Source organism: Vipera berus, assembly GCF_964194415.1.
Source record: "Vipera berus genome assembly, chromosome: 2".
Taxonomy (NCBI): domain Eukaryota; kingdom Metazoa; phylum Chordata; class Lepidosauria; order Squamata; family Viperidae; genus Vipera; species Vipera berus.
In genome coordinates this window covers 198061982-198133596 of record NC_138203.1, presented here as the reverse complement: position 1 = coordinate 198133596, position 71615 = coordinate 198061982, and the positions used below count along the sequence as shown (strand labels likewise).

The 71615-nt window shown below is 40.5% G+C and overlaps 3 protein-coding genes across 11 annotated transcripts in view; 2 read left to right on the top strand and 1 right to left on the bottom strand.

Annotated features, from left to right (window-relative positions):
- The window catches only part of RNF14 (ring finger protein 14), a 22481-nt gene extending 10608 nt beyond the window's left edge, over nucleotides 1–11873 (top strand). For 2 of the 7 annotated variants that reach the window (XM_081318603.1, XM_081318602.1), the window contains 5 exons: nucleotides 1–372; nucleotides 1420–1648; nucleotides 3939–4111; nucleotides 5931–6061; nucleotides 7953–9146. The exon at nucleotides 1–372 is cut by the window's left edge and continues 132 nt beyond it. In XM_081318603.1, the coding sequence (XP_081174729.1) occupies nucleotides 1–372; nucleotides 1420–1648; nucleotides 3939–4111; nucleotides 5931–6061; nucleotides 7953–7983 (936 nt within the window). In that variant the 3' untranslated portion in view covers nucleotides 7984–9146. Of the gene's footprint in view, nucleotides 373–1419; nucleotides 1649–3938; nucleotides 4112–5241; nucleotides 5258–5930; nucleotides 6062–7952; nucleotides 9147–10489; nucleotides 10517–11365 lie in introns of those variants that run through there. The other 5 variants (XR_014025240.1, XR_014025241.1, XR_014025242.1 and 2 more) reach the window with 5 other exon arrangements.
- GNPDA1 (glucosamine-6-phosphate deaminase 1) lies at nucleotides 9296–21013 on the bottom strand. 3 transcript variants are annotated; one of them, XM_081318606.1, is made up of 8 exons: nucleotides 20913–21000; nucleotides 19388–19463; nucleotides 18785–18914; nucleotides 17066–17167; nucleotides 15798–15980; nucleotides 14374–14558; nucleotides 12510–12684; nucleotides 9296–9775 (listed from the first exon to the last, which is right to left on the bottom strand). In XM_081318606.1, the coding sequence occupies exons 3-8, from the start codon at nucleotides 18906–18908 to the stop codon at nucleotides 9681–9683; spliced, it is 864 nt and encodes a 287-aa protein (XP_081174732.1). In that variant the 5' UTR covers nucleotides 18909–18914; nucleotides 19388–19463; nucleotides 20913–21000; the 3' UTR covers nucleotides 9296–9680. The 3 variants fall into 3 exon arrangements, with proteins under 3 accessions (XP_081174732.1, XP_081174733.1, XP_081174734.1); XM_081318607.1 differs by lacking the exon at nucleotides 19388–19463 and having other exon boundaries at nucleotides 20913–21013; XM_081318608.1 differs by lacking the exons at nucleotides 19388–19463; nucleotides 20913–21000 and adding an exon at nucleotides 19673–19834.
- A 4976-nt stretch (nucleotides 21014–25989) lies between these two features.
- On the top strand, nucleotides 25990–68202 carry NDFIP1 (Nedd4 family interacting protein 1). Its single transcript, XM_081318609.1, has 8 exons — nucleotides 25990–26290; nucleotides 42228–42315; nucleotides 45588–45718; nucleotides 47298–47385; nucleotides 49183–49307; nucleotides 51822–51888; nucleotides 55403–55508; nucleotides 67264–68202. Exons 1-7 carry the CDS (start codon nucleotides 26228–26230, stop codon nucleotides 55504–55506), a joined length of 666 nt encoding a protein of 221 aa, XP_081174735.1. The 5' UTR covers nucleotides 25990–26227; the 3' UTR covers nucleotides 55507–55508; nucleotides 67264–68202.
- Nucleotides 68203–71615: the final 3413 nt, after the last annotated feature.

Genomic DNA, 71615 nt, shown 5'->3' with positions numbered 1-71615 from the left:
GAGATAACCGAACAAGAAAAACAGCCAAAGGAAGAGGGTGCTTGCTATGACACACAGGATGCTGCATCAGCACATGGAGAATCCTCTAGAACAATTACTGAAGAGGATGTTGAATCTTTGTCAATCCTGATTAAGGAAATTTTAGACTTTGATCAGTCCCAAAAAGAGAAGGAATTCAACTGTAAAATGTTCACATGCAATATCTGTTTTTCGGTAAAACAGGGAAGTGAATGTATGGACTTTAAAGACTGCAGGCATGTGTACTGCAAGATTTGCTTAAAGAACTATTTTGAAATTCAAATCAAAGATGGACAGGTCCATTGCCTGAACTGTCCAGAACCTCAGTGTTCATCTGTTGCCACTCCTGGGCAGGTAAAAGAAAAGAAAAGTTATGGGTCAGACATGGTATGAATCCCGCCCTGTCATTGAAGGATAAAAATAGATGGGCATTCTCCAGAAAGGAAAGCTAGTACAGGTAGTCTTCAACGTACGACCGCAACTCAGCCCAAAATTTCTGTTGCTAAGTGAAATGTTTGTTAACTGAATTTTGCCCCATTTTGCCACCTTTCTTGCCACAGTTGTTAAGTGAATCAGTACAGTTGTTAAATTAGTAAAACGGTTGTTAAGTGAATCTGGCTTCCCCATTGGCGTTACTTGTCAGAAGGTCGCAAAAGGGTATCACATGACCCTGGGACACTGCCACCGTCATAAATACGAACCAGTTGCCAAGCGTCTGAATTTTGAGATCATGTGACCATGGGGATGCTGCAATGGTCGTAAATGTGAAAAACAGTTAAGTCACTTTTTCAATGCCATTGTAACTTTCAGCGGTCACTAAATGGACTGTTGTAAGTTGAGGACTTACTTAAAGATATATTAATGTCCAATTATAGTAGTGGCTATCTCTATTGTTAAAATGATTCTGGCAGCTAATACTGCAAGTATTTAAAAGAGATGACCACAGAACTAGGTTCCCAAAGAATTAGGCCAGTGCCTAATTAGGTATTTATCTAATTTATAAGAACAGGCAGGTGTAAGGTTGTTTGTCCTGCAGTAGACAAAGGTTTTATTATTTTCTGGATTAACTTTTATTTTGTAAATTAACTTTTCAATAACTTTAGAACTTTGGTCTAAGCTTAGTGTTAAATGTATGTTTTTACATTCTATAATGAATTGGCCCCAATTTAATTCAGTAATATTCTGGAGTCCGTTCTAAGTCTTTGAAGTCTTTAGATTGTTATTAGCGAAGCCTTAGAAATATGCATTGTGGAGCACTTCTGCAGTAAGGCAATAGGTCTAAATGTAGTTCCACTGATTAATATCTTTTTACTCTTCTGTCAGATTATTTTCATAAATATAATATGGGGTAAATCTTGCTATATCAAAATCCTCTAACGTATTTCATCACTTGCCTTGAAGGTGAAAGAACTGGTGGAAGAGAAGCTGTTTGCACTTTATGACCGCCTGCTGCTTCAGTCAAGTTTGGATTTGATGGCAGATGTAGTCTATTGCCCACGTCCAAGCTGCCAAACTCCAGTGATGCAGGATCCTTCTTGCACAATGGGCATCTGTTCACAATGTAATTACGCATTTTGCACTTTGTGTAAAATGACCTATCATGGAGTTTCCCCATGTAAAGTCACTGCAGGTGAGTAACCATAAAGGACCTTCCATTCAGTGCTCTCTGAATATTTACACTTTATATAAACAGAGCTAGTGTAGTGCTGGAGAGTAAGCTTTTAAAATGTTGGACTGGCACTGAGGAAACTCAGGTTCTTCTCAGCCATGGAAACATTCTCACAGAATAACTCTTGAATCATTTATTTATCAAGTTGTGAAACCTACAGAGGGACACATTGATTCTTACACCAATCTTATCTCACAGGGTTCTTTTTGGGAGCAATCCTTATGCCACCTTGAAGTTCTGAATGAAAGGTGGGGTATAAATCTAGTTAATTAACATTATTTTGGGTGTGAAAATCTCTTCAATAATCTCATAGAATGATGGTGGGTGGCGCAGGTGGCCCTCCTAAGAGCATTTCAAGATTATACTGATGAAATTTTGTGGCCCAGTTTTTTGTTTGTTTGTTTAAAATAGGAAGAAATGACTATCTTAATTCTGGAACATTTCAGAGCCAGTTTTGTTTTTAAAAAAAGTCTAATTCTTAAATTGCTTGAGAAGATACAAAGCAAAAAGATGATTTAAGTCTCTTGAATAGCTTCAGATTCTTCAGGAGCTTAATAGAATGAATTCATTCTCCTCCGAATCAGACCAAACATTTTCATTCTAACCATTCTGATTTCATAATTGGGTCACTATCTATACTTCTAGGGGAAACCCATATTTAACATTTTAAATTGCAGACACCGGTTACAAAAATTGGCAGCTGTCAGAATTGAAATTCTTAAAGGCTATCCGCTTACATAATTCTTGATATTTCTCTTCTCCTTTCATTTCTTTGCTTCTTTAATTGAACAGGGATTGTAGAAGGTTTTACTGAGTAAAGATATTTTTTTAAAAAATATTAAGAGTTATAAATGTAAAGTTAATATGAACTACATAAAATAGAAACACAAATACAAGAAAAGGTGGGGAAATAGGAGAAGGCTGTTTTCTGCTTATATCTTATCTCTTAGATAAAGAAAACTTTTCAAATGCTACATCCATTAATCTTTGTCAGCAAAAGTCCAGTAAGGGCAGATATAACTACTTTATTCTTTTAATCCTGGTCAAACAAGCCAATCTTACAAACTTTCCTGAGTTTTTAAAATTATTTTGACCACTTTAAAAAAAACTTACAGGGGTAATTTGCTGATCATCTGTGTTTCAAAGCAATAATCCTTCAGAACTTTTACAGATTTCTTTTGTATCGATAAGTAAAATTGATCCTTTTGTTTGTTGCTTCTAATAAAATCCTTCCACATCTTAACAGTTCTTTTATATATCTGGAAGAAGAAAAATAGTTTCCTTTCCTTTAGGGAATAAGTCATGCATCAGATCTATTTGTATTACATTTAAATCCCCCTTCAGATTAATTTCACAGACATCCATTGCAGCTCATTTTGTTTTAAAACTTTATTAGAATATGGTCCGTCAATTTTATCAAGCGTTTGATCCATTCTTTTCAAAGGTTTGGCTCAGAGGAATTCAAAACTTTGCACTGAGGATTTCTGCTCCATTTTATTTTGTCCTCTGATTCTTGTGTCCAGCCTTCAAGGTATCTTTATAATAAAAAAAAATCCATGAGAAATTCTTCCAAATAATTTAAAACTATCATTTCAAATTCCTCTGGCCCATTAATTCCTTGTTAACTTTTCAAAAATCCAAATACTAAGCACCCTTTTGCTACATAAAGAATGGTGTAAATTTTATTGTAAAAGTTTTTTAAATATATCTTTTTTGGATTATGCAAAGCAGCCTGATGTAATGAAGTTGATGTAATCCCGACTCCCAGCCATTCCACTCATAAGACAACTAAAAATGGCAATTTCTGCAGTCTACTCATGAAAAATAGTTTTCTCAATCATGAAGTCATGAGAACTCAACCATCTCTCCTTTGTTCTGGAGAAATTATGCTGGGTTGGATCCAGCATCTAGCCGAGATTCGCCTCATAAAAGCCATTTTGCTACCAGCAAAAGCTAGGAAGATATCAGCTTGCCATGGCACTCCCACAAGGAGTGTCTTATTTATTAAAACATATTCTAGTAGGTTTGACTCTTCTAGCAAAAGCATTTTTGCATGAAGTGAATTCTTGATACCTATACTGATATTGTGTTTCTTAAGAAAAATATGAAAAATTATTCTATCCCATTACTCTTGTACTACTGTTATTTGTTGAAATGCATGAGTGTGCGAAACTAATGACGCTTGTTTTGTGAAACAGATAAAGGTAAACATGTTTGTACGACTTTATGCCATTTTCTGTTCTTTATGCAGAAAAGCTAGCAGATTTACGCAATGAATATCTTGCAGCAGATGAGAGTACAAAACAATTTTTGGAGAAACGCTATGGCAAAAGAGTTATTCAAAAGGCCTTAGAGGAGATGGAAAGTAAAAAATGGCTAGAATGTAATTCCAAATCATGTCCCTGCTGTGGAACTCCTATTGAGGTGAGATCATAGCAAAGAAGGGCACGAGTAAAAAATGTTCTGGAGACTCAAGAGATGTTTGTTTAGCTTTTTAGGAGCAAGAATTGTGGTTCACCTTTGAATTCCTGTGGACAGTAATTTTTTAGAATAGCAGCTCAGTCTAATCCTGACTATAGGCTGGGATCATCTCCATAGATTAGTTTTTGGTTGTGTTGGGAATGACAGGATTTGAATTGCCCTTTCCTGTGGTAAAAACCTATAGGTGGTAAGAAGGCTGTTTCTTAACAGCTAGTAATACCTGTCTTAAACTGAAACAAAAACACTACAAATATATTGTTCCAGATAGGTCATTATGTAACCAGCAATAGAACTAGTTGAGAATTGCTGGAAAAATGTTAAACAAGACCAAGAAGAACTGAAATATATCTACACTTTTCATAGTCACTATTTACAAAGCATTTTTCAGTAACACAACGTAATCTTGAAAGGAATTAAAATTCACTTTTTCAATTCAGTGTTCTCAGTTCATTCCACAGGTTATACATTACAGTTTTGAACTTAAGGTTTTCATTTAGTAAAATTGCTCTTTCCTTAGTTTAAGAATGGCCACTTTAAAAGTTTGAAAAAGTTTCCGGAGAATGTTCTTATATTGGTTTTCAAATACTGCTCTTTGTGATATAAAAATTTAATAAATAATAATAATTTAATAAATAATAATAATAATAAAATTAAGTCTTGACACCTGTCTTTTATACACACGCAGATACCCACAAACACATACACCCATAAGCTCCCATATCAGTTTACGTAACTTCTGCTGATATACTTCCTAGCAGCTAAGAATAGAGGACTGTTGGCAATGGATTTTTCTTTGTTGTTTCTGAAGCTCCACTTTTGTAATACTATGGAACACTGGTAGTCCTCAACTTACAACAGTTCATTTAGCGACCATTTGAAGTTAGAATGGCACTGAAAAAAGCGAGATGATGGTTATTCCACACTTATGAGTGTTGCAACATCCTCATGGTCATATGATCAAGATTCATACGCTTTGGCAACTCATATTTATGACAATTGCAGTGTACTGAGGTCATGTGATCACCTTTTGTAAAATAAAACACTAAACCGTGTTACTAATTTAATAATTACAGTGATTCATTTAACAATCATGGCAAGAAAGATCATAAGATGGGATAACACTCACTTCACAGCTGTCTCACCTAGCAACAGATTTTGGGCTCAATTGTGGTCATAAGTCAAGGACTTACCTGTATGTAAAAAATCCCATCTAGTGCTTCAGCTATTTAGAAAAGGCAGGCAGAGTTCTTTTTCTTACAGCAGTCAGACAGCATTTGCTACTGCAGTTTCATAAGTTAATGCAATGTTAGCAATACTGAGTTGTAGATAGCACAAGGGAATAGCCTCTACATCAGACATGTCAAACACAAGGCCCGGGGGCCGGATCCGGCCCGCGAAGTGGTTTCATGCGGCCCGCGAAGCCATCCTGGAAACAGTGAGGGAACGGCCCCCACTGCCTTGGCCCTGGCCCAGAGACCCTCCTTCTGCCAGAGACCCTGAGATCTGTCCCACTCCTGCCCAGGCCCCCATAGGCACCCTTGAGGCGAACAATGTAGAGCTGGCCACGCCCACCCAGTAAGCCACGCCCACCCTGGCCATACCCACCCGGCCCCCTGAGGGCAACCACAATGCTGATGTGGCCCTCAATGGAATTGAGTTTGACACCCCTGCTCTACATCTTTTATTTCCCATTTAGCAAGGTACAGTGCATTTATAATGCAGATTTCAGGTCAAATTGTCTTTTTCCCTTCCCTTTTTTCAGAAGTTAAATGGCTGTAACAGGATGAGGTGTACTGCTTGCATGCAATATTTCTGTTGGCTTTGTATGGGTGCTTTGTCAAGGATAAATCCATACAACCACTTTAATGATCCAGGCTCACCATGCTTTAACCTGTAAGTAACCTTTTTCTCTACTGAAAGAAAAATGGAGCTTCAGTGTAGGTCTGGGTTTACAGAGTTTAGTAGGGTTTGCATTCTAGAAGACTCTGGGATTTCTTATTATAAAGTAAGCAAAACAATAGGTCAACATTTTTCAAATTTGGTAGTTTGAAGATGTGTGGACTTCAACATCCTGGCTGGGGAATTCTAGGATTTGAATTAATTTAGCTACTTAAAAGCAGCTAAATTTGAAAAACACTGCAACAGTTTAATAAAATGAATGCTATTTAGTCTGGAGCTTATTCCACATGCTGGTTAAAGAGTTTGCTGAACAATTGTGCATAACACAAACACCTTTGACATACGTGTACCTTTTTTGTCTGCAAGAGGCAATGATATTGCAAAAACTAAAAATTGTTCAAACTATTTTGACTGCTTTGAAATTTGACGTGGGACTTTTCATTGGAAAATAGTGTATTCAGTAAGACTGGATTCATACATTGAGCTAATCCATAATGTGACTTGTGTGGTTTTAATCAGTAATAACTGATTAAACCATGGTTTAGCATGATCCAGAATACAATATACTTTCATTAGCATCGCAACAGATTCCCTACCAAAATTTAATATTTAATCAAATCTTAAATAATACCACTGTAGTATTTAGGTTTGTGCCAAAAGCTAACGCTGAAGCCAAATTCCATAGCTTTAGTAAGCTGGCTAAATCAAAATGTCACAAAATAAGGGGATTCTTGGTGTTTTCTGAGCTTGGTTGTTTTCTTGCAGACATTTCATTATCAAATCAGGTAACATCATCAGTGATTAGTAGGGAATGGGGGCTTCTCTCATTTTATATTCTAGTGCAGACATGTCAAACACAAGGCCCGGGGCCCGGATCCGGCCCACGAAGTGGTTTCATGTGGCCCGCGAAGCCATCCTGGAAACAGTGAGGGACCTCTGGGCCAAGGCCCTCACTGCCTTGGCCCAGAGACCCTCCTTCTGCCAGAGACCCTCAGATCTGTCCCACACCTGCCCAGGCCCCCATAGGCACCCTTGATGCGAACGATGTAGAGCTAGCCATGCCCACCCAGTAGGCCATATGCACTCTAGCCACGCCCACCCAGCCCCCTGAGGGCAACCGTAATGCTGATGCGGCCTTCAGTGAAATTGAGTTTGACACCCCTGTTCTAGTGGCTTCCCCTGTCAATGTTCGTGGGAGTGGTCTTGGGCTTTTTTGGGTTGGGCTGCTTACCATTCTGAGAGCACTGATGATGTTATCTAGTTTTGAGTAACAAAATGTCTGCAAGAAAACAAGCAAGCTTGAAGAGGACCAAAGATTCACAGTTCAACCCTGAGCTACAATATTCTCCCTCTATCGGGGGTCACAAAACAGTTTGGAAAATGATGCATTCCTCACAGGAGTAGCTGTAGGAGCCATCAACAACATCACAATGGTATCACCAGGCACTTAGAAACCTGTAACTTTTTAATATGTGATGCATGTATCTTTCACACACACATACACACACAGCAGCAGCAGCAGCAGGGTATTAAATTATACCCTCCATTTCAATGTTGTTGACAGTTCCTGTGAACACAGATCTTTTAACATTTTTTTGATATGTCATCACTTGAGTACTAGTAAGATGGTTATTCTCTTTACTGAAAGTGGAGAGTAGTCTCTTTTTTAACAGCATGTTCATTAATTTCTGATCTTACAAATAAAAGAACAATGCAAATCTGCATAGTTGTGTAGAAATCCAGTTTTGAAAATGAACTTTCTTAGTTTTGCTACGTGATTCTGTTACTCTTTTGGACAGGAGCTTTTCACAGAAATATGTGCATGAGTTGTTACCATGTTGGTAAAGTATTTTCTTGGTTTTAACTCCATTTCCCTGTCTTTCAGGCTATTTCAAATGATGGAAATTGATGAATAATTTTGGAATGAAGAGGGTGATTATCTTTAGCCAGAATCAAAAGCTAAAGAAATGAAGATGTGCCATGCATGTTCGAGTTACTTTGATTATTGATAGATGAGACACAGAAATCAGCTCAGATTTATCTGGAAAACTGCTTTTGTTCGCTAACAATATTTTCATGGTTATTATTTTTTAATTTTGAAAAGCACTGAATATTTAAAGAAGCACATTAAAATTTCAGGTTTTTTTTAGTTAGCACCATTATCACTAAAACTGTTCCAAGTGGAAAGCAGTGGAATGTAAGCAATTGTTTGCTGTCCTTGTCCAAGGAGCAAAGTGTATGGTAGAAACTTGTCATTTCTCCAGGCCCTGAAATTCTGAACACTTTTATCATGTTAGCATGGATAAGATGCTGCCTGAGTTTCTTGGATACTGATTATCATGATATGGATAGAGAATGGAGTTTAAAAGGCAAGGTTCAATGAAAAAGAAGATAGTAGGTGCAAATAACATGTCTGTACTTTGAGGCATCTACAGTACCCTATCACATTTGTGGACAAATTACTGGTCTTCTGGCCTTATTAGTTTATCTGAGAAACAGATATTTGCAAATGGCTGCCTTTAGCCATAACCGTCATTTTGTATCTATCCTTCAGTTTCCACAAAAATACAGTACTGCTGGAGGTCAGTTGGCAGGTCAGTTCTTGGAAAAATCTATTGTTTGATCATCTCTCTTGTTTGCGACATTCAAATAATATACAAATAAAATTAATAAATAAATAAATAAATTCAAATTTGCAAAAAAAGAGCCCAGAGGAGATCAGGAAGAAATAATTTTAGGCCAGGGTGACGAGATTGTCTGCTCTTCTTATCTGCAGTGTGTTAAGCATGAACTCTATGGTTTTATACATATAGAAGTTGGAAATACAATATTCCTACCAACTTTTTGGTTTTTATAGATAAAAGTTAGTACTTCAACTTCCATTACAAACTGGAAACCCTTCTACTGGCCACTTAAGAGTACAGAGAAGGAAGAGAGCAGTATGTCTTTCTGCACTCTTAGAAGCTTCCTACTGTAATATCTTCTGGATTGAATTATAATTCACAGAATTTCTAGCAAAAGTACATCAGATTGGGAAAAGGTGACTTGGGTAATAATGGAGAACAAGAACCAAGAGGGGATGGTTTCCCCACAATATATAATTGTACCACTTTAGAGAAATCTGATATTTCCACATTAAGCGTTGAGGTGAAAGAGTGCTTTTTTTTAGTTCCTGAAAAGGCAACATTTTTATGAAATCCAATTTTTACAAAATAAATACACCCCAAATTGTTTATAATCACTTGTGTGTTTAATATGCAAAAATTAATGAAAAGTCCATAGCCTGCAGATTTTTTCCCCCCTCCACATAATCTAATGTTAAAATCTCCATCCTGGAAATTCTTACACCCATATTTTTAGAAAATGAGGTTGCTGTTACCTCATTTGGTCTAAGTTCTTAAAACAGTGGGGAACCAATGTGTAATTAGCCCTGAATTACTGTACTTGAAATTGCTTGATGCAGTTGCATCCACTCTTACTCCTGCACCTGGTGAAAAAAAAGATGCCTTCACTAACTGAGTCCAATACTGTACTTTGTATATGGAAAGTTTGCTCTTCACCAACTTCTTGTAATGATACCAGAAAGATGGATTTAGCCAGTTGCTCAGAGAGGCTAGTCACTGTAAGCTTTTTCAGACTGACTTTCTGCTCCAACTTCTTTCATGCTGTATAGAGGCTCCACAAGTTTGTTGTGAACAAGCATCAACCCTGGTTACATGAAACAAAAACAGTTCAGTGCTTGTATAAATGTCATGTTTTATCAAGTAATAACTTACCCTTGTACCACGTATACTTGAATCTGTGGGATAGTGGGCTGGATACTTCAAACTTTCGTCCCAAAACCCTGCCTATTGTAGTTTGGTATCAGCAGCAACTTGATAGTTCCTACTACATCACCCATATTCCAAGAAGATGTCTAACCTGGTATCCTATCCTTATCTTTGTATGTGCAAGGGTGTGCACTGGGAGGAGGAACTCCCACAGGTGGCTATATTTCTGGCATATAAAAATGAAATAATAAAATTATGGCTACAGCACCACTTAACAGAAAATAGAGACATATGATTAGGGATACCAGACATAGGACAATCTATTGAGATCCAGAAAAACGAAACTTTGTTAAACAAAACCCCTAATATAAAATCACTTTAAAGGTTAGAATATTAACCTTATCAAACCAATTCAGAAGACCACAAACCAGCACTTTTATCTATTACAGAGTCCACAGGGTTCAAGATTTACCAAGCATCAAAAATTCCTCATGTAAAAAATGTCAAAAAGAGTTTAGAAAAAATGTGTTTGTTGATATATGCATACAAAATGAAGTACATACAGTCACGGAGCTTGTACAAAGATACAAGAAATACTGGACTGAAGCACAGAGCCAAAAAAAAAATTAACCTGCTTGTATCTATTTTTTAGATATAGCCTGAATTTCAGAGGAAATGGGTACGTATCTATAAATATGCATTTTTTTTAAAACTTGCTTTATTGCTTAGTTTCACCCTCTTTCATTTTTTGCAGTAAATTATTAAAAGCAAAACGTGATTTCTTAAAAACTGGCACCCTGGGGAGATAATGCAGCCAAGTCAGGCACATCAATTTCTCCATTCCCCCAGTGTTCTGACACTTTTTTAAAAAATAGCTTTTCTTCATTCTGGAAAGGGAGAGGCATCTGCCTTTGCTTTATCTGCCTTCCCCAACGCTGATTCCGTTTGACAAAAACGGATGACTGTTTCTTTCTGATGCAGACTAGCATCACTACAACGTCCTCTGTTTTTAATTCTTCTCCTTCCAGTGTTTTTGGATGTTGTGTCGAGAAAAGGAAAATGCAATCTTTATATTCTAAGACGGGTAGGCAACCTCGGCTCTTTTATGACTCATGGACTTCAACTCCCAGAATTCCTGAGCCAGCCAAGCTGGCTCAGGAATTCTGGGAGTTGAAGTCCATGAGTCATAAAAGAGCCGAGGTTGCCTACCCCTGTTCTAAGATAAAGCATAGGCTTAAGTTCAACAAGTCCCTCAGTCATGGAAACACTCTGGATTACTTTAGTTCTCCTGGTATCTCCCAGCCCAGACTACCTTGTAAGGGTTACTATTTGAGGAATAACCAAGGAAAACATTGTGACAGCTACTTTGAACTCTTGCAGGGGAAAAAAGGCAAGATACAAATCTAACATAATCAAAATGTTGAGGATCATTTAGCTAGGAGAATATGTCGTGCCCCCCATACCATTCACTAGCACTCCAAAGTGTATAATAATATGAATAAATATCTATATTTCCCATCGCTAACAGAATGAAGCGGAACCAAAAGACACAGTATTTTGAACTTCAGTTCCAAGGCTGACAACGATTGAGGAGACTATTTTATAAACAACCCCCTGCAAGCTCCTTCATTAACAGTAAAGATGACTATTAATATGCCGGCTAAGAAAAGCAGCACCTGAGCATAATAATGAGAAGCCAGCAATAGTTTTAGAAATCTGGTAACATCATACCTGTTTACATCTTCCTGCAGATATTTAGTTGTTCATTGTCAGATACAAGAAAATAATTGTGGTGGCTCAGTGGAACTCACCTATTTGAACAAGCCGGCCTGGTCTGATGGGTTTGGGGTATTTTAATTGTAATTTTAATTAACTTTTTATTGCAATTGGGCTATTCTATTTAATTCTCATTTTAACTTTTCTATATTGCATTTTTATTGCATTTTATTGCCCTGTACACCGCCCTGAGTCCTTCGGGAGAAGGGCGGTATAGAAATTAAATTAATAAATAAAAATAATAAATAAATAAACTTTCACCAACATCTCTACTGGAATTGTTATACACAATACTAGAGAGTTGGCACAAATAGCCCTTTGTTTCTTTTTTATGCATTTTACGCATTGCTGTTTTTCCTTATCCTTTCATCTATTTAAAGCTTCCCTTCCACCGAATTCTGGCTCAAGAATAATTAAAAGAGAAGATATGCTTGGTGGGTGTGGGTGGATAAAAGATACAAGCATTTCACTTAAAATGGCAAAAATGAACAGGTTGAGAAAATAAAGAATCCGATTTCCAAAAAAGGGGAAGATGGAAGGGCAATGCTGAAAATGTTAATCTAAATAAGCCAAAAGCAACTACAGACTTATGAGGAACTATTCAATAAGGAAATGACCTCTGATGCTAAGAAATAATGGAGAAACCAATAAGACAAGTTTGCTTTACAAGTTAAAATCTTCCAAGGTACTCCTGGCAGTTAAAGCATAACAGTCCCAAATCGTATTTGCACTCCTAATACAACATTTTAACTGTGGCCAAAAGAGGTACCAGGTTCATGAAGAATTTTTGCAACATGATTTCTAGATGTGAATTGCCAAACATCACTGCTGCACTAATGCAGCTATGTATTCTAAATATTTATAGACTTATTTCTTAGATTCGTACAACACTCTACCTTGAAAATACTTCACAGTTTTTACTTTAAGCTCCAGAGTAGCATCATCATCGCATATAAATATGGTTCGTGGATGTTGCTGAAATGCAGAAACAGTCCACATGTGGTTCACCCCTTCTTCAATTGCTTTGTATAATGCAAATGCTTTATGGGCTCCGGTGATCAGAATCATAACCTGAATGACAAGACATACAGGAAACACAATTAGGCTTTTGATGGTAAGCATCATAAATACTAAATGGTCCTTGGTATTCTCAACTATTTCAGGTTGGGGGAAAAGGAGAACTAGATGGTCTAGGACACTAATATTTACAAAAAGAAGTAAGTTATCCAATGATGTTTTATCAACATCAGAACTTTTTCAAGAGAATTCAAGGGAGAAGATGTTGTAACCATTAGAGCTATGTAGAATTCTACTTTACAGAAAATCTGGGAAAAAATATTAAGATTAAAAGCAAAAGGAACGCTCCATGATCTATAACATGCTTGTAAAAGGGAGGTTACTTTTAGTTATTTCAGTTTATAATCTGTAGTTCTACTAGGAGCTAATTTATGAATTGTACAGAGTCTGTGTCCCTTAAGTAGAAGATATTTCTCCAAGATTCTTGTGTTACTATGCAAGAACAGATGGACTAATAAACATTGGTGAATTAGAAGCTGGCGAATTTATTTGCCTAACAGACTTACCAAACTAGTTATAGCTAATCAGTTCAGTAAAAATGGAAATCAGGAAAAAACAACAACCAGGATGAGTATCAATTCTCTTGCCCTTATCTACCAACAACGACAATACACTGAGATATAAGTAATCATTTCAGAAGCCTTTAAGAGGTCTGCAAAATCCCTGCTTTATTTCCAAGGTCCTAAAAATTGTGTCAGTGTATTAACTGACTACCTACAATATCTACATAATACTATAATGAATCTAATATTTTATATACTTAGCTTTTTATTTGGAATGTTGTAAAACAGCAAAATTCCATTCAGAGGCTTCGTGTTCTAACCAAGTACTACATGATTGGTAAGTTTGTTATCTTCCATAGATTTAACTTCCTTTATTATACAACAGAAAACAAAACTTGCAATTAAACAAAAAAAAGTTTTGGAATATCAGAAAAGCAGTTCATTTATAGTCATCACTAGGCATATGGTCAGTTTAAATCCTACACTACAAATAGCAGAGAAATGGGCCAAAGGAAATTCCCTCTCTAAATTGTGGACCATGCATTGTTAACACACACCTTAGAACCTTAACACATTACAGGAGCTATACCTAAATAGGAAAGGATTTGTTTTGAAAGAAATATACCCCCATATTAAGTACCAACACACATTCCAACAAACTGCAACAGATTTAAAGAGCAGTGAGGATTATCAGGAGATTAGAAAGTCCTATGTAGAAAGTTAAAAATAAATGGAAATGCAGACCTTGAAAAGATGGCCAGTGGGCACATATAATAGCATTCTTCAAATACCTGAGAGGATATAGCACAGAAGATAAAGATTCTCCCATTTTCCAGGAATTGAAAAAGAGAAGAATTAAGGATTCCGGTTTTAGGAAGGTAGGTTGTGGTTGAAAATGTAAGGAAAACTTCCCAATAGTAGGAGCGGTTTGATATTGTAGATGATGATTGAAATGAGCTCCACTTTGCTGGATCTACTCAAGTGGGGCTGCACAGTGAATTACAGGGAACACTTTATTTTAGATTCCTGTTCTGAGAAGGCATTGGACTTGATGGCTAACGGTCTTTTCCAAGTTCAGTATTCTATAACACAGAACAAGCCAGAATTCTTTTCAGACAAACGGGCTCGTTCCCTATCTCACTTCTGCCTCTTTTCTGTAAGTAACTATTAGGCTTCTAACCTCTCTGGCATCCATGACTGTACCCACTCCAACTGTGAGAGCCATTGTGGGCACTTTGGAAAGGTCACCCTCAAAGAATCTAGCATTAGCCAATATTGTGTCCATAGCTAATGTCTTCACTCTAGTTCTGGACACCAGGCTTGACCCTGGTTCGTTGAAGGCAATATGACCATCTGGACCAATACCTGTAGGGGAAATCATTGAAATTATTATAATTGATTGAACAGTGGTAAACAGTAAATATGACTTAGGATTAAGTACCTCAGGACAGTAAGTGCATTGTTTAAACAGATGGCTGTGAATGTTTTTTTTAGCCCATAGCATAGACCGGGGGTAGGCAACCTTGGCTCTTTTATGACTCGTGGACTTCAACTCCCAGATTTCCTGAGCCAGCCATGCTGGCTCAGGAATTCTGGGAGTTGAAGACAAGAGTCATAAAAGAGCCAAGGTTGCCTGCCCCTGACATAGACAATAATTGTCAAAATGTTTTCATACTGCCAAACATCTAGCATGAGAACATTCTCTTACAGAAATTAGCAAAAATTCTGGAAAGAGGACTAGAACTACTAGTAGAAATAAAGATGCAGATCAATGTAGTTCTGGCTGCTGTAGCAATCTTCAACTAAGCTTATAATTTATCAATAAATGTGTTTTTTCCAGACAAATGGATTTCCAAATTCAGGGTTAAGCTCACAATCACAGAACCTTTCCAGATATTCAACACCAAAAAGACTCACAAAAGGACTTTTATATCCACATGCAATATACCAAATTGCTGCCTCATTAAAGTTTAGTCTCATGGCCAATACAAAACTTCCATCTTCCCTGATGCCACATAACATCTCATTTAATTAATTTTACATATTGCCCTTTATTCTGGAGCTCGAGGCAGTGTTATCTTATTTTTCCTCACAATCCTGGGAAGCAGGTTGGGGTGAGAGTCAAATAGTGAACCTCCATGAATTTTCAGATTGATCTCCCTGATGCCAGTATAGCACTTCAATCACTACAACAATTTCCGTAACAAATCCTCCCACAAATGGTATCAGTATTATGGCCTTATCTGGTTGTACCTGCATCATCCTTTGAACAAGATCCAGTTTATTTCTGACTCATCTTGTTTATACATTTGTTCAATTTTTTTTTAAAAAAAATCCTATTCTTGCTATGTTATCCTTGTTTTCTTTTTTGAGTTTAATTCTGAGAAACGTTAAAGAGATAAACTTAGCTTGAAATATGATCACAAGCCTGTTCACAAAGTCTTGTTTTATATCACTTGATGTATATCACGTGATATTTTAATCTAAGTTGCAGCATCAAAAATATCTCCCTTGAAAATTGGGTGTTTTTGAAGTAGTCTAAAACCTTTTATAAATCCCCCCGCCATAAACTCACTCCTGCTTCCAATGCTTTTAAATACTCACCCCCAACAAAGAGTTCTATTCCTCCAGCTGCTTTTATTTTGTCTTCAAATGCATCACACTCTGTCTGTAAGTCGGCTGCATTCCCGTCCAGAATATGAGTGTTATCAGGAGAGATGTCAATGTGCTTGAAGAAGTTATTCCACATGAAGGAGTGGTAACTCTCTGGATGTTCCCTTGGAAGACCTAACAGAATAACGTGTTAGCATGTGATTGCTTTTAGTTCATTTATTTATATCTCATCTTTCCATCCGTAATATTGAAAAGGACAGCCTACAACAGCTATAACACCATAGGAAAACTACCTGTTCTATATGCAGAAGGTTTTAGGTTTAGCCATTGGCAACTCCAGTTAAAAGTGATTTGATCAAGCGGGGAAAGATACCTTGCTGAGCTCTTATAGAGCGGCTGCTAGCTATGCACTCAGAACTTGATGCACAAATGTCATGCCTTAGGATAGACTAACAAACTTATTTCTGCACTGTAGTTTGGCGACTCAAAACCTAGGCTGTGAAAATTCTTATACGTATACTTAAAAATATAAAAATAATAATGATGCAATCTATTTCCCACCATGATTAAGGTGGCAATACAAAGCAATCCTTCCTACAAGCTTCCTACTCTAAACCTGGCTTGAGCAACTATAGTTGCATCCTATAAAAAGCAATTGCTTCTCAGAAATTGCCGCAGAACCAATTTGGGCAGGAGAAAAAGAGCAAGTCTTTTTCTCAACCTGTCCCTCAACCATTTTTTACCAGAATCAGAGAGAAGAAACATCCCAGCCTTCTTCTTACATGAGTCTGGAAATGGTAGAATCAAAAAGAGTCAGCTCAGCATCTTTCTTATCCTCCAGATATTTTGAAGGTTCTTAGGTGGCCTAGTCTGAGTTAACCATTCATGTGCTTTGTTTCTTCCTACTACAATTGGATACTCATTTGCCTGCCTGTTGTTTTTCCACAGACGATACCTTAAAGAGAAATATTCAGAAGCTTATATTTTCAATAATTATATTTTATAATTACTTTCTATAATCACACAACAGTTCTTTAAAGTAGATTAGTACTATCATCTGTATACTTGCTAGGAAAACAGATGGGTTACTGCTGAAAGATGATATGAGCTTATGGTTCACAGCTCAGGTTTTGACTTGGCAAACTACAATGTAGAAATAAGTTTGTCTTTACCTGTATACAATAAAGAAAATTTATTGACAAGAAATACTGTACAAAAGATGACACCTCCGTACAGCTCTGAATGTGAAGATGACTCACCTACATATTCATCCATATTGAAAGTTTTCACGTATTTGAAAGAGAGATCTCCATTCTTATAATATTCAATCAGTTTTTTGTAACATCCTAATGGGGTACTTCCTAGAGACAAGAAAGCAATACCCAACCCATGAAAATGAATACTGTGCTATACAAAAAAAAACATTTAACCGAGAACTGCAATGTTTTATGTGACTACTGAAACAATGGCTTAAACATGTTCTTCAGCTCAGTGACAGCTTCATCAAGGTCTTCAAAACGGCAATGGCATCCACTGCCAGTGCACCTTTCTTTGTTGCTAATGGTGAAGCATTCTTCAAAGAATTGCTGATGAATGCATGTATTCATCATGTAATTCATGGAATGGATATAATTCTCTTTATATCGCCTATGGAATGATGTAGTAGATAGGAATTTGGGATCAGTGTTACTACTGAATGAATTCTTTACTATGCAAATGATAAATGGCCAAATGTAGTAGGATACCCAAACATAGGTAGGATTTAATATTTCAACACGAGAATAGATTAAACTAACAGGTAGTGGTAAAGGACATAGTGATCCAGAAAAAAGAGGGCCAGAGAAAAAACAATCTCATTCTGTTTCTTAATTACAATAAACTTTATTAATCTGACAGTGCACATCAGCACAGGGCCCTTTGTTTCAATCAACAGCAACCAAGGAAATGAAACAACAGTTAATGCCCAATATTAAATTATTAGATTTTATGGGAGGTATTCGGTGCAATAGTTAAAACATCAGGCTAGCAACTGGGAGACTATAAGTTCTAGTTCTGCCCTCAGCATGAAGGCAGCTGGGTAACTTTGGGCCAGTCACTTTCTCTAAGCCCTAGGAAGGAGTCAATGACAAACCATTTCTGAAAAATCTTGCCAACAAAACTACAGGGCTTGGCCAGACAATCTCTGAAAATCAAACATGATTGCACATTAAAAAAAATGAAAGGAAAAGGAAAACTTCAACATGTCTCATAGTATGGTGTCCTTGTTGGAAAAGATAGGCACATGCATTTTGAAAAATACATGTCATTCCAAATTCATTTCCAATAAACAGCACAGAGTATGGCTTGAGGTAAATTATTATATATTATGGAGGAGAAAGCGAACATGTCCCAGGAGTGATTAACAGTGGACCTTTGTTGGGAATAGGGGATTAAAAATTAAATTAAAAAGACATCTAATTCCATCTACCATTATAGCAATGCAAGCATTGTTATTATGATGAAAATAGTATGGACTTTTAATACAGAGGGTAGATATTTTATTTTTTACTATTTAGTGATCTATCAAGTTTAGGTGTCAAAAATATGTAGTCTGCTCAGCCCATTAGCAAAGTATCTTGTAACTGGCCAGATTTGTTACAGGCATCTAATGGTGAGAATGTTCATGACAGATATGTGTATTCCAAGAGTAAAGTATATATAAGTCTACTGAATTTGAATCCCAATTAAATGTCCATGTGTTGAAACAAAATTGCGAGCTCTTGATAGATTATTTCCATGTAAAGTTTTTTCTTCTAAATTTAAGAAAACAAAACTGCTTTCAAAAGAATTAGTCATCTAATAATCATTTGTGACAAACATCCTGTGTAAAGAATGACGGCTTGATCATAATACCATTGAGACAGTCTTTTATCTGAATTAGACCAGAGTAAATTATGACTCCATAGCTTACCTCCTATGAACTTGGGTTTGTAACTTACCAGTGGGAAGTCCAAGAGTGAAATATTTATTTGGTCCTGGATTAAACTGGATTATTCTGTTCCTAATGTATTTTGCAGCCCATTCACTGGCCTCATTGTAATTTTCTAGAATTATAAGCTTCATTGTAACCTGCAATTTTGGAAGAATACTTGGATTATACATTTCACTTGTAGGCTGATTAACACATGAAGACAGGATTGGCTACTTATGCAGATATAAACATTACAGGTAATCCTCGACTTACGACCACAATTGAGCCCAAAATTTCTGTTGCTAAGTGAAACATTTGTTAAATGAGTTTTGCTCTATTTTACGACTTTTTGTGCCACAATTGAATCACTACAGCTATTAGGTAGTAACATGTTAAGTGAATCTGGCTTTCCCATTGATTTTGTTAGAAGGTTGCAAAAGGTGATCACATGATCCCAGAACACTACAACCATCAGAAATATGAGTCAGTTGCCAAGCGTCTGAATTTTGATCATATGATCATAGGGATGCTGCAAAGGTTGTATGTGTGAAAAACGATGCTAAGTCACTTTTTCCGGTGCCATTGTAACTTGGAGGAATCACTAAACAAATTGTTGTAAGTTGAGGACTACCTGTACTGTCTTCAGATATTTTTTCTATCTAGGAGCTTCCTTCTCTCCCAAATACTTGACAGATGTGTTCATTGTTCTGAAAAAGTTAAAGAGCAGGACAATGTTATTTGTGATGAGTCTTTGGTGATTCCTGAGCTTAGTTATTTTATTACAGATGTTTCATTACCCAAACTAGTAACATCATCAGTGCTATTAAAGAGTGTAGTTTGCTCTCATTTTATATTTTAGTGGCTTGCCCTGTCAGTATAAGTGGGAGTGGTCTTGGTGGTTCTTTGGGTTGTTTACTTTTAGCTTGTTTGGCAGCTCTGTGCTTTGCCTATGGCTTGCTTCTTAATTGTTGGTCTAATATTAATCTTGGTGTTAATCTCTGCTCATCTGGGTGTTGATTGCTGATGAAGAAGTGCTCTGATCTTTTTCGTATCATTTGCAATTTAAATATTCTGCAACTTGTCTCCTCTTCCCTGTAACTAAGATTCACACTTCATACACCGCATGAAATGGATAGCGCTCCTTGAAAACTGAAGCCATAAAAATCCATCAGTTTTTAACAATATCATCCACGCCTCTGTGACTTTTGCTGCAAATACAGACTTTACCGCTACCAGCAGCACTGTTTACATAGCACATTTCTATTCATAAATGAATGGATTAGAAAAGCAACAAAGTCTTTTATGCAATGAGTCTGATTAAGCTGACTGTAAAAGTTCCTGACATTGTAAGAAGAAAGGTGCGTTATGGTATCCAAAAATCAGAAAGGGTCTGGTAGCACTTTAGACTGAAACTGTTTATATTCATACATTTATGTGATCAGATGCATGGACAGGTAAACTGAGGTAGGATTTTAAACTGAGCTATGGTGAAAAGAGAGAAGACAGGGTGGTTATGTAGGTCACACGTAAAACAGATTACCAGCATTTTATCAATTGACCGGTGTCATGTGTTAAAACACCCATTGTGATTGTTGAGATCTTCCGAGTTGGCCTGAACATCAGAGGGAGAGAGGTCTGGGTAGCCCTGAACCAAGTTGTGGGTCAGGAAAGCTTATACCAGGGGTCTTCAAACTTGGCCCTTTTATGACTTGTGGACTTCAACTCCCAGAATTCCTCAGCCAGCAAAGCTGGCTGAGGAATTCTGGGAGTTGAAGTCCACAAGTCATAAAAGGGCCAAGTTTGAAGATCCCTGGCTTATACCTTTGAGTAAACTAGGTTAGTCTAAATACTGTTGTGCAGAGGTTGTTTACAGGAAACCAGGCCGAAAGGGATCAGTGGGGGGGGGGGGAAAGGCACTAAGAGATGAAAGCTGGAAGCGGAGCAAAAGAGGAAGGAAGTTTCTCAAGCTCGCTCTGGAAAGGAACCGGGGGGGGAGCAAGAGCCCCGAGGCGCAGCCAGCCCCCCCCCCGGGTTTAAATCAGGCTCAAGTCTTCTTGCGCCTTCGCAGAAACGTCGTTTCTCCGGCCCGCGAATACGAAGTGCGTGGAAAGCAACTCCGGGGACCCCAAGAACGACCAGCCTGCCTCGCCACTCACCTCTCCTCGGCGGCCACTCGCTCCCACTTGGCCCGCCTTCTTATGACCTCATTCGGTCACATGAAAGAAAAAAAAGAAACGCTAAGCGAGCAGCGCTCCTCCACTGTCCCCGCCCCCCGGCCACTTCCTGCGCTCCTCCTCCTCCTCCTCCTCCCCGGACCCGCGCAAGGGGAGCCTTTGCGCCTTTCTTTCGTCGTCGCGCCTTCCTTTCCGCTCAGAGCGGCTTTTAGCGCTTTCTGCTCGTCGGTTCCTCGCTGAAGGCTCTGAAGGCTCTCAGGATGCCACCTCCGACAACCACGCTCCTTTCCGGGCGCATCGATTTGTCCCTTCCCAGCAAGTTAGCAGAAAGTGAAGAGGAACTAAAGAGCCTCTTGTTGCGAGTGAAGAAGGAGAGTGCAAAACTTGGGTTGAAACTAAACATTAAGAAAACCATCTGGCCCTCTCAATTCCTGGCAAATAGAAGGGGAAGAAATGGAGACAGTGACAGATTTTATTTTCCTGGGCTCCAAGATCACTGCAGATGGGGACTGTAGCCAAGAAATTAAAAGACGTTTGCTCCTTGGGAGGAAAGCCATGGCAAATCTAGACAGCACACTAAAAAGCAGAGACATCACCCTGTCAACAAAAGTGCGTATAGTCAAGGCTATGGTCTTCCCAGTTGCAATGTATGGCAGTGAAAGCTGGACCATAAGAAAGGCTGAGCGCCAAAGAATTGAAGCCTTTGAACTATGGTGCTGGAGAAGACTCCTGCGAGTCTCTTGGACTGCAAGGCGATCAAACCGGTCAGTCCTAGAGGAGATCAGCCCTGACTGTTCTTTAGAAGGCCAGATCCTGAAGCTAAAACTCAAATACTTTGGCCACCTAATGATAAGGAAGGACTCACTGGAGAAGAGCCTAATGCTGGGAAAGATTGAGGGCAATAGAAGAAGGGGACGACAGAGAATGAGGTGGCTGGATGGAGTCACTGAAGCAGTAGGCGTGAGCTTAAATGGACTCCAGAAGATGGTAGAGGACAGGAAGGCCTGGAGGAACATTGTCCATAGGGTCGCGATGGGTCGGACACGACTTCGCAACTAACAACAACAACAGCAAGTTAGGAGGCATCCAGATTGTGTTTTGCGACTGTCCTGTCTTCTCTTACAGGCGCTTAGTTAGATAAGTTCCCACTGTGAGCCTCCTTGTTGCTTGGTTTTTTTCAAACAGCAGAAAATCTCGCAAAGTGGGAGGACAGAACAACTGGCTGTAAACGATGGCCACTTCTTCCCTAGCATCTGTAAAGAGATTCAGTTCCTTTTAATTTTGCATGTTGGGCGGTTCAGCAGGGAGCTCCCCGGATAGGAAAGGATGGTCGGGAATAATACATCGTCGGGACTCGCTATTTTATTTTTGCTAAGGAAAAGAAACGCATCGAATAAAGAAACGTGATTTAGGGAGGTTGATATTTCCAGTGTTGGAGATTAGACCGGTTTATAATATCAGTAAAACAAACCAAAATAAAAGTTGTCAACCTACAGTGATGGTTGTCATGAGAACTGTAATCTAGATAAATTATAGATACTGTTTTCCGGGGGGGGGGGGAAGAGAGAAATAGGTTCTGTGGGTTCTGCTGCTCTTTTTGCAAGTAAGAAGTGTCTCTAAAAATAAAAGCTGAAAATCTCTTGGCTTTCTTTTAGATAGTTAACCATTCCTATCTTGTTTTTAGGGGAAATGCATGGATCCCTCCATGAGGCCACCAGAATTTGAGTCGAACTGGAAGAAGGCTTTACTTTTACTTTTTTTAGAGTGACATTTAACTATTGCTGTGCTGGTAGAACAGTGATACTGATGGCTGGTTACTATTATAAATCAGAGGTCGCCAACCTTTTGGGCACCAGGGACCGGTTTCATGGCGAGAGGTTTTTCCACGGACCCAGAGTGTGTGTAGTTTTGTGTGCTGCTTGCATCCCACGGATGGGGCTTTTCTAGTTTGTGCAGACTGGTTGCTGGCATGCCGCGGCCCAGTACTGGTCCACGGACTGGGGGTTGGGGACAACTGTTATAAATCACTGAGTAAATGGCCATTGCCTTTAAATGCAATAGTAAATACACTCACTGAAGCTTATTCCCACGTAAATAAAATCCCCAGTATATCCTCAGTAGCTTCCATAGTTGATCAGAGATTTTAATTCAAGAGTCACCAATTATGCCCAGTAGCAAGGCAATTCCTGGCCAAGCAGGGCTTGAAGCTCAATCATTGTCTTTCTATAAGAAAGAGATGGAAAAGGCTTTTGGACTGTAGCTTGATATTGCACTCCTGCCCTTGAGAGTCATTTATTAGGAGTGTTCAGTCATGGATGTCAACGGTTAGGTTTTTATTAGATTTAACAATGAAGTACCAATCAAATGTCAGATTTGTTGCATTTGGTCCAGGAATGCCAGAAAAATTGGTTTCTTAAAAACTAAAAGGACTTGCCACAAAATTTTTGTAGTGTTGAAGCAGTCAGCAATGTTTTTTTTTAAATACCGGTATGATATTTCAAGACCTTCCCCTGCTTTTGTATTCACTGCTCCTGTTATGTGACTCGTCATTTCATGGCCAGTTATAGTATTCAATTCTTAATTAAAGTGCTGCACGTGTTCCAATTTCTTATCTTGTACAAATATTTTTGAATTTCTGTAGACTTTTCATATCCTGCCTTTTGCATATCAGATAAATGCTAATACCACAAAAATAGGCCAACATGGGAAAAAAGGTGGAAATTTAGGAAGCATCGAAGTATTCAAATTCAGCAGGTGATGGGTTCCATTAACTTTCTTTTTGAAAAGCTCACCTGAACTTTAAAATCTTCAAAGATAAGATACCTTTATTGTCATTTTTTTACTGTGGGCACAACGGAACACATCAAAAATGAAATTTAGTTGCCCGCTCTCAAAGTGAAACACATACATAACACACACCTAAACATACTGTATACACCTTCGTTCATTTCGCCGGGACCTAAAAACCTGGCTCTTTGAGCTATCTGGTCTGGACTGAGGGGTTTAATGTTTTTAAATTGTGATTTAATTTTTGTGGCTAGACTTAATTTAATTTATTTTAATTTATTTTAATTTTATATTGGATTTTTAAATTTTGCCTTGTAAACCGCCCTGAGTCCTTTGGGAATAGGGCGGTATATAAACCGAATAAATAAATAAATAAAATAAATAACCTATGTATAGACCCACCCCCCTATATATACATAACAAATAAATATTAATACTGTTCATCTTGAATATATATCGGAAGGAGGAAGATTCAAAGAAAGTCCATTTAGTCCTGCCTCCTTAGTAGACTTATTTGACAATAACACAAGATAATAGAATGTGGGTTCATTATTTTTTTATTAAATCATTTGGCTGCATGTTTCACAAGTACCACGGGGAAGAGCTTTAATACTACATTAAAATAAAATAAATTTAGCAAAATAAAAACCAACATTTATTGAAGATGAAATCATCACAGGAATACATACAAGCCACTCAATAGTTGTTTAGCTTCCTGACCCTCCAGGCACTGACACACACCCTAAACAACAACAGCACTTTGGGGTAACTGCTCTGACACTATTGCTTGCCAGGAATGTCAAAATATCTCCTTTTTATGTTCAGTTGATGAAGACAATATTTAGCTGCACAATCTTTTGGAATGGAACCTGGCTTTTTTGCTGAGGTGGATATTAATTTAACTTGTGTGGATGTCTTTAGTTATATTTTTAGTTTTTAAATTTGTATTCACCATGTTGAGTACCATTTCCAAATGAAAGGCAACAAAGGTACACAAAAAGAAACATTTTCTAATGTCTTGGTGAATACATTATAAGCAAAAATATGAAATAGAATATATTCTTCATCTACTGCTAAGTTTGTAAGCCGCCCTGAGTCTTCGGAGAAGGGCGGGATATAAATGGAATTAAAATAAAAATTAAATAAAAAAATATTAAATCTTTTGAAGATGTTTAACTCCTGGACCACTTCATTCATATTCACATGGAGGACTTGGCTGGCACTCCCGTAATTTACCTCAATAAATTCTTGTCAGTTTTCAGATAGAGTACATCTGGACTCAGTGGAGGTCTGTCCTGAAGATGATCATTTGTTAGCCTAATGCAGTAGCTCTATTTTTCACCCTAACCCCAGCGATCCAAGTATTTGTTTCAGGAGCCCTACAGTGAATTAATTCTACCTTGTACAGGTAGTCCTCAACTTATGACCACAACTGAGCCCAAAATTTCCATTTGCTAAGCAAGACAGTTATCGAGTTTTGCCCCTTTTTACAACCGTTCTTGCCACAGTTGCTAAGTGATTCACTACAGTTGTTATTACCTCAGCTGTTAAACGAATCTGACTTTCCCATTGACTTTGCTTGTCAGAAGGCTGCAAAAGAAGATCGCTTGACCCCAGGACAGTATAAGCCTTATAAATACATCCCGGTTGCCAAGCATCCGAATTTTGATCAGTGACCCCCGGGGCTTCCGCAAACAGTACTAAGTGTGAAAAATGCAAACAACTCCCTTTTTCCAGTGCCGTTTTCACTTTGGAGGGTCGCTAAAGGACCCTGTAAATGCGGGGGTGGGTACAAGTGGGCCGTGTACGAACAAGGCTATCGGGTCACGTCCCTAAAGCCCATCTCTTTTTTTTTTTTCTTAAAGTTGGAAGGGACCTTGGAGGTCCAGTGTTTCCCAACCTTAGCCATTTTAAGATGTGTGGACTTCAACTCCCAGAATACCCCAGCCAGCATTGCTGGCTGGGGTATTCTGGGAGTTGAAGTCCACACATCTTAAAATGGCTAAGGTTGGGAAACAGTCCAACCCCCTGCTCAGGCAGGAAATCTCGGGGAAGGCTCCTTTCCCCTGGCCCCGGCAACTTTTTCCCCTTCGAATGGAAAAGATCACCAGACGGCACTAAGGAGATCTCTTGCTCGGTAACCGTTTCCACCAACCTCTGCTGAGCTCCGCTGGATTTTCCGCTTAAGACTGCTGAGTGGCTGAAAACGCGGAGCAGCGGAAGAACCTAAGGAGGAAGAGGAGGAGGCGGCGGCGTGTGACGGGGAGGAGGAGGAGGAGGAGGGGCCGGGCCTTCGGCAGCAATAGCGACAGGGAGTCCTCCGACTTGCTGCTGCTGCCGCCGCCTTGCTTCTCAGCGTCCAGCCCTCCGCCTCCAAGCCCAGCAGCGGCTGCGCCCTCGAGGGACGGAAGTGCCTCTAAGCCGTCCCCGACGGGCCTCCGCCCGCTCCCTCAAAGCGCTCGACGCTCCAGACTGGTTCCCTCCTCCTCGCCCTTCGCTCGGGTCTTGTTATGGCGGCGGCCGAGCCCGGCAGTAACGGCGGCGGCGGCGGCGGCGGCGGCCGATACCAGCAGGTGAGGAGCGGCTCGCAACCGGGCAAGGCGGTTCATCACGCGAGAGCCGCGTTTTGTTTTTGTTTTTATTTTTTATTTTTTTTTAGGCCGCGGCAGGGTCGGAGTTGATGCGAAGCGAGGCGGCCAAAGGCGTTTGAAAAGCTCCCTCCGGCTAGAACAGGGGTAGGCAACCTCGGCTCTTTTATGACTCGTGGACTTCAACTCCCAGAATTCCTGAGCCAGCATAGCTGGCTCAGGAATTCTGGGAGTTGAAGTCCACGAGTCATAAAAGAGCCGAGGTTGCCTACCCCTGGGCTAGAAGCAGGGAAGCCTTCGACGCCTCGGTCCCGTCCTCCCCTCCCCCAGGAAAGAGATGTTTTTCTCTCTCTCTCTCGTCGCTTCCATTTTGGCCTCTTTGATTTGTAAGGCGACTCCAATCTTTCCTCTCTCCCCGCCCCCCCGGCCTTTTAAATCGCGCATCCGGTTTCCCTCCCCTTTTACTTGCTGGGTTAGCTTTATAAAGGCCAAAGGAGAGAGTATGTGGGTGGGTTTGTTTCCCCCCCCTCCCTCTCCAACCATCTGCTCCGTTCGGAAACCGACGATAAGCAATTTATTTCTCTTCCACGGACTCTGGTCTGAGATTTGATCGTAACGTAGGGGAGGAAAAAAAAAAGATTAAAACGCCTGTCCTAAATACAGCGCTTCTCGGTTTGTGCGTCGGTGGCTGGTTTGGTTATTATTGCCCGACTCCATATTGTCAGGATGGATAAGATTAGGGAGTTAACGCAGTAGAAGTATCTTTCCATACTCAAAGCCCTGGTGATTAAAGTCAACGGTAACAGGAGAGAGAGATGGTGGCCCACTTGCCCTTCTAAATTCTTCATCCTATAGTATAGAATAGATGGAGAATTTAATGGGCGCTGATTGTGAGTGTGAAGGCAAGCTGGGACTGTAGTTTTTTTTTATTTTTTATTTTAATTCCATTTAATTCCATTCCAAGGCTCATATTAGCTCAGTTGTGGCTAGAGTAATTAATTGCCATCAGGATATGATGGAGGTAGCAAATTGTTGGGAGACCTAATTCTTACAATCTCTGGACTTTTCCCCGTATCCAAATAGTAAAACACGGCGAATTCCAGAACTCTTACATTTACAGGTGTGAAATTTAAATTAAATAAGCCGACTGGTTCCCTGCCTTAACGGACTCTTTGTCAGAAAAAAAAGTATTTATTGAAAAACAACATTGGGTAAAATATTACAATTACTGTATATGTAACAAAAATGAATAAATTTACCTAAATACGTTATGAAAGATCTGGGATCACCCTTCTTAATCTAACTCTGGCATGGGAAAATTGTGGCCCACCAAGTGTTGCTAGACAATTGCCTGCATCTCATATCATTAGCGTCATTTAATTGGATTTCAATTGCAGTTTCAGTATTCATTTGAAATTATTGTTCAGCAAAGTCTTGTTATTACCAAAGTATCTTTCAGGTTAGAACCCCAAGAGAATATCACATTGCCTTCTGAGGTTTTGTAATTACAAAGTGTAATTAAATAGATGTTTCTTTGTTTAACTGATAGGTTTGGAGGGTTTAAAGCTGATATGTACATATTGCAATATTAGGTACAGAACTAATTTGCTGATTTGAAAACTGTTGTTACAGTTTGGATTCTGAATCCAAATTTTTATATATTAATACTTAACTGTTTGAAGTTAGCTGTAATTTTTTGTTCTTTATTTTTTTAACAGACATTTCAGGAAAGTTAGTTCTTTTGAGTGAAAGACTTGCCAAATTTCTTATTTAATTTTGTCTGCTTTGAAGAAATCTCATGTCCATGTAAAAAGCTCCCAAGTGTTTAAGTCAGGTTCAGATTCAGTCAAAGGTCAACTGCTGTTGAGTAAGGACACTCTTTGACTTACAATTGATTGCATAACACCAATGGATTTGTTTAATGATCATGGTGTTCGCTTTACAACCACTGAGTTCGCTTAACAACTGTCACCAAAAAGATAAATTGGGCATAGTCTCATGGTGACTCGTTTAATAACTCACATGATTTAGGACTGTGATTTAAGTTTCAATTAACATCCTAAGTTTAGAACTACCTGAACTGGGCCATGTCCAACTTGCTTTTTTATAACAATACAGAACTAGGTAACTATTGCCTTCTTTGGAGTATGTTTTTTGTTTTAAAAAACCCATTGTAGTCTATAATCATGATACAGTGTTTCATTGAAATACTGACCAGATTTGACCTTGCTTATTTTAGCCAAGCTTTGCTAGGTACTAACATAGTTATGACAAAGCCATGATTTAAAACATGCTTGATGATATAGAAATCAAGGGATTTGTGGCTTAAATGGGAAATATGTTGGTGAGAAAACATGGAGAAATAATGATACATTAAGTCATTTATATGGAAATCTGGATGTTTCATTTATTTATTTGCTCTGGCTTGTAGGCCACTCTAGTCATAATGACTCCTGAGTAACTAACAACAAGAGGGCATTATTAAGAAAACTTAATTATGGGGTCCTTGTGAATGTACGATCCCTCGGTAGAGGAACTCTTAGCAAATTTCCCCTCCATGAGTCAACCTGGGCTAGATGGTCTCAGAAATATGCAATATCTGAACTATGTGAGGTTTAAAGGTGATAGCTAACATCTTGAATTGCATTCATTCATATTGATAGCTAAAGCAGATCCCATATTAGTGATGTTAGATGGGCTAATGTTAGATGGGCTAATCTAGACACAACCATAATATCCTGGGCCACCATATAATGAACACCTGAAACTTCCAGATGGTTCTTAATGATAACTCCATGTACAAACATTTCTGTATAGTGGTCCAGACAACAAAGGTATGACTGGCCATCAACAAAGTCTCTTTCGGAAATGATAGACACCAAGATGCAATTGCAGAAAGGACCACCTGGCCATATCTTTTATCTAGTGTTTAGGAGTTGCAAATCCAGATTTTGAGCCAGTTCTTCCTGCAAGAGTGTGAACCTATCCACAGTTGTTTCTGGAACCAATTGACTTTTGAATCCATAATTATCTTTATCTGTGCTTGAAGTTCCTGTACTTTGTAAAATTGACATGTATTTTTTTTAATTGAGGGTAGTGGGAATTTTTTTGAAGGGCTAGTGATAGCTTAGATCAGGGGTGTCAAAAATTTGAGGGTCGCATCAGCATTGTGGTTGCCCTCGGGGGTGTGTGTGGCAAGGGTGGGCGTGGCTGAACTGTGTGTGGCTTACTGGTGGACATGGCTAGCTCTACATCATTCACGTCAAGGGTACCTATGGGGGACTGGGCAGGAGTGGGACAGATCTGAGGGTCTCTGGCAGAAGGAGATGGGACTGGGGCAAGTGCCAAGGCATAGTCCACTGGAGGAGCCTCACTGTTCCTCTCAGGCCATACGGGGGGGGGGGGCTGGATGGTGGCACAGAGGTCAGATGCCCAGCCCAGCCTTCAAGCACCCGCGGCACTAAGCCCAGCCCCACTTTCCCAAGTGGGGTGCCCAGCTGCACTTACCTCCTCCTCAAGGCTGCTGCTGCTGTGCTTGCTCTCCTTAGCCAGGTTGCTCATGATGGGTACGAGGGCAAAGTCAAGAGGGAGGCCCACTCCCTCTCCATGTGAGAGACCTGGCTTTGTATCCAAAGCTTCCTTAGCAATAGGATGGGAGACCCCTTAGGATAGGCCAGGAGGAGGGGGCAAGGGGATGGTGAAAGGGCAGCAGGAAAGGACTAAGGCAGGACTTCCCTCGGACCCTCCCCTTCCTTCCTTCCTTCCTTCCTTCCTTCCTTCCTTCCTTCCTTCCTTCCTTCGGTGGGAAAATATTTGAGATGAGGGAGGGAGAAAAACAGGCAAGAAACACAGCTGGAGAAGTGTCATCCTTCATGAGGAATGAAGAAATGCACCATCGCCTGGAAGTGGCCAGCACATGGCCCTCACCTACTTCACATATCCAGTTTGGTGGGCTCTGGGGGAGGGGATACCATGAACAGCATGAGAGACGATGTTATGTGCGCAATGTTACCCAGCCCCCAGCCTGCCCGGTTTTGGCAGGCAGCGGGTTGCTCTCCTCACAGTGTTGAGAGGCTGAGCCGGGTGGCATGAATCTGAAGAGAAGTGCAATGCTGCCCAGTCCCTAGCCTGCCCAAAGTAGGCAGGGCCATGTGCTGGCCACTTCCAGGCAATGGTGCATTTCTTCATTCCTCACAAAGGGTGATACCTCCCCAGCGCGTGCCCAGTGGCCGGGGCTGACGTGGCGGTCCCTCGCTGTTTCCAGACGGCCTTGTGGAGCTAAGACTGAATGCGTTTCAGCATAGATGGCCACCATGAAATTGTACATTGGCTCCCAGCTGGCCCGGGCCAAAGCTGTGGGGACCGTTCCCTCACTGTTTCCAGGGTGGTTTCGTGGGCCACATGAAAACCACTTTGCGGGCCGGATCTGACCCCTGGGCCTTGTTTTTGACATGTCTGGCTTAGATGGTTAATAAATATCCTTATATATTTATATGTAATTGAGGGCTAAGGTGATATATGTATTGGGCCTGAACTGCAAATATAATTGCAGTAGTGAGGCTGAACAAACGTATTAACTTCAGTTATGTTCACAGTTGTGTGTCTACTTTCTATTCAACTTCATATAATTCTGAAAATATTTTTGGAAATTATGTATTAGTAAGAAATTTATATTTCATAGGAATTTAGGTGAAAATTTTTTGGATTCAATAATTGCAAGTCTATAAAAAGGGCCTTACTGTAATGAGGCCTGGAATAATACTGTTTTAGAATAATAGCTGTGCATGGTTCCCAAACAATGGAGTTTGCTAAAAAACAACAACAGGAGGCATTGATTGTTTATGAAATTGATATCTATCTATCTATCTATCTATCTGTCTGTCTGTCTGTCTGTCTGTCTGTCTGTCTGTCTGTCTATCTATCTATCTATCTATCTATCTATCTATCTATCTATCTATCTATCTATCTATCTATCTCACACTATTACATATACAGATAGTCTTTGACTTATGAGAATAATGGAGCCTGCCTGTTATACTTGTAAGTTGTGATGGTTATAAAGTGGGTCACCATGTCAGCAGACCCATTTTTATGACCTTTTTTGTGGCAGTTGTTAAGCAAATGCCATAGTTAATTAGTTATTAAGCAAACCCATTGTTTTCTATGGGAGATGTTGCTGAAAACTGGAAGTAAATGCTAGTTGAGGGCAGATACATCATAAATCACAGTCACATGATCCCGGGACTCTGCAAATGGCCATAAATACAGGCTGGTTATTGAGCCCCCAAAATGTAGTCATGGTGAGGTAGATGGCATGTAAATCTAATGACTAAATGTGACTATTGGGAAGACCCTGGCACTCAGAATTTAGGAAACGGATTCTAAAATATCTTTTGGGGCTGTCGATTGTAATTTTGAATGGTTGCTAAGTGATTCCTGCATTCAGGAATACATCCTGTTGTTCTAAAGGACTTATACTCAGGTTTGGGTGTGTATTAGATTGCAGTCATTTTGTAGTTTTATTTTAAAATCATTGTTATTAAGAGTTGGATTGCATGGTAATTTAACATTCATGGTAATCTAAAAATGAATTTGTCCCATTTTCAAAAATGCGATTCTTTGTTTTTTGTCTGTTTCTTGGCCAAAATCTTGAAAGCAGAAGTCTTTTATTAGATTTTAAGACTATTCTGTTGAACAAATGATAATTAATCACATAATTTACTTATAGTTTCCTTTCTCCAGTAAAACGTTAAATGATAAAATATTCATATTTTAGGCAATAATTTTTATTGTTTTTTTTAAATCCATATTTGGTATCCTATATATATATATGTTTATATATATATATGTGTAAATTACTAACAAAGAATTAAGGGAGTAATTTACACAAATATATGAACTGTCCGGTGTGACTACAGCCTGTTCGATGGCCTTTGAGATAAGGCTGAAAACAGGAAATAAAGATTTGCCCCATGTTTGGGGCCTAGCAAGGTAATCTAATAGTTAACATATCACACACACACACACACACACACACACACACACACACACACATATATGTTTTCTGAGGTTTTCGCGGGTGTCTGTATGTGGACCTTTGGTCATTCGGGTTTTTTCCCGCGGGAAAAAACCCGAATTAGTACAACATATCCCTAAAGATATATATTGTGAACATGTTCTTATCTCAAAATTATATAATAATTATATATAGTACATAATGAATATGCATTTCCCCGACAACATATAAGATAGAGCTTATAATTGTTTGGAAGAAAGTCCATAGTTTTCAATTAAATACCCATTTGAATTATGTTAACCTCTTATTTTCAAAATGATAATGGTTGCAAATCTAATATGTTGGTTTTTCTTGTAGAATTTATTCTTTTTAGATTTTTTTTCCTGTGATTCCAGACTTCCGACTGTTTGGATTGGCATCTAAACTTTATGAATATGTTTTTCTTGAATTCTGAAGGACAGCTTCAAACCTATGTTGTAACAGGGCATGTAAAAATGCACATACGGTATGAGAAGAGCTGGATGCAGTTTTCTGCCTTCCACAAAGAAAACTCTAATCCTTTTACCCATAATCCTACTGTATTTTCCTCACAACTCCTGGGAAGAGGCTATTCAGTAAAATGTCTGCCATTAGCTACTTTTCCCCTGATAAAGTATCTTTGATGCTGATGCTACAAAACCATTGCCAAATACTTCGGCTTTCATTATTCCATGGTGAAGCAGATAATGTACAAGTGGAAAAATATTCAACATCATTATTACTTTTCCCAGGAATGGTCATCCAAATCACTACAAGAATTAGGAATATACTACTCTGAAAGGTTGCACAAAATACATGGTAATGGCTGAGAAGCTGCAGATGATTTTCATCTGATGGATCTGATTTGGACGAGTGTGACAGTACCAATCAGAAGCCCCAATACACACACACACACACACACACACACACACCTCTTTTTATAGCCTTATCTCTATTTTTTTCCAGTTCTTAACATTTTTTCTACCTCTCCCCAACCTTATCTGTCTCATAGCCACTGGTGTAGCCTCAGTCAGCTTGGGTGTAAGGCTGATATTATCAATGTTTTACTTTTTCCTAAACATTGCTGCTGCTGTCAGATATTTAGTTTCCTGGTTCTTTGTGGCAGTGATGGCTGCCACTCAGAATTGTTTCCTGTCCAGTTCTTCAGTTTGCCAGTACCTCTTTCCTGAGGTTGTACGTTTTCTGAACCTTCCTTCTCTGTGTCTATCTATTACTGTGCTGGAGTCAATTATATTTCCATAGGCATTTTTGTTGCTATTGGTATTATGTACTTACTGATCTGCCTGACATTCTATTTTGCTCTCACTCATCTTCAGCTATTCTTGTGGCGCTGTTATTACAATTCTGGTGGTTCCATAGGTTCCTTTCTGTAATGCTGTTACCTTTGGACTCAACTTTGGTGCCTTAGGCCAGGGCTTTTCAACCTTTTCACCCATTGTACCACTTTTAGGATATGGCAACATCCGAGTACCACCAGTCGCCTAGCAAGGTGTCAAAAACGTGATGACCAAAAAAAAAAAAAGGAAAAAAGTGATGAAGTACAGGTAGTCCTCGATTTACAACAGTTTGCTTAGTGACTGTTCAAAGTTACAATGGCATTGAAAAAAGTGCCCCCCAAGCCACAGCCAAGCAAGACACCTGCCTGCCCACCCGGCGGCGCTCTTCCTCCTGTCCAGGGTTTTCATTGTTGTGAACGTTTCTGTTGAGGATTGGCAGCGGGGGTGGGGTGGGGGTGTTTGGCTTTTATTCCCCTGATTTGCTGGGTGGTTGCAGCAGGTTTTGGTCACTTCACATGACCCTGGGACACTGTGACCATCATAAATATGAATCAATTGCCAAGCATCTGCATGTAAATCACAAGACCCTGGAGATGCTGCAACATTCCAGCTGATCGGTGCTTCTTCTGGGCTCAGCAAAAGCGCCAGGATCAGCGTTGAGCTCCAGCTGGAGCCTGGCGCTGATCCTGGCGCTTCCACTGAGCCCTGACAGCCCCAAAGAAGCGCTGATCCTGGTGCTTCTGCTGAGTCTTGACAGCCCTACGGCTCCAGCCGTCTCTCGCTCAGGCTTGTGTGGTGCTGCCACCGGTTCAGCTCATTCCCCTCCCCCACTACCACTTTTCTAGGATGGTCGCGTACCACCTGCCAAGTGCCAATGTATCACAGGTGGTACCCGTACCACTGGTTGAAAAGCCCTGCCTTAGGCTCTTTCTGGGCTATTTTATTATTACTCTTTTTTCATTTTTTGTTGTTCCTCATCTCTGTTTCTTTTGTCTTCCATCTTTAACTTTTCTTCATTGCTACCACCCTTTATTTTCCTCCAAAATTTCTTTTCCAGTCAGGTGTGTGTATGTGTTTTGCAGAGCTACTACTTCAAGTAAAGGAAGGACAAGCCCCTTAAAAGATAATGAGCAGTTAGGAATAAAGGCATTTTTTTGGTATGCTCCTTTGTCTCATGCCTCTCTCATTGCTTGATGTCAGCGTTCATGAGTCCATCATGAAGAAACAGGAGTGGCATGTGAGAGAGGATACTAAGGAAGAAACCACTGTTTTTCAGAAAGCACATTGCTGCTTCGCTCAAGTTTTCCATTCATAGTCTATTAGAACATTTTGTGGATAGAAGGAATAAAAGTGGAACTATTTAATAAGAAATGTGTTTGGAAAAAATCTCAGCAAAAGAACGTAATCTCTGGAAAGATATCATGTTTGAGACTGCAAAGATCTGGATGGCTTAATCACTGAAGGAACACTGGATTAGGGATTGTATCATTAGATTCTCCAGAGAATAGCAGAACAACTGACTGCGATCTGAAGCTTAACGTAATGTAGTCATGCAATGTGACAGTGATCCTAACAAAGAAATAGAAATTAATGTCTGCTCAAATCAGATCACTTTCCTCTGAAGGTGCCAGCCACAGTTGCCAGAAAAACTAGACCATACCGTTCAACTGGGAAGCTTATCATTGTTCGATTCCCATAGATTGCTTCAGTGATGCCTTTGTTCTGAGTCTGCTGAAAAAAAGAGACTGCCTAATGGGCTGTGCCTCTCACTGAAGGCAATGATTATTGCTGCATAATTACCAGAACTTCATGCAAAGTTTTAGAACTATCTTTTTTTGATTCAGCAAGGAGAGCAACACCAAGTCAGGAGATTTATAAACTAAAGGTATTGCAGGGTTTGTAACTTCCTATTGGATTTCCAGTTATAGGCCAGAAATTTGGAATAGAAGGATTTGCTGATGAACTGAGAGATGTTAATAAGATAAGGCAGTTTGGAAGAACTGTTTCAACTTTGTATGTTCATTGCTGGATGATTGGAGGAATTGAACACAGAGGAAAGAATAAGGAGAGGAAGTTTTATACTCTCTACACCAGGGTCCTCAAACTCGGCCCTTTTATGACTTGTGGACTTCAACTCCCAGAATTCCTCAGCCAGGCACACTAGCTGAGGAATGCTGGGAATTGAAGTCCGCAAGTCATAAAAGGGCCAGGTTTAAAGACCCCTGCTCTACACCAGTAATCTTCTCCCTCTTAGGTGCCATCTGCAGATAGGAAGAATAAAAAAGAACCTTGTCTGCAGCAGACCAGGATTAGAGGAAAGATTTTGATTGTGTTGCTGCTATGGAGCCTGAACTCCTAGCCAAGATTTGTCCCATTGAATCAGCTGTGTCTGTGAAACTTCAGGTGTTACAGCAAACAAATACCCAAATCACTCCAGAACATCATCTTTGAGAAATTTCACAGTCTCCTCACTCAGTATCTTGGTAGGGCCCTCTTGAAACTATTAGAAATAGCTCAGATTGCTGACAGTAGGCAAATACATTTTATTATCTATGTTATTTTTTTTTCTACACTTTCAGGCTTAGAACTGCAACTCCCCACTGTTTTAGATTCTGATGAGATCACAGTGCAAGAGCTTCAATTGTCCATACAATTACTAGAGAAACCTATACTTGTGGAAAAGATTGACAAGCAAGCGCCCAAAGCTGGTTCTGTGTCTGCAATGCGCAACATCTTTGCTACATCCACTTTTGGAACACCCTCTTCTACCTATTAAGACAATTGAATTAATTTGTCAATTATCTGTCATCAAATGGAAATTTAAAAATGCGAATAAATACCTGAGGTGCTATGTCTGATATCAGAGGGACAACTGAACTGAATTTGCCTATAATGCACTCAGTATGTACCTCCAAGGTACATCTCCCCTTTAATCACTTTATTGCTACCAACCCTTCATCTTGCCCTCCAAAATTCCAGCATCTACTGTTGTTCATGTGTTGGACATTCTACAGGAGAGGCAGACTGCTCAACTCCTCTTTAAAGAAACAAATTTGGCCAAGACTGCATACAGATGCGTTGCAGATACATACAAGCAAGTGGGTGCCAAGATTCTGGTGGGTGATTTGGTTTGGCTTCCTGTGAGATTTTTACATCTAAAAATCTGGATTCAAGGTTTATTGCCCTTTTCCCAGTTACCCAGCAAATTAACCCATTGGCCTTTCATTTACAGTTGTCTGCTTCGCTGAAGGTTTAGAGGCTTATCTGGTCTTCCATTAGTCATTATTCATTTGTGAAGAGCCTCTCTGTCCCTTGCATTCAAAATCCCCCTTTGGGGGAGGGGAAGAAGGGGGTGTGAAATGGAATATATTCTAGCTTCTAGACGTAGGCGAGGACTTTAGGAGTATTTTAGTCATTGGAAAGGCTATCCAGTTCCATCTGGAATTTCCACATAAACCGTATTTCTATAAGTGCTGCCACTAACAATACACAATTATCTCGATGGACAAAGTTGATTCCTTACTTTCTGACAGAGTTACAATCAACTCTCCAAATTTCTCTGCGCCAAATGGAGGGGGGACTTTCCCAACTGTCTGATTCTGAGTGACAAGACTTACTCGTTGAACTTGGGGAGCTGCCAAGCAAGGGTGGGAGAACGAGTCTGTAGACATTTCCCTTAGCAACCTACCAGAACCTTCTTTGATCCCAGGAGGGAGGACTGATGGGGGAGTAATTGTAGAGGGATATGCAGATAACCTTAAAGATGGAATGCAAGAACTTTTCAGTAAACAACTCAGACTGGGAAAGAAGAAAGGTTAAGAAAGTAACTCAAGCCTGCCTTGTTTTTATGTGGTATAAAAAAAAAGCACAGAGAAAAAACACTCAAATTTTCAAGATTCTGTTGTTGTGTCCTATTATCAATAATGTAGAGTTTTAGTGATACTTGTGTTGCCTGTTCCCCAGCTTGACTTACCTGGATAAGATAAGATAATCTTTATTGTCATTTTTTACTGTGGGCACAACGGCACACATCAAAAATGAAATTTAGTTGCCCGCTCTCAAAGTGAAACACATACATGTCACACACTTGAAACATACTATATGCAACATATGTATAGGCCCACACCCCTACATTTACATAAAATATTAAATATCAGTGTAGTATTCTTCCAACAAATAAATACTACATAATGTAGTCATAAATGTATATAAATGTAATAAAATAAATATGCAACCTTGTCTTAAGCATATATAAACGTAAAGACAAGTGTATATATGTTTATGTAAATCGAGAGAGGTGTGTGTGTGTAATGCTGTCATAATCCTCTATCTTTCACATTGCTGCTAGAAATCTTGAAGAATTTCCCTGTGTTACCATAGCAACACGATGAATGTGGGGAGTGGTATCAGCCGTCAGTAAGCTCATATGTTGTTACCATCTGGTGACTGAGCAGTTTTTGCTCCACTGAATTAAGCTACATAGTTACAGTTTAATAATAGAAATACATGTTCCATATTCCAGTTTTTCTTTGCTGATTAGAAAGTAATCTTTCTGTAAATTTAGATGTTGCAGTATTGTTCCTAATACAAACAATTGTGAATAATATGTATTGATTCGCTGATTGTTTGAAGCAGTGTGTGAGACACAGCTAGAAAGATCTGTTAAGGCTCAGAGTACTTGCATTAATAATTTGAAAGTACATGAAAAGAAATATAAATTTAACTTAGGAGTCCCATCTTTGCTAATTATTTGCATGTTAGCCCCAATAAATCCTAATTTCACATGTGTTGCCTTAATCATATAAGGCATATGTGGTCTTGTTCAGTATCTTTCCCAAACACCTAACTGCATATAGATTTTAAGAACTTTTCAGCAATGCAAGAAGCATACAATGGTGGGTTTACATTGCTATTTACCTGTGAACTAAAATATTTAATAAAAATAAAAGTATGTTTGATAAGGAAAAATGTTATTAATCCAGAATTAATAACTGGATTTAAAACATGATTTATATGTCTCTCAGAGGGATGACTGAAAAATTACATACTTTTAAAACATTGATTTTTTAAAAAAATATGAATCAATTATCCACCTTTAAAATATGTGTGATTGTTTTTTTTTTAATTGAAAAGTTTTAAAATACATTTTAGCTTTAACAATCCCCCCTCCCCCTCCCCAACCTGTCCCTCCCTACCCCTCCCCCCCCTTTCCCCCCTCCCCCCCCCCCCCCCCCCCGACTTCCCAGAGCTAAGTACAGGGTATAAAAACAAAGAACAATCATAAACATCCATATGCTACCAACAATAAATTCTTAAATCTATCACTCTCTAGCTCATATAAAATAACTACGAGCAATATTAATATTACATATAAAAAGAAAGAAAAAAGAAAAAAAAGAAAGGAAGACTTATTCAAATGCTAAGTGAAACTTTTTAGTCCCATATTTCTTCTGAATATATTCAATCCATTTTTCCCACTCCATAATATAACGTTCTTGCGAATGATCTTTCAAATAAGCCGAAATCTTTGCCATTTCTGCCAGGTCAGAAACCTTTAAAGTCCATTCTTCTATAGTCGGCAGCTCCTCCTTCTTCCAATACTGACCTATTAAGAGTCTTGCTGCTGTAACTAAATTTAACATCAGCTTAGTGTCCACAACAGTAGCACCTGTAATTATACCCAACAAAAAAAATTGCGGACAAAACTTTATCTTTTGCTTGAAGATCTTCTGCATATTCCACCAAATTTTTATCCAAATAGCCTTGACCTTTTTACAAGTCCACCATATGTGAAAATATGTTGCATCTTCACCACCACACCTCCAGCATTTTGGCTGATAGTTCGGATACATACTTGCAAGCTTTTTAGGATCTAAATGCCATCTATAAAACATTTTATAAAAGTTCTCTCTTAAGTTTTGAGCTTGTGTAAATTTTACGTTCCTCACCCAGATCTTTTCCCACATATCCATTGTAATAACTTCTTGGATGTTCTGGGCCCATTTTATCATACAGTCTTTAACCAATTCTGTTTCTGAATCAATTTCTATCAATGCAAGATATATCCGTTTGATATGTGCTGGACCCTGATTTCTAATTTGCTTTATCAAATTTTCATCAGTCATTGCAAAACCAGTTTTCTGATCTTTCCACCTGGCCCGTAATTGAGTATATTGAAACCAGGTTTGAACAATCTTCTCATCTCGCAAGAAATTATACGATTTTAAACACCATACACTTCTTTCCAAGCTTAAAATCTCCTTATATGTAGTCACGTCATGTTTAAAACCAACATTTATGTTTTCTATTGCGTGTTTTGGAATAGCCCACAATGGTATCTTGCAGTCTAGCTTGTATCTATACTTTTTCCAAACTCTCAACAATGCCTGTCTTAAAATATGCACTTTAAACACATTATCTACCTTCTTATCATACAACAAATACGCATGCCAGCCAAATAACAAGTCGTGGCCCTCAAGATTTAATAATCTCTCTTGTGTCAAATTAATCCAATCACTTATCCCTGCTAACGCAGCAGCTTCATAATATAATTTAAGATTGGGCATTTTAAGACCACCTCTTTCACGAGTATCCTGCATAATCTTAAGTTTAACTCGTGGCCTTTTCCCTGCCCAAACAAATTTATTGATACCCCGTTGCCATTCTTCCAAATTAGAATCTTTCTTAAGAACCGGTATCATTTGAAATAATAAAAATTTAGGCAGGACATTCATTTTCACTGCTGCGATTCTTCCCAACAAAGACAATTGCAATTTTTCCCAACTCTCCATTTCTTTTTGAATTTTACCCCATAGTTTTTCATAGTTATTTTTATATAACTTTGTATTAGAGGGTGACAAAAACACCCCCAAATATTTGACCCTTTTAGCAATCTCAAATCCAGTTAATCCTTCTAAAAGAGCCTTTTGCGATACTGTCATATTTTTGGCCAGAATTTTAGTTTTTTGTGCATTAACTTTAAATCCAGAAACCCTCCCATATTGCCTTATTATCTCCATCAGGTCCACAACAGAACTTTCTGGCTGGGTCACTGTAACAACCAGATCATCTGCGAACGCCCTCAATCTATAATCCTGATCTCTAATTTGAATACCCTTGATTTTTCCGGAGTTCCGAATTTTTATCAATAATATCTCCAATGTTAAAACAAATAATAAAGGTGATAACGGACACCCTTGTCTTGTGCCCTTCTCAATATTACATGCTTCAGTCAAACTATTGTTAACTATTATTCGGGCCGTTTGTTTTTGATATAATGCCCTAATTGGTTGCAAAAACTTATCCCCAAAATTCATTTTATCTAAAACTTTCATCAAAAATTGCCAATTCAATTGATCAAAAGCTTTTTCAGCATCTAAGAAAATTAGCGCCGCAGGGATCTGGTTGTTCCTTTCCAAAAACTCTAACACATCAACTATATGCCTCACATTATTTTTCATTTGCCTACCACTAATAAACCCAGTTTGATCCCCATGAATCACCTGTTGCAGAACCCTCATCAGTCTGTTAGCCAACACCTTAGCAAATATTTTATAATCTGTATTTAGAAGTGATATCGGTCTATAATTTTTAACTTGAGTAGCATCTTGATCTTCCTTCGGAATCAAAGAAATAAAAGCAGTTCTCCAAGACGGAGGCACCTTTCCCCCTCTCTGAATTGATTGAAACAGTTCCTTTAACGGCTTTATCAACTCCACTTGTAAATTTTTATAGTAAACTGCAGTCAAACCATCCGTACCTGGCGCTTTATCCAACTTCAATTCCTTAATTGCTATAAGAATTTCTTCTTCTGTTATCAACTGGTTAATCTCCTCTTTTTGTACTTGCGTAAGAACCGGGATGCTAGCATTCTCCAAATATACATCAATGTCTTTTTCATTAATCTTTTCCTTAGCATATAATTTAGAATAAAAATCCACAAAGGCTTCCTTAATAAGATCCTGTTGAAACACAACCTTTCCCTTATGTTCAATTTTATCTATATTAGAAGCCCTTTGCTTTTTCCTTAGTCTATAAGCTAGCCATCTACCTGGCTTATTAGCATTGCAAAAAGTATTATGCCTAGCAAACCGCAAGTTGGTTGCCACTTGATCAGCCATCAATTTATCAAATTGTCCTCTTAATAGCTTAATAACCTCCTTAGTCTTCACATCCAATGGGTTCAAAATTAAGGCCTTTTCTTTTTCCCTAATTTCATTCTCCAATTCTTTCCTTCTGGCTTCCAAAGTACGTCTGTATTTATTATTCATATATATCAACACCCCTCTCATATAGGCCTTGCTGGCATCCCAAACCATGTCCATAGAAGTATCCTTATTCATATTAATTTCAAAAAAAAACTTCATCCGCTGCTTACATTCTTCCACATTTCTCTGATTTCTAAACAAATTCTCATTTACGCGCCACGAGCGCCTATCTCTATTGTCCTTATTGATCTCTAACCAAACTGGACTGTGATCCGAAATGTGTGATTGTTATAAGTGATATCTGTTTTGTGTATCATCAAAATTAATCTCATCCTGTATGCATTATAATTGGGTTAAATTAAAGGAAAAAAAAATTTTCTCAGTTGCAGAACGAGGAGGAACCTGTTGAAAACCTGCCAGTGGTAAATGATTTTCCACCACCTTACAGCAGCATTTCTGCAGAGAATTCAGGTAAAGACATGAAAGTCTGGTATCAGAATAGCTTCCTTGATGATTGTTGTGTAAACAATCTAGATTTGCAGAGAAATAAATGACTGATAAATCTATCCTTATTAAATGGTACTTATTTTACATTGCAGAAGAAACAGGCAAATAATGCTAATTATAAAAGTTATGACACATTATGTAAGTAATTCTATAGTATGTTGCATTGTTGGCCGTGAAGCCCTACCTCCCAACAGTACGTTAAGAAGGAATAGTATGTGGAAGAGAATCCTTTCTCCTTCTAGTGCTGCTTAGATAATAGTTACATAATACCACAGTGAAGAGATCACAACTTTATAGAACTTAACCAATCTGCCACGTGCTATGTATTGAATGATTGGGTTGCTACTTGGGGCAGATGGGGGCATTTGCAGAATGCCTATGGTTAGTCATAAGGGTGGGTGGATTGCCAAGCACCGAAATTGGGATCATGTGAACACAAGGGTACTGCAGTGGCTATAACTTCAGGTACAGATCATGAGTCCCTTTGTTCAGCACCGTCATAGTTTCAAACAGTCGCTGAACAAATGGTTGTAAGTCAAGGGCTATCTTTATAAAGTCCCAAATCATCTGTGTTTTCAGTTAACTAGAAATATTCTTGAATGTAGCATTGTATTAATAGGATAAATTAATTATACCACAATATGTTTCTAAATTTCATGTGATTCTTCTTGTATTTGACAATTTTCTATTTTACAAAGAAATTTTTATGCTAAGGAAGGAACCACTTATTTCAGAGTGAATCTGTTCGCTTTTCTGTCATATAACATGCTTTGTTTTATACAGATTATAAAATAAATGTGCTATTTGTTCATATTTTACTGTTACTATAAAGTGCCAAAAGAAGATAAAGGAAAGGACAATTTAAAGATCGAAAAGCTAGATAGTAGAAGACCACATTCATATTTTATCAGGCATTTGATAGTTTAAAAAAAAGACAGTTGGCCTGAATAAAATATTTTTTGTTCTGAGAATAAAGAACACTATAATCAATGGTGAACATGCTTATTTAATTAATATTTACTTAATAGCTTTTCCCATTCTTTCCTACCTCTGAGGAGCTCAGATGGCACATGTAGTCCTTTCTGTTTCCTTAGTCCTGTGAACAAAGAGATTGTAGTTCGAGAATAGGCGACTGTTATCATTATGCGTTAAAACATGCATTAAAGTTAAAACATTTATATGCCACCTGTCTGCAAAACATCCTTAGATAGTAGATAAAATTAGTGAGCCTTTTGCCTTAGTGAGGTCTTGGTTTCCATAGTCTTAGTCTGATGTTTTATTTATAAACAGTGGCTTTTACGACTGATGGTTAATTTGATCTCTGTGCAGAAATGCCCATTATTATGACTGATACCCATGGAGAAGCTTTATTGTGTTGTTTGTTTTGTCCCCAATTGCTGTTCTTGTCCTTACTTACAAATTTACCCCTTTTCGGATTTTGAGCCACTCTGATTTGAGAAGGGATTATTCTCCACAGTTATTTATACTGCACTGTTATCCATCAATCTTTCCCAAAGTGGTACCTCCAGATGTGTTGACATGAGAAGTCTGGAGGTACCATATTTTTCGGACCATAAGATGCACCTGACCATAAGACGCACCCAGTTTTTAGAGCAGGCAAACAAGAAAAAAAAATTCTGAACCAAATAGTACTGGTATACTAAAACAGGGCTTTTCAACCTTTTCATCCATTGTACCACTTTTAGGACAAGGCAATGTCCGAGTACCACCAGTCGCCCAGCAAGGTGTCAAAAACTTGACCCCCCACCAAAAAAGGGAAAAAATGATAAAGTACAGGTAGTCCTTGACTTACAATGATTCACTTAGTGACTGTTCAAAGTTACAACGGCACTGAAAAAAGTGACTTATGACCATTTTTCACACTTATGACTGTTGCAGCATCCCCAGGGTCATGTGATTTACATTCGGATGCTTGGCAATCGATTCATATTTATGATGGTCACATTGTTCCAGGGTCATGTGATCGCCTTTTGCAACCTTCTGAGAAGCAAAGTTAGTGGGGAAACCAGATTCACTTAACAATCATGTTACTAATTTAATTTCTCTCTCTCCTTCTCTTTCTCTCCCTCTCTCCCCCTCCCTCTTTCTTTCTCTCTCCTCTCTCCCTTTCTCTCCATCTCCCTCTTTCTCTCCCTATTTTTCTCTTTCCCTCTATCTCTCCCTTTCTCTCTCTCCCTCTATTTCCCTCCCTTTCTTTCTCCTCTCTCCCTCTTTCTCTCCCTCTCTATTTTTCTCTTTCCCTCTATTTCTCCCTTTCTCTCTCTCCCTCTATTTCCCTCCCTCTTTCTTTCTCCTTCTCTCTCTTTCTCTCCCTCTATTTCTCTCCCTTTCTTTCTCCTCTCTCTCTCCCTTTCTCTCCCTCCCTATTTCTTCTTCTCTCTCTCTCCCTCTCTTTCTCTCTCTCTTTCTCCCTCCCTCTCCCACTGTTCCTTCCTTCCTTCCTTCCTTCCTTCCTTCCTTCCTTCCTTCCTTCCTTCCTTCCTTCCTTCCTTCCTACCTTCCTACCTTCCTACCTTCCCTCCCTCTTTGTCCTTCCCTCTCTGCATTAGAGCAGTACCCGCAGAGGTGGCCCTGCGGCCCGGCTTTCTCTTGCAGAAAGCAAGCTGAAACGGAGTGAGGGAGATTGCCAGAAATGTGAATCGGCCGATCTTGCGCTCCTGCAAACTCCCTTGCTCGGTTTCAGCTTCCCTTGCTACAAGAGAAAGCAGGCTGAAACGAGGGAGATTACAGCAGCGCGAGATCAGCTGATTCACATTCCTGGCAATCTCCCTCACTCCATTTCACCCTGCTTTCTCTTGTAGCAAGGGAAGCTGAAACCGAGCGAGGCAGATTGTAGGAGCGTGAGATCGGCGTTTCTCAGCACGTGCCGATTCGTGCTCCTGGCAATCTCCATTGCTTTCCACTTGCAGAGGTTGGGGCTGGCCATAAGGATCACCTTCGGACCATAAGACGCACCCTCGTTTTTCCCCCCACTTTTGGGGAAAAAAAGTGTGTCTTATGGTCCGAAAAATATGGTAATTCATTTGGAGGGCATTGGAGGAATATATTTATTCAGTACATCCGCTCCAAGAATATAATGGGTTTTGACATTGATGAGTTTTATGTTGCCATTTTTCTGAGAATAAAAAGTTGAAGTGTTGACTTTTCAACCATAACGTATTTCAGTTAAGAAATGTTAGTCATAAATTAACTATCTTATCTCTCCTGCCTGCCAGCGTATTTTGATTACAAAGATGAAGCTGGGTTCCCTAAACCTCCTTCATATAATGTAGCTACAACTTTGCCTACTTATGATGAAGCCGAGAGAACTAAGGCAGAAGCTACTATTCCCTTAGTTCCAGGAAGGGTAAGTGTGCTTTGATTCTCTGCATCTTCATATCAAAACATACGAAAAACTAAATTTGTTGATGTTGATCTCTGTGTATTTTCAAGTGATGTTTAATAGGTGATGTTTAATAGGTAATGTTTTCCCACAAGCATAATTAGGCCTATACAACTCCCTAAGAAATGAGTTTAAACTAGGTGTGCTGATGTAATTAGATAAATAACAGAATGATTTATCAATTTGTGCATTTTTAGGAAATGTAGGTAACACTTTTAAATGCTTTTATATTCTTGCTCTCTTTTCCTCATTTCAAATCACCAGAGTATAGTTATAAGGTTGCTATGCTAATTTCTGTATTGTCCTATTTGTACATTAAATACACTTCACTTAGGTCTTTCTTTTTAAATTTCTCTTTAATTATGGTATAAATATTTCTCATATCTTAGTGATTTATACTGAACTAGGAGAAGGTAGGTGTGCTTTATTAAACACCTGTCTGTGACCAAAATTGTGGAAACCTTTTGGGAAAAGTGTATTTTTGAGGTTTGATGGCTAATAACACCACTTTTTTTTGGAGTAGTACCATATATCAATGGAAAGATAATTTAATCAGGAATGTAATGCAACACAGTTTGTTCAATTATCTGTACTGTATTCTATGAAAGGTTATAGCCAAATAATGAGAAAAAGGAAGCACAACTTGCTTAGGTTGATATGAGGTAGCTTTCCTTCATCTAATTGTAGCCAATGAGCACGAGTGTTTACAGAGCCAACCAGGTGTCATCTTGTTTTGGCAATGAGCCAATCAGATCACAGTAGGATTCATTTATTGATGTCATGTATTGAAGCTGAGAGGAGGACATTTGTCAGTATATTATGTGATCGCTATCAAGTTGGTTGGGTTTTTTTTTCCTTTCATTTAGTGAGCTTGTAAAATGTAATAAAATTAAAGTAATGGTGCAAAGAGTTGACTGGTTGCCCAGAAAGTGATGTAAAATAGTATTATTAAGTGAACAAGGCTACAGTTATAAAGAAATTAGAATCAGAACTGATGGAAACTTAACCAATGGTGGCATTTCTACTGTATACTTTTCCCAAAAGGTTTCCACAATTTTGGCCACTACTGTACACTACTAAAACTCTTTTGTCTGTAACCTTTAACTGGGCAAAATGGTGCCTCATAGAACAATGCTTTTTGAACTAAGGTACCTCAATGGAATAACTTACAGAATGCACCCCAAATCCAGAACCTATGACTCCCATGGAATTGAAATTTAACAAATTTTATAAAACATGGCATTAAAAATAATAAAAAACAGCTTATGATACATAAGAAAATGTATCACAAAACATTCCCTGTCCTCATGTTTGACTGCTGTACAGCTGCTTTCAAGGCAGATACATCTCTGAATATCTCCCTGAATTTTTAAGAACTTTTCCAGAACATTAAAAGTTCTGCCGTTGTTGAAGGCACTGAGGAATATCATAAGGAAAATCTCTGATTTTCACAGGTTTTTTAGTTTATTCTCCTTAAAGAAAGGTGACATATTGTTATTATGAATCAGATTTTTACTAATCATTTTCTTCATTTCTGTGACAGGAGGAAGAGTTTGTGACACGGGATGACTTTGATGATTCTGATCAACTGAGGATAGGAAATGATGGCATTTTCATGCTAACTTTCTTCAGTGAGTGCTTTTAACAAAGTACTCTTAGCGAAATTGAAATTGAAATGACGTTTGATTTTCATATTTTATAAGGTCATCTACATAATAGAAATATTTTCTTCTGTGCTGTTACAGAGATTGCACATCTAATAGTAATAGTAATAACTTCCACTTTCATCATAAGTGTAAACAATGTTAGTAACTTACCTTCTCTTAAAATACAGCAAATGACCTTTTCTTCCCATATGTCACATCTTACTATAAACAAATTACTGAAGTCTCATTGTTTCAGTCCTAATCACCAAAAGCCCATTAAGGGCTAACAGAGAGAACAATGTATCTGATTAAATAAACCAACTTCCTTTTACTTTTAACAATCTTGATCTTCAGTGCCTTGAAATAATGACCTAGAACTTGATTTCTTTTCATATTTTCTTTGTCCCTTCTCACAAAATTCTGCGAGCTTTTACAAGCCTCTTTTGTAAATCCAGTATAGGAAAATAATCCATGTCACTCTATTGGTTAATTATTTATATATTCTTTTTAATTATTAAGTAATGAGTGGGTTTCTTTTGAATATCCATTTCATAGACTGTCACTTTTGAATTCACTTTTCGATCAGTCTCAATCTTGTCAAGTAAAACTTGTTCCTCCTTCATAACATCTTTTACAACTCAATCTGTCTATAGAAATAGACACTATTAAAATTAATGTCTAGGTCCATTGTTAAAAAAAATATCCATCCGTGGGTCCAGTGTTAAAATATTTTGCTTCACTCTGCGCTGGTAAGTCAAATTAAATATTTTTCTCCTTAAATTGTAATCTTTAGTACTTTCTGGATCCCTCCAGTGTCCAGCCTTGAAGATCTCATCCTATCATTTAAAAAAAAGAAAGGATTCTTCTAAAATCCCATTTTAAATCCATCTGAACACTTAGTCTGTAAATTTTCAAAATCAAAGCTAAGCAATTTCTAAAAATGATTAGAAAAGGAAGTATTGTGAAGTCAGTTTCCTTAAAGGCATCAACTGGTTTGAGCTAGATAGGTATTCCTTTGCCTCCCAGAGCTGAATACTTGCTGGAGACTGTTGCCGTGTGCAATTTCCTTGCAAGGAGAAACTATCTGAACATTTGGCGGCAATCTCAAATCCTCTCCCTGTCCGGAGAGGAATTCTGAGCAGCCAGTCTACTCAACAGCTCTTCACTCCACCTTGGTCTTCAGTTCCACTTTTAGCAGTTTGCTGTTTTTTCCCCTTGAAGTTCCAGAGCTGATCATTTTTGACCCAAGAAAAGTCGTGTGTCCATTACGTCTTTTAATACAAATATCAAAACTGTAGCGGATATAATGATAAGATATAAGGATACTAATAGACAGCAGTGCTAATTTAGGAATGTGATAGGGTTTATGCTACCTCTCTATTTTAGAGGCCTTGAAGTGGAAATATTAGAAAAATTGAAGGGAAACCTAAATACTTCCACCAATGGTCATAAGACCAACTCACTTTGCTTCCACAGTGGTTGATGAGATTTCTCTGGGAAGCTCAGAATCGGGCATGCAAGCAGTTACCCTTTTTTACCCTTTTCTCTTCCTATCTCTTCAAAGTGATGCTGAGAGAGGCATTCTGATTACTAGCCGTCTATAAATTGCCTTTTACATTAGTCTTTTTAATAACCCTGTCAAATTCTTCAGGGTGTCCTGGTAGCAGTGAGGTTTTTTTTTTTAGTACAGTATGATCATCGTCAATAACGAACAAAATTAAATCCATTATCTGGAATTAAGGAATTAAATCTTAAGGCATTTTCTTTGTTTTGCTTTTTTAGTGGCATTCCTTTTCAACTGGATTGGATTCTTCCTCTCTTTCTGCTTGACTACCTCAGCAGCAGGAAGATATGGGGCTATTTCTGGATTTGGTCTTTCTCTCATTAAGTGGATTCTGATTGTCAGGGTAAGTTGCAGAATGGAAAAAGAAGTTTCCCAAGTTTCACAACTCTATTTGATGCAGAGTTTACATTATTTCCTCCTTGTGAAAGTTTTAGAAGACTAATTTAGACAAAACTATTATGTATTCTATTCATTATATTTGGGAAATACAATATAATAGATTCTGTTTCATCCCTACGGTCAGTTGTGTGGAGTCCTTAACATACACGTGCACACTAATTTGCTTAGTCTTCTTTCAAACTTCTTACTTCTTTTAACTTAATGGTTTTTATATTTTATTGTGCAGCATTTGGATACATGTTAGAAAACTTGTGTATATTAAACCTTGTCTGTATTTCTTTTAGATAGGCACTCTGCAATAAACAGGAGTCATGAGTTTGTTACAAGCAAATCATGCAAGATTAATCTTTTTTTTCTTCTTTGATAAAGTTATTACCCTAGTTCCTCAGGGAAATGCTGCAGCCGTAATTATCTGGACCTCAAACACTCTTTCTTTCCCTCTTTCTTTTTATTTATTTATTATTTATTAATTTAATTTCTATACCGCCCTTCTCCCGAGGGACTCAGGGCGGTGAACAGGGCAATACATAAAACAAGATACAAAAATTAAAAATTATTAAAAAGTAATTAAACAGTGCCCATAATAAATTAATACAGATTAACAGTTAAAATCCATTTATAAAATCCAACCCCATCCCATCAGGCCAGGCCAGCTTGTTCAAAGAGATGGGTTTTAAGATCGCGCCGGAAGGAGCGGAGATCGGGCGCCATCCGGAGCTCGACCGGAAGATGGTTCCAAAGATCCGGTGCACCCACAGAGAACGCCCTCCCCCTGGGGGCCACCAGTCGGCATTCTTTGACCGGTGGCACCCTGAGGAGGCCCTCTCTGTGGGAGCGTACTGGGCGGAGGGAAGTTGATAATTTAAAATTACCTGCGTAGAAGACAGGATTTGCCATTAATTTATATAACTATGTATGTGGACTTCCCACATATATTTATATGGTTCTCTTCTACCAGTAAGCTTCCCAAAGCAGCACATAAATATAATGAAATAAGTTTAAAAAACTGAATTGGATAATATAAAATAGAATTTATATATAGAAATTTTCCTTAAGCATGGAAGATGAACAACATTTTTAAGGGAAAAAGAGGGAACTTGAAGGCAAAACAGTCCTTAACGTTAATACCACCTCTATTAAAAAAATATTGTACAAAATTGTCTTTAAACATAATTCAGTCATTTTTGTCTTTAAACATAATTCAGTCATTCAAAATCTAAGCTTAATTTCAGAAAACGTAACTAAGAACTAGGCAATAGATACTAAAACGTGATTTGTAAGAAGTGTTTTGAACTTTTTATGATCACAGCACTTCTCTGCTATTCTTTTAACCAGATTTCTTTTTTCAGGGTTCTATGCAAAACTGGAAAATAATGCAGTTGCTGCAAGAGTTTCATTTAACTTTTATGAGCCAGGTTCTTAGAATAGCTTTATCTTTTTCAGATCCTTAAAAACCTGTAAAATGAATGGGACGCACACACACACACACACACACACACACACACACACACACACACCCCACGATATATCAACTCAGGGACCTTGTGTTTCTACCTTTCCAATCTGATCCAACCGATTGGGCATGCTATAGATCTCTTCAACCGAAGAGTGTCGACTGGCGGGAACTAGAAGACGGGCTTTTTCTGCTGTAGTCACTGCTTTGTGGAATAGTCTCTTCTCAGAGATTGGCCCCAACCCTGTTGGCTTTTCACAAAGCTTTAAAAACCTGGCTGTGTACCCAGGCCTGTGGCTCAGGCGTTAAGGGCCCTGTTCCTTGGCTTTACTGTTGGTTAACTATCTGCTGTATGTATTTATTTTTTGGCTGTTTTTATGGTTTCATTGTTTTGAATTGTTTTAACTATAATTTGAGAATTGTAAGCCACTCAGAATCACTCGGTTGAATTGGGCGACTATAGAAATTGAATGAATGCATAAACAAATCCATATCCAAAGTACTTCTGGAGCATTTCAAAGTGCGCAGGGCCCAAGAACTACACATGACACAGATCAGTGCAAGAGGTAAACATATTTGTGCATCAAAACTTTGATGCAAAAGGAATTGTTTCTATTTGAGGAAGAATATGCAGAATGCCTAGTCACTTACCTTTTCCAAGAGCAGATTTTCCTCATTGTTAACTTCAGCAGTAAAGTACGTTGTGTTTGTTCTGTTTCTTCAACAAAGAGTGATCAAGCAGCGACTGTCCTATATTCTCTTCCGCTAAGAAAGTATAAGTGAAGGTATTTTGCAACTGTTATGTCATAAAGGATTTCTTCCCAGAACTATTAATACTAGCTCAATAAATAATTTTAAATGAGCAGCAGTTATTTCAATACTAAACTATTCCTGCTTTGGAGGATTTAGCAGTTGTTCTACTTAGCTACCAAGTAATTAGTGTGAAAAATCCAACAAATGTTTACCAGCTTAATACATTCCTCATTTTTTGTTTTTAATTTTTAGTTCTCTACCTATTTCCCTGGCTATTTTGATGGACAATACTGGCTGTGGTGGGTGTTCCTTGTATTAGGTAAGTGGCTTTCAGTGAATTTATTTTAGTGTTACCAAATTGTTGATTTTTATTTTACCTGGGGCTATAAATCAGAATTTAATTTGTAAACTTAAAAAAAGATTTCATAAAATAACATTTCTTTTAGCTTTCTGAGTTAATTTAATTTTTAACTTTAACTTAATTCATTACTTGAGAACGGTCTAAGAATGTAGGGCCCTTTTTAGGGATTTCATATAAAGGAATCCTGCCACCTAGCGGAAATGTCATTTGTTGCATATTAAAAAATATTGTCTGACTCTTATGTTGGCCAAGCGCAAATCCTATAAGCTTAATCACGTCGTCAGAGAAAACAGATGAAAGGAAGAATCAGATTGGTCAAATTTCTTCAGAAGGTTTCAACATTATTATGAATCACTAGAACACAGGCTTAGGTAAATATATGCCACAAATTAGGAGAGACATAAACAATTTCCAAATGATTATGGTGTAGTTAAATAATAGTACCAAGAAAATGCTAAAAAGCAGGAATGCTTTCTTTAACAAAAGCATCTTGTTACAGGAAAAAAAAAACTTCCCAGATTCGGGTAAAATAAATGTTAAATAATTGACTAATGGAAGCCGGTATAATCAAACCCATGTTTAGAAGCATCTATGCTCTGTTTCAGTGTTACAGAAGTTATAAATTTTCCTAGAAGTGCCAGTTTTCAGCAAAAGTGTCATAAAACATAGTCATGTGACCACTGGATGCTGCAAACGGTCATAAATCAGCCATATTGTTGGGCACCCGAAATATAATTACATGATTGTAGGGACCCTGATTATCAGAACTTCAGATTCAGGCCATAAATCCCCTTTTCAGGTCGGTTGTAATTTCAAATAGTTGCTAAGCAACTGGTCATAAGTTGAGAACTACCTGTAATTTGAACTTACCGGTATTTTTTAATAGATTTTAAAGGTCAAGGGGGCTAAATATGGAACATTCTCCCTTGGCTCCATTTAGGCCTTTGAACAGGAATGATTTGTTGGTAGTTACATTTTTTTTAATATTAGTCTTAAGTTTTATAGTATATGTAATACTATTTGTAATTGTAGATTTTGTTGGGGAACAAACTCTTTAGTGTTGGAGATCTTGCCAAGCACATGCATTAATAATAAAATGCCAAATGAGTATGCATACACAATATTGCATGTTGGGATAAACAAAACTGTAAATAATTGATTTCACAGTGCACTGAAACCTTCCAAAAGTTTTTTGAGGTTTTTGCTACAACAACTAGTCTGGCTATCTCTCTGTAAAAAAAAAGTGTTGATTAAATGTTCAAGTAATCTGAAGTTTGCTTCATGTTGGTTTAAGTAAAGAAATGATATGTCTTTAAAGGTCAGAAATCACAAATATCATCAAAACAATAAGGAATGTGATAATTATTACTGAAAATGTATTGTTCAATGAATGTATAGGTTTTAGATCTACATGATCCTAAGAATTATGGATAAAATTTCACCCTTAAACAGAGCTTCCCCATCTTGCTACTCTGTCTCTGACTGTGTATTTCAACACTCCTAATCTGTAGCTCTTAAACTGGCTGAATAGCACAATATAAGACAAGGGAAGGAATAAACCTAGGGTTAAGTACCTTAAGCACAGTCTGTAACTGTAAGGAAATATAGATTGCTTGGATATTAAATGTCTTTTTTCTGATTTGGAACTCTTCTATTTATTTTAGTAATGTGACTTTGAATGTGGGGTGAATATTGACTAGTGCAGTATAATGTTTAGAAGCAAAAATTAAAAACAATGTTTACTTTTCAACTTCAACTGAAGTTTGTTTTTCTGTTTGTTGAGTAAAATAACAAGCTCGTAGTTAATAAATCAAAGTTTCCACTTGGATATATACCGGTATATATCTTTTATTCTTTAGAAATAACTTTAGCCTTTTTGAACTTAAGTTACTGTTGCTTAAACAGCTCACTCTTAAGTGCTGGAAGTTTTATAAATTTTCGCCCAAACCTCCCAATTCCTTCTGTTCCAGTTGCCACTTTGTCACTTCAGCCTTCTCTAGTCTCTAGCCCCTCTTGTAGGAATCTGACTAAGATGAGGGGCTCCAGTTTTATATTCTTTCAATGACAGTCAGCCCAGTTACCATGATTTGTTTAAGTTAGTGCCCCCTATAGGGCTAAAGGAAATATTAGCTTATCCTATCAATATTGATGGATCTTTGGAAGTCTAGAATATGCAAACGAAAGTAAGAGCAGTTTCTGAATGATTAACTTGATTGTCTGTGGAATGATAAACAAATTAGACCATAGTTAATTTTAAGTGAAATGATTTGTAGGAATGCTCTCTCTTTCTCCAAGTGTAATATAAAGCCTAAAAATTCTTGGCAATGTTGCATTTATAAAAAAAAGGCAACAGACTGTTGGAGGTGAAGCAAGGGACAGGACATTGATGTATAGTTTGTTAAGCTAAGGCAGACATGTCAAACACAAGGCCCAGGGGCCGGATCCGGCCCGCGAAGTGGTTTCATGCGGCCCGCGAAGCCATCCTGTAAACAGTGAGAGAACGGCCCCCACTGCCTTGGCCCTGGCCCAGAGACCCTCCTTCTGCCAGAGACCCTCAGATCTGTCCCACTCCTGCCCAGGCCCCCATAGGCACCCTTGATGCGAACGATGTAGAGCTGGCCACGCCCACCCAGTATGCCATACACACTCTAGCCACACCCACCCAGTAGGCCACGCCCACCCTGGCCATACCCACCCGGCCCCCTGAGGGCAACCGCAATGCTGATGCGGCCCTCAATGAAATTGAGTTTGACACCCCTGAGCTAAGGCCACTATATACATTAGAAATAAGATTATACACACACGTTTTAGAAGTAAGATATGTGTCTTATTTCTAAAATGTGTGTGTGTATAAGCCAGATTCACTTAAGAACCATCTTATTTGATGATTTACTTAACAACTATGGCAAGAAAGGTCATAAAATGGGACAAAACTCACTTAAAATGTCTCACTTAGAAACAGAAATTTTTGCCTCAATTGTGGTCATACGTTGAGGACTACCTATACAATTCCAGAAATGTCAAACAGTCTCCATTGCCTAAGGGAATTTCTGCTTGTAGTTTCATCAAAAGCTGGACATCCCTGTTCCTAACTATCTTCAGTAGGATGGAAGCTCCTTCATGTCTTTGTGATGGTTTAGATTATTTTGGCAAGGGGGGGGGGAAACTTGAGACCACTTTACAATTCTATCCAAATCAGGGATTCCCATCCTACCAAACTCTTTTCCTTTTCATCTCTTCCCTTTCACTGAGAATTGCTTACCTGCCAACAATCCTGGTTTGAAGATGGATTGAATTAGCAGAAAATCACTTGACTTGCTCATCAGTTGACCTTGTACCACAGTAAGAAATGTAACAAATTAAGGAAGACCGTAACAAATTAGAAACTGATTGTTAAACACTTGAACAAACAGTGCTTTTTGGATCAAAGGGAAATGAGCTTACATAAAAATGTTCTGTACTTTTTCTATAGGCTTTCTTCTGTTTCTCAGAGGATTTATCAATTATGCAAAGGTTCGGAAGATGCCAGAAACATTTTCTACGCTCCCTAGGACAAGAGTTCTCTTTATTTACTAAAGGTAATATACTTCAATAAAGTTTGCTAATTTCTAGGGTGCATGTTTTTGTGCATATGTTGTTGTTGTTAGTTGCGAAGTCGTGTCCGACCCATCGCGACCCCATGGACAAGGTTCCTCCAGGAACGTTTAACATGTATATATATAGACACATGTTTAAAAAAAAAACCTAGAAAAATTCACTTTTCCCTGTTACTTATAAAATAATTTATAAAATTATTTGTTGCATTTGTTGTCTTTTTTGTATGATCCCACAATACATTTTTGTAATTCAGTCATATTGAGTGCTAAAAGAAGCTTTCGAACTGCTTTAGGAAAATGTGTTTCCTTGGCCTATATTTGTCAGATAGATGTTCAGTACTGAATTAGAAGGCAACATCAAAACCCAGGGAAGAAAAACACATCACGAGACAGGCTGTGTAAAAGAATGCAGTTAGCATTAGCCACATAAAGACACTTGAACTAGAGAAGGTTTTTGTATGTGTGTGTGTGTTTTAAACTGTGGCTAGCCCAGGGGTAGGGAACCTTGGCTCTTTTATGACTTGTGGACTTCAACTCTCAGAATTCCTGAGTCAGCATGGTTGGTTCAAGAATTCTGGCTACTGAAGTCTACAGGTCAAAAAAAGAGCCAAGGTTCCCTACCCTTGGGCTAGCTAGGGTATCTTTAATCCTTTATTAGTAAATTGGCATCCCCTATAGCCCTCCTGACTAGGAGGAATTCCCACTGAATTACAATTTTCCTCATTTCTAAATTTCTTTCAGTACTAATGTAAAATAAAATTGGTTCGGTTGGAAGGCCATTCCTGTTCCTTTTCTTTCTACTGAAATCAGCAACTATATTAATTTTCTGAACGTAGATTTAGTTTATTTTTAGCCCGTCTTCTTTATTTTTATAAATAACTCAAGAGAGTGATCGTACCTAGCGCTCCTTCCTCCTCCTATTTTCCCCACTACAACCCTGTGAGTAGTTGGGCTGGGGGGGAAAAAAGACTGACCCAAAGCCACCCAGCTGGATTTCATGCCCAAAGTGGGCCTCAAACTCAGTCTCCTCCTAGTCTTTAGGTCAGCACTTTAACAACTACATCAGACTACTTCTTATAGATAGAACCTGCTTGGTTTCTTCTAACAAGGCACACAGAACTGAAAAAACTAGTTTGATTTGGTTTAAATATGCCCCATACAATCGTTATGCGGTTTGTTTGATTTTAACTTCAAATATTATGTGAGCCCAGCCAGTTGCAGGTACTAGATACTTTAAACTATGATTAAATATTTTTTGGCACAATGCATAGATTTCGCTGTTATTTGTATGGTAATATGTTCTGGATGCATTGACCCCAAAGAAAGCCTGTCTGAATTATGAGAAAGCTTGATAATTCTCTGGCTTATTTTCTGCCTGTTTGTTTGAATGCACTTTTCATCTTTGGCATGTATGTGTATAGTTTGGGATATATATTTGTAGTATTTAGTGAATTTTGTATCTTTAGAGTTAGTGATAACTCTGCCAGTAGGAATTAATAGTCTGATTGAAAAGATACATAGTTTTCTGGTTGCTTTCTTTCTTACTGGACACACGTATTCTGTTATCCTCAAGAGCCCAACCAAGAAAGAAATTTCAGATTCATTGTAAAACACCTGGAACTGTGAGATTACTCCTACATATGGGGGATAGATCACAGGGCCTAAAATAGTGAATACTTTTATACCTGTTCAAGACAAGTATAAAGACCAAAACAAACATACTGTATATAAAACTGAGCAGAGTTCTCTGTAAAACAATATCAAGCACATGGTTCAGGCAATGTTTTATTTATAAATTAAGCCAGTCCCCAAACGAATAAATATGGGTAAATCCCCTGGTTATGTAAGCCTGACTTAAGTAATTCTGATATTACACACGAGGGTGCCAAAATGGCAGCCACATAATTTTGCATCTACTCAGTGTTTTAATTTGATATACGTAAAAAGTGACTTTTTCAGAGTTCATGGATTAGAACAGGGCTTTTCAACCTTTTCACCCATTGTACCACTTTTAGGATATGGCAACATCCGTGTACTACCAGTTGCCCAGCAAGGTCTCAAAAACTTGAAACCCCACCCCCAAAAAGGAAAAAAAATGATACAGGTAGTCCTCAACAACAATTCGCTTAGTGACTGTTTGAAGTTACGACGGCACTGAAAAAGTGACTTATGACCATTCTTCACACTTATGACTGTTGCAGCATCCCCAGGGTCATGTGATTTACATTCGGATGCTTGGCAACTGATTATACTTACGACAGTCACAGTGTCCCAGGGTCATGTGATCAACCTTTGCAACTTTTTGACAAGTCAATGACTGTGGGGGGAGCTCATCACTCAGGTTGCAGTGTGCCTGTGGGGGGGAAATCCATGGGTCTCTGGTGGAGGGGTGTGGGACTGGAGTGGGTGCCCTCCCTCTCTCCCATTGTCCCTTCCTTCCTTCTTTCCTTCCTTTCTTCCCTCCTTCTTTGTCCCTTCCTCCTTCCCTCCCTCCCTCAGGTTGCAGGGTGCTTGGGGGGGGAATCTGTGGTTCTCTGGTGGAGGGGGGTGAGACACTCTCTCTCTCTCTCTCTCTCTCTCTCTCTCTCTCTCTCTCTCTCTCTCGTTCTCACTTTTCCCCTTTGCAAAACGGGCTTCAGTTGAGCTGTGCTCCGACTTCCTTGGGAATCCTCTCTCCCCAGCCCAAAAAGCAGGGCTTTTATTTACTTTTCGTGCTGCTGCGGTTTGCACGTCTCACCCCTCAAGGGGGATTCTAGTTTTGCTTTTCCCCTTTGCAAAACGGACTTTAATTGAGCTGTGCTTGGACTTCGGACGCCTTAGGAATCCTCTCTCCTCACCCCAAAAAGCACAGGAATTGCAGCTGGGGATCTCTCTCTCTCTCTCTCTCTCTCTGTCTCTCTCTGTCTCTCTGTCTCTCTCTCTCTCTCTCTCTGTCTCTCTCTCTCTCTCTCTCTCTCTCTCTCTCTGTCTCTCTCTGTCTCTCTCTCTCTCTCACACACACACACACACACACACACAGAGTTCTCACTTTTCCCCTTTGCAAAACAGACTTCAATTGACCGCCAACGGGCTCCAGTGTTTTGAAAACATTGCATTTTTAGTTTTTTTTTAAATTTTTAAGTGCTTGTTGGTTACTCCAGTGGCCAGAAATAATTTGACCAATTTTGCAGACAATACCATCCCAACTTGAAGGAAGTCCCGAAGCAGCCCAACCACTCCACCCCACTGAAACAGCAAGGGGGCGTCACTGCTCCCTCCCCTCCCCCACAGATACAGTTTCATCTGTTGCGCTTTTGGCATGGACAGCTACAGATTTCAAGCAAACCTTCCCAGCCCCGCGTGGAAAGAGCGAGACCCAACAGGAAATTCTGAAGGCAAAACGGGCGCTCGCTCCCCACCCCCACCCCTTGGAGCACTTTCCTCTTCCCTCGTATTTATTTCAGGAAATTAAGCTGCATCCCGGGGGAAGAAAGGCCTTGACGGCAGCTACAGGGCGTTTGGCAGGCGCCGAAGCCGAACTGGGAACAGTTTTCCTTGTTGTCTGTCCTCACCCATTAGTTCTTTCCCCCCACCAGCTACTTACGATCAGCGGCAGGGAGCAGGTGGTGAAAAGGGCGGTCCTGAGCGCCAGCAGGACCAACTGGCCCAGCTCCTTGTGCGCCCGGAGGGAGTCTGGAAGGCGCGGCTGCACCCTGTGGGTCAATCAGGTGGGTCCTGCGCGGGGGCTGCTGTTGCGCCATCCTGTTCTGAGTCAGCCCTCTTCTGGCCTTGTAATTAGGCAAACCCCTATTCAGAAAGAAGAGACTGGAGAGCGTCCAAGGCTAAAAGGCATCTGCCAAGATTTATTACGCAGTTAACAAAAACACTAGAGCTTGTCTTCTCAAGCGGAAAAGTTGCTTTCAGCAACCAGCCCCTCCCCAAACACTCCTTTTATAGAGAGCTCAGGGCGTGGTCTCCCTGTGCCTCCTCCCGAGGAGTCCTGCAGCCTTTCTTTGTTTGTTCCTGCTCGACTGCCTCCTGCGTCGGGCGTCCTTGAACAGGGCCAGCTGTGGGTCATCTTCCTCCGCACTCTCGGGCTCACGCAGCTGAGAAGAGGTCCCCGGCTGAGGACTCTGCAAAGCCTCCAAACCATCATCAGCCGGTTCGTTTCCCTCCTCCCCCTCAGAGTCATCCGATACATCGGAGCCGGCTGTCGGACCCACAGGCTGGCCCTGAGTCACAACACTATCCCGCACCGCAGGGCCCTTCCCCCGGGTCTGCCGATCCGGATGCGGTCGGGATGGGAACTGTTCGTGAAAAGCAGTCACCAACGCAGGGGCATGAACGGCGGTCGCGTCTTCCCATGTGAAGTCCTCCGGCCCGTACCCTTTCCACTCGATCAGGTACTGGAAGCGACCTTTCAGCCAGCGGGAATCCCTGATGCTGGCGACCTCGTACTCGGGGGTGCTGTCGCCATCACCAGGTCCTGATGGGGGAGGTTCCGCTTGGCGAAGTGGACAAGCCGGTTGTTCGGGGACCAACAAGGACCGATGGAAGACGGGGTGCACGCGCAGGGAACGTGGCAGAGTTAAACGATAGGCGACCGGGTTGATGACGGCCTCGACTGGGAACGGTCCAAGGTAACGGTGGTCCAGCTTCCTCGCCGGCCGAGTAGATGGTAGGTTCCTGGTGGACAGCCAGACCCGATCCCCCACCGATAATGGAGGCGTATCCCTTCTCGACCGATCGGCGAACCTCTTGTAGTCGGCCTTGGCCTTCTCCAGCTGCCGTCGCACCAACCGATGGATCGCCTGTAATTCCGCCATGAATTCGTTCGCTGCCGGCTCCGGTGAGTCCACGGGAGAAAGGGGGAAAAACCGGGGGTGATAACCCACGTTGGCCAAGAACGGTGTCATCTGCGTGGAGGTGTGCTGCGAGTTGTTAAAGGCAAACTCGGCTATGGCCAAATAGTCCACCCAATTGTCCTGCTGCAGGTTAACATAGCAGCGCAGATACTGCTCTAAGATGCCGATGACCTTCTTGGTACCCCCGTCGGTCTGAGGATGATGCGCGGACGAGAGGCAAACCTTAATGTCCAACGCCCGCATCAACTCCTGCCAGAAGCGGGCTGTAAACTGGGCCCCCCTATCGGAGACGACCCTATCGGGAAGGCCGTGCAGCCGGAACACCTGTTGGATGAACATGCGACTAGTGGCGCGAGCTGACGGTAAGCCGCGACAGGGGATGAAGTGCGCCATCTTGGTCAACATGTCCACCACCACAAACACTGTCGTGAAGCCGGAGGATGGGGGTAGATCCGTCAGAAAGTCCATGGACACAGCCCCCCAGGGTCTCTTGGGCGTTGGCAAAGGCTGCAGTAAACCAGGCGGGGCCCCTGTCGCTGACTTGGCCTGCCTGCATGGGACGCAGGAGGTGACATAAGACTGGACATCGTGTCGGACTCGGGGCCACCAGAAGGTACGGGAGACCAGGTTCAGAGTCTTGAACAGGCCAAAATGCCCCGCAGCCGGGTTATCATGACACTGGCTGAGGACGAGTCCCCTGAGTGGCCCTCCTGGAACATAGAGCCGGTCACGATAATACAGGAGTCCATCCGTGACCGACCAAGGCGAATCTGGCCCCACCTCTTCCTTCCGCTGAGCCACCCACGCCTCCTGCTGCTGCGCCTCCCGGATCCGAGCCCGTATATCCACCGGCTCCCGCACCGCAGCAAAAGACTCGACGGGGATCACTGTCCTGGGCGGAAGCTTGTCTTCCACTCGGGTGTACTCGGGCTTCCTGGACAGAGCATCCGCTCTCTGGTTGTGCCCGCTTGGTATGTACCGCACCCGGAAGTCAAACCTCGCAAAGAAGAGGGACCACCGGATCTGGCGTTGGTTCAAATTCCGAGCGGTCTGCAGGCTTTCCAGATTCTTGTGGTCCGTCCGGACCTCGATTTGATGCCGCGCCCCCTCCAGATGATGCCTCCAAGCCTCGAACGCCGCCTTGATGGCCAGCAGCTCCTTCTCCCAGATGGTATAGTTGCGCTCCGAGGGGTTCAATTTCCGAGAGTGATACGCGCAAGGGAAAAGGGTACCGTTGGGCGTCGCTGCCTGGAGTAACACGGCCCCAATGGCAATGTCGGAGGCGTCCGCCTCCACGACAAACGGCCGTTGCGGGTCAGGATGCTTCAAGATGGGCTCCTTCATGAAGGCGTCCTTCAAAGCTTGGAACGCCTGTTGTTCGGGGGCGTTCCACTGGAACCGAGTCTTCTTCTGCAGGAGCCGGGTAAGGGGGGCTGTCAAGGCAGCAAAGCCAGGAATGAATGTTCGATAGTAGTTGGCAAATCCAAGAAGTCGCTGAACATCCTTCACGCGACGTGGGGGTTGCCAACTCTGCAACGACTCAACTTTACTCGGTTCCATGGCGATGCCCTCAGGAGAAATGCGGTGACCCAAGAAATCGATGGTCACCTGGTAAAACTGGCACTTCTCCAACTTGGCAAACAGCCGATGTTTCCGGAGGCGCTGCAGGACCTGACGGAGATGCTGATGATGCGCTTCACGCGACGGGGAGTAAATCAGGATGTCGTCCAGGTAAATCACGACAAACTGGTCCAACAGATCTCGAAAGATGTCGTTCATAAAATGCTGAAACACAGCGGGGGGGTTGGTCAGGCCAAATGGCATCACCGTGTACTCGAAATGTCCATAGCGAGTACCAAACGCCGTCTTCCACTCATCACCCGGCCGAACCCTGACGAGGTTGTAAGCTCCACGCAGGTCCAGTTTCGTGAAGATCTTAGCCTCCCGGAGTCGGTCCAAGAGCTCGGGGATGAGGGGCAGCGGGTAGCGGTTACGCACCGTGATGGCGTTGAGTTTCCGGTAGTCACAGCAGAGCCGTAACTCGCCCGACTTCTTTTTGACGAAGAGCACGGGCGCGGACACTGGCGAGGACGAGGGCCGGATGAAACCACGAGCCAAATTCTTTGTCAAGAAGTCCCGCAATGCAGCCAACTCGGGCTCCGACATGGAATACAAACGCCCCACTGGGAGAGGCGCATCAGGAACTAGATCAATGGAACAGTCATAGGGCCTGTGCGGGGGTAATTGGTCCGCCTCTGACTCGCTGAACACATCAGCAAAGTCGGACAGTTCGGGAGGCAAAGAAACTCCTGAGGAGCCCTCCACCTGGCCGGCACAGATATGGCGGGTGTGGTCCACGCACTGCAAACTTGGGAAGGTGACCAAGTTCTGAGACCAATAGATCTGTGGATCATGCGCCCGGAGCCACGCCAGTCCCAGGACCACGGGGAAGTGCAGATCCGAAGTGATGTAGAACTGAATGGCCTCCACATGGGAACTGATAGCCATACTCACTGGTTGCGTGGCGGCCGTAATAGGCCCGGACAGGAGCACTCGACCATCAATAGTCTCCACTAGCATGGGCGGATCCACCGGACACTGAGGAACAGCCCATTTGGCCACGAAGGCCGAGTCCATAAAGTTAGTGGTAGCCCCAGAGTCAATTAAGGCATGGACCGGAATCCCCTCTGGCTTGCCAGGAAGGATCAGTCGTGCCTCCAAAATCAAATGCCGTGGAGGTTCACAGGCACCATCGGAATGGCGTCGCTCGGCATGGTCGTGGTGGGTCGTCCGATCTATCACACCGTCTAGATCGGGCTCGGGCCGTTTCCCGACAGCAAAGCAGGGGACTTTCTCGGGGCCGGCTTGGTCACTGATGCCCGCTGACGCTTCTTTGGACAAGAAGCAGCCAAATGTCCAGGGTCCCCACAGTAAAAACACAACCCCTCCGATCGTCGTCTGTCCATTTCCGTCACCGATAGACGGGACCTGGCGGCACCCAGCTCCATTGGCTCCTCCCTCTGGACTGGGGGCTCACGCACAACAGGGGCGGCAGGGGTCTGTGGGGTGGCACGGCGACTCTTTCGCTGCTGCAGCCGGGCATCGATCCGCAGACAAAGATGGATCAGCCCATTCAGATCTGAGGGAATGTCCACACGGGCCAGCTCATCCAACATCTCCTCTGACAAGCCATCCTGAAAGGCATCCACGAGCGCAGCCTCATTCCAGGCGGAATCCTGGCTAAGCAGCCGGAAATCGCTGATATAGGCCTGTAGAGGGCGCTGACCCTGCCTCAAAGCTTTCAGGCGTCGGGTGGCCGTCTGCGCCTTAATCGGGTCCTCGTACATGAGGCGCATATGGTCACAAAACCCCCCAAAGTTATCCAACAAAGGGCTAGGCTGTGCCAACAGAGGCGTGCCCCAACGAGCTGCATCTCCCGACAGAAGGCTCAACACGAATCCCACCTTATCTCGGTCAGTGGGGAAATCAGCTGCTCTCACGCTGATAAAAAGCTGGCATTGTCCCAGGAAGGCAGGAAACAGTTCTGGATTACCAGCAAATTTATCCGGCATAGCTATCTGACATTTCCTCCTGGGTGGGGGTGCAGCATGTACCTGAGCTTGCAGTTGAGCCACCTGAGCTGCCAGCAAAGTGAGTTGCTGGGTGAGCTGGGCATTCTCGGCAAGAAGCTGCTCCATCGTAGTAATAAGGGGTGGGGGGCTGAAAGCAAACTGTTCTGAGTCAGCCCTCTTCTGGCCTTGTAATTAGGCAAACCCCTATTCAGAAAGAAGAGACTGGAGAGCGTCCAAGGCTAAAAGGCATCTGCCAAGATTTATTACGCAGTTAACAAAAACACTAGAGCTTGTCTTCTCAAGCGGAAAAGTTGCTTTCAGCAACCAGCCCCTCCCCAAACACTCCTTTTATAGAGAGCTCAGGGCGTGGTCTCCCTGTGCCTCCTCCCGAGGAGTCCTGCAGCCTTTCTTTGTTTGTTCCTGCTCGACTGCCTCCTGCGTCGGGCGTCCTTGAACAGGGCCAGCTGTGGGTCATCTTCCTCCGCACTCTCGGGCTCACGCAGCTGAGAAGAGGTCCCCGGCTGAGGACTCTGCAAAGCCTCCAAACCATCATCAGCCGGTTCGTTTCCCTCCTCCCCCTCAGAGTCATCCGATACATCGGAGCCGGCTGTCGGACCCACAGGCTGGCCCTGAGTCACAACACATCCGATGCCCGCACAGTACTGCACATTGCTGCTGAAGCCCAGGAACACCAGGGCACAGAAGAGCGTGCAGTGGACGGCCGCCATGCCAGTGAGCAGCATGGGGATTTCTCCCCCCCACACACACTTTCCCTGGCTTGCCTCGCACCCACAAAGTTGGTCAAATTATTTTAGGCCACTGAAGGCAGAGTAACCAACAAGCACCTAGAAATAAAAAAACCCAAATGCTTCTCTAGTAGTAAAAATGCAGCGTTTTCACCAAAACACTGGAGCCTGTCGGCGGAGGTTGGGGCTGGCCGTACGGGCCCGTAAGGGGTATCGCAAGCTTGCGGGGGGGGAGAGGAAAAAAAGTTGGAAGAGGCCGCAACAGAGAGAGAGAGAGAGAGAGAAGGGGGAAAAGAAGGAGGGGGCCTACCTGCCGAGGGAGTGGATGGCTCTGTCCCCTTGCTTCTGAAGTAAGAAGAGGGGGGGAAGGACGACATGGATCCCGCACGAGAAGAGTTCGAGCTGGTTGCTGCACAATGAGTCCCTGGGGAGGGCGGGGCCTCGCTCTGCGCCTGCGCTCTTCGCACGCCCTCAGTAGGGTTCCTGCAGGGCAGGCTGCCGCCAAGCAGCTTGTTTTCCAGCAGCAAGTGCTGGGAAGGAGCGGAGGGGGGGAGGCGGGGGGGAGGAAGGCGACGCCGCATACCACCAGCCATGTACTCGCGTACCACAAGTGGTACCTGTACCACCGGTTGAAAAGCCCTGGATTAGAACTCTTACATAAACTTTTGTTGTTGTTAGCTGCGAAGTCGTGTCCGACCCATCGCGACCCTATGGACAACATTCCTCCATTTACATAAACTAGAGAGTGCCTATAAATGAAATTCTCTAGCCTGCCAAATTAAAATTCAGTAGGCAACAAAATGTATGTATTTATTTATTGAAGGTGCTTGATGCTGGTTCAACTGAGCAAATTTATGCAAGTTACAGAGCAACAGCTGTATCATCCAACAAGCAGCAGTGTTCATAATCAAATCTGAAGCTATTGCTACACGTGCAGAAAAGCAATCCAAAAAGGATGCTTACAAACAATGTGCAGAACCTACTTGTCTGAAGCTCCTAAGACAGTTATTATCCTAAGCCAGTATTTTGCAGTCAGTTTGGATGGAACTAATGCAATTTTTAGCATTATGGTTAGTTAAATATAATTAACTAGATTGTCCAGCTTTGAAAGCTGGACCATAAGAAAGGCTGAGCGCCAAAGAATTGAAGCCTTTGAACTATGGTGCTGGAGAAGACTCCTGCAAGTTCCTTGGACTGCAAGGCGATCAAACCGGTCAGTCCTAGAGGAGATCAACCCTGACTGCTCTTTAGAAGGCCAGATCCTGAAGCTAAAACTCAAATACTTTGGCCACCTAATGAGAAGGAAGGACTCACTGAAGAAGAGCCTAATGCTGGGAAAGATTGAGGGCAATAGAAGAAAGGGACGACAGAGAATGAGGTGGCTGGATGGAGTCACTGAAGCAGTAGGCGTGAGCTTAAATGGACTCCAGAAGATGGTAGAGGACAGGAAGGCCTGGAGGAACATTGTCCATAGGGTCGCGATGGGTTGGACACGACTTCGCAACTAACAACAACAACAACAAACTAGATTGTAGTTGTTAATTATGTTTACTATACAGTAATCTTATTCCTTGAGATTAAAGTAAATTTAGCAATCTTTAATCTGCTGTTCAGATTTGAACATGAATACAGAAATTACAATGATGAACATGATTGTAGATTGCCTCTTCTCATCACTTGCATGTTATTGTGCTTTTTATTTTCAGTATTCTTTATAAATTTATACATGCAAATAAAAATCAGATTTTCATACAGTGCTCGCAGGCTGTACTCAAGATATCAAAGTTACTTACTGTATCGATCTGATTATGCTAAACCAGAGAAGGTAGCCTATAGCCTCGCCCCCACCCCCATTTGTGAACCTTCACTGCCTATTTTAATATGATCCAATAATATGTTATTGGTGTCTTAAATATATTTTGTCTAAAGTGTTTTGAAGAAAATAGCAGGACTATCTATAGAATATAGACCTGCCGTTATAGAGTAACTACTCGGTGCCGTGACTGAATGGTAAAGACACTGGGCTTGTCAACCATAAGGTTGGCAGTTCAAGACCCAAGCACCATGTAATGGGGTGAGCTCCTGTTTCTGCCCCAGCTTCTGCTAACCTAGCAGTTTGAAAGCGTGTAACTGTGAGTAGACAAATAGGTATCACTTTGGTTGGAAGGTAATAGCATTCCGTGTGCCTCAGCATATAGTCATGCCGGCCAGATGACTATGGAAGCATCTTCGGACAAAGCTGGCTCTTCAGGTGTGCATTGGTGATCAGCACACACACACCCCCTAGAGTCGGACACAACTGGTCATGGAAACCTTTACCTTTAGAATAAGTTTGGCCAGTGTCTTCTGTTTCATTCTTCAAAAACTTGACATCAAACATGGATTGTGTCAGACACAGATTTATTCAGCTATTAAAATGAGATAACAGAACGAAGTATGTAAAAGCAGCCAAGGAGATAAACACTTATGAATTATTATGCTATCTCCAATAATTCATGAATGTAAAATGTTTCCTCAGCATCCTTAACTTGTTTTATGACCATTCTTCTCTTTGCTATCGTTTTGCTCTTTTCAGACTGAAGTCTTTTGGCAACATTTTCCTGCTTTAATGAATCCTCCCTCAATTAATATATGGACATCTGCAGGAAATGAATCAAGACTCTGAACACCCACAAAAGGGAAAAAAAAGTAATCACCTGCTTAAAATAAATAAAGTTTTATTGGAAAAAAAAGAAGCATTTCTTTCTATTTGTTTTTAGATGTAAAATTTTAATAGTACAATGCAAACTCCTGTAATCATTAAATCATTAGTGGCTAATGTTTGAAACAGCTCTTGCAATCAAGTTTGTGATGTTACTAATAATGCCTTATATAGTATTTGTAGTCTTTTAAATAGCATGAGCTATTGCCCTGTAGCCAGAAGGGGTCAGTCTTGCTTTTTTTTCCCCTTAAAATGAGCTTGGAGTATACTCTTAGTGTAAGATACCGTAATAATGCTGGCCATTGTGAAGGGATGTTCTTGGATCTAGAAACTTGTTTTGACTGTATTTCTGCACATAATATGTATCTATTATTAAATAAAATGATAACAACTTGGAAGTAAAGCATACATGCACAATCTGAATGTTTTTAAAGAATAACTGTGAGAGTATTGCTAAGAAGATGGTAGAGATATGTATTAATTTTTGGTAATATATGATAAGTCCTTTATACAATTGTACTATATCCATTTTGACTTGGGATCCTTGCAGTATATGTTGGTAACGTAAAGTTCAAATAATTTGATACTGCCATGTGTAAAATCAGACTATTATGTTTGATGATTTTAGGGGTCTTAAGGTAGTTCCTTTACTAATATTTCTTGTTTTTCTAATTTATGTTACAGTTAAATATAGTTTATTGTACGTTTCTGTGATTTCTGCAAAGCAGTAATTCGGAATTCTGTTATTTTAAAACTGTAAATATAGCAGAATGTTAATAAATGTCACTTACATTAGTAGGGTTTTCATTTTGCTATACACCAATGTTCGCATGGAAACTTTTAAGGGAAATCCTAAAATAGTCTAATTAGAACATGCTCGCTCTCATTTGGACTATTAGATGGCCAATGGCAAGGATGGAAGACGATATGGCACCATTTTATTACAAGTCTCAGTTTATTCAATCACTCAAATGTCTGCTGTCTTAACCAATTCTCACATCTAAGGCTGTTGACAAACCAAGTAATTGTTTATCTCAAAATTTGCTCTGTAGCATTGCTTGCATAATGTCTCCTAAAAATACGGTATATAGTCTTCATTATTTTTGTAAAAGCTTAAAAATTGTGACTCAGCCAAGCCCAGTCTAGGCATAATGTTTATGCTGGGAGGGATGCCACAGGCAAAATGTAACTATTTTTCATGCTTGAACTGTACTTGTGCACGTATGTGATTCAAGTATGTATTACATTGTTTGATGAACGTGACTTATATGTAGTTTCAAACAGCTAAAGATTCCAGTAGTACAGACATGTCAAACACAAGGCCCGGGGCCCGGATCCGGCCCGCGAAGTGGTTTCATGTGGCCCGCGAAGCCATCCTGAAAACAGTGAGGGAACGGCCCCCACTGCCTGGGCCCTGGCCCAGAGACCCTCCTTCTGCCAGAGACCCTCAGATCTGTCCCACTCCTGCCCAGGCCCCCATAGGCACCCTTGATGCGAACGATGTAGAGCTGGCCACGCCCACCCAGTAGGCCATACACACTAGCCACACCCACCCAGTAGGCCACGCCCACCCAGGCCACACCCACCCGGCCCCCTGAGGGCAACCGCAATGCTGATGTGGCCCTCAATGAAATTGAGTTTGACACCCCTGCAGTAGTAGGATGAAGATGTATAGTGGGTATGGCCAGTATTTTCTGTGGATTTTTTTTAGGGGTTTGTGTTGTCTTCTTTTAATTAAACTCTTTTAGGGATCCTGCTGGAGCTTCAGTTTCCCATTTCAGAATGTCAGAAAACTTTAATGCCAGACTTCAGCAATTTTGGTCAGAGATAATTTGTGCAGGGGAGGAGGGGAAAAAAGGGGGGAGGGTATTTGAGGCCTTATGCAACTCCAAGACCTCAAGTTCTCCACCTCTTTTGTATGAAAGGCACTGACAATGAATTTCACTGAATTCTTGTAACATAGCAAGCATGTTTAGTATTTTCTTTTGGAGCACACAAAAACCTATAAGACACATGGTGAACAAAGTTCATTGTGACTGGTTTGGCACAGCCCACTTGCTAAATATGGTACCCCATCTTACTGCACCACTTTAAAGCTTCTTGTTTTGATAAACATTATAATAACTTTTGCAGCAAACTACCTAGGCGAAAAAACCTTCCCTCCCACACTAGAGAAAAACGCTAACCATATAAATATTCTAGGTCTGTATTGAGACTTTTAAGAATCTTATTATTATATTAAGACTGTGTGTTTTTAACTTGCTGTTTTGTGATGTAGAACCATGTACAATAATTTACAGAAAATTTTTCCAAATGCCTTCTTTCCTTTAAATAGGTATCACCGAGGATTAATAGCATCACCTTCAGTAGAGATGCATTTGTTTTTAAAGTCGTGTCAAATCCTCTCTTCATTTCCTGGATTGTTTAAGACCAACCAACTTTGTAACATGACATTTGAGTCTTTAGTTAAGGTATTTTGGGACAGCAGTGTTTCGTATTTGCAGAAGGATGCAAATCACATCCCTTCGATTTTGGGGAAAACGCATGCCTTCAGAGAGATGTGGGAAATTTATCAATAATATTTCTGTAGCCTAATCATTTTTAATATCGGCCATCTCCCCTGAATTATCTTACAATTTTAAAAACCTTATTCAGTGGTTAAAAATATATAGGTTAGGCTTGCAGCCTTATAGCCAGTTCCTTGATAAGTGAATTCAGCACACCTTAATTTTAGATAGATATGTAGAATTTTCCTGTAAATTATATGTCATTACTAAAAATATGTAAGTAAAGTATTTTTATGGCATGTCTGTTTTGTAATAAACAATGAAATCACATTTTAAAAAGATGCCAACTGGCTTTCTAAGTGTAATTGTAAGCACCACAGAATTCAAAGCAACTCCTAAATGGATAGGGTTAGGGTTTTACTGTTCTCATTCTTCGTATGATAATCTAAGCTGTTGATCTTCCCTGTGCATAGAATTGCTTGTAGAAAAGAATATACATGAGGCTTGCTAAATACCTGCTATTTAAATTTATTTTTTTTCAAACATTAATAACATTTACCGTAATTATATCTGTTATTTAAATCTTTGGAGGGCAGGAAAAATATGGCTAGAAAGAAAAAGTTTGAATATTCTGACTGTGGACTGGCAATGAGATTTTGAGTGTGTATATTTGGGGGATGAAGGGGAGACAAAAGTTAAAGTTGTTTTATTATTTTGACTTTTTAATTTAAAATAAGGATGGGAATTGTTTCTGTCAAGAGCCATGCCTTTTTAGTGATTATTGGATGGGACCCATATGCTGGTGGGAGAGGGCAGGGCTGAAGCCAATAATGAAAGGAGATGGAAACCAAATGAACAAGGCCACTCTTTTCTCTTAGACCCCCTCCTATATTCTTTCTCTTTTTCCCTACTCGGTGTATCCCCCAGAGAAAAATTGATACTCTGACCAGGATCAAGGGCCAATGAGGACAGGTCTCACACAACTTTAGTAAAAAAAAGATTTCCTCTGAATTTACATTGAGAAAGAAAGAGTGAATAAGGTGAACTGCAAAGCCTGGTTCATAGGGATTAGGCAGATGAATGAGTTTAGGCGTACCTTAATAATAGAGAGATTTGGATATTTCAACTTGTCATTCTAGAGCAGGGGTGTCAAACTCAAATTTCATTGAGGGCCGCATCAGCATTGTGGTTGCCCTCAGGGGGGTGGGTGGGTGTGGCCAGGTTGGGCATGGATGGAGTGCGTGTGGCCTACTGGACGGTGGCGCAGAGGTCAACTGCCCAGCCCTCAAGCACCCACGGCACTAAGCCCAGCCCCACTTTCCCAAGAGGGGTGCCCAGCTGCACTTACCTCCTCCTCAAGGCTGCTGCTGCTGTGCTTGCTCTCCTTAGCCAGGTTGCTCATGATGGGTACGAGGGCAAAGTCAAGAGGGAGGCCCACTCCCTCTCCATGTGAGGAGACCTGGCTTTGTATTCAAAGCTTCCTTAGCAATAGGATGGGAGACCCCCCCAGGATAGGCCAGGAGGAGGGGGAAAGGGGATGGGGAAAGGGCAGCAGGGAAGGACTAAGGCAACTTCCCTCAGACCCTCCCTCTCCTTCCTTCCTTCCTTCCTTCCTTCCTTCCTTCCTTCCTTCCTAAGAGTGGTGGGAAAATATTTGAGATGAGGGAGGGAGAAAAACAGGCAAGAAACGCAGCTGGGGAAGTGTCATCCTTCGTGAGG

What these genes read in the sequence shown, in the direction of transcription:
- GNPDA1 (XM_081318607.1), bottom strand. Translation starts at nt 18,908, where the DNA reads ATGAAGCTTATAATTCTAGAAAATTACAATGAGGCCAGTGAATGGGCT. An exon ending in CAATATGGATGAATATGTAG is followed by an intron (nt 15,981 to 17,065) that starts GTGAGTCATCTT and finishes TTATTCTGTTAG; the next exon opens with GTCTTCCAAGGGAACATCCA. An exon ending in CAGTCATGGATGCCAGAGAG is followed by an intron (nt 12,685 to 14,373) that starts GTTAGAAGCCTA and finishes CTTGTCATTCAG; the next exon opens with GTTATGATTCTGATCACCGG.
- NDFIP1 (XM_081318609.1), top strand. Translation starts at nt 26,228, where the DNA reads ATGGCGGCGGCCGAGCCCGGCAGTAACGGCGGCGGCGGCGGCGGCGGC. An exon ending in CATTTCTGCAGAGAATTCAG is followed by an intron (nt 42,316 to 45,587) that starts GTAAAGACATGA and finishes CCTGCCTGCCAG; the next exon opens with CGTATTTTGATTACAAAGAT. An exon ending in TTTCATGCTAACTTTCTTCA is followed by an intron (nt 47,386 to 49,182) that starts GTGAGTGCTTTT and finishes TTGCTTTTTTAG; the next exon opens with TGGCATTCCTTTTCAACTGG.